Here is a 72,089-nt window from a genome sequence, read left to right as displayed (position 1 = left end):
AGTGATTCAATTCTTTGCATCCGTCCGAGTGGATAAATCGGGTGATTTTCTCACGGCTAAGGTGAATGGTAAGCCCCTTAAACTGACTCAGTCTGATTTTGCTACCGCCCTTGGTATCCCAACCGGAGGTTATGATAATCTCCCCTCTGAAACTTGGGCTGCCTTACCTTACGCCTCACCCCTAGGAGTCGCTCAAGTTGTATGTCCTAAAACAGTCACTTGTGGTCCAGTGAGCAACACCCAAATCCCCCCACCTCTTCGGATTATTTTTAACTTGCTTTGTCGCTCCATTTACCCTTCGGGTGACCGGGGCAAATTATCCATAGCCCAAAAATACCTAATTTATCACATTGCAACTCATAAAAAGGTGAACTTGATTGGGTTAATGTTTAAAACATTTCACCTCATTTCGTCCAAACTCCGTAAACCCTCCTCTAGCATGTTACACTTACCCTATGGACTCGCTTTACAACCGGAGTAGGTTGGTGTATTTTATTGTACGGGTCTTTTAGTAGTCGGAGTAGATCACTAAAAGAAATCAATAAAAAGTAGATTGGACGTAGGCACTTGAGTATTTGCCGAAACAATTCAAAATCTCGTGTTTTGATCTTTCTTTTTATTTCCGCTGCTCTTTTATTTTGTTTGTTTTGCTTTGCTTAAACCTCGAAGTAACAGTTCATCATACTGTCACATTTGGTCTGCAGTCTGTACTTCATAAACTGAGACAAATAGCTACAGTCAGAACCGTTGTTACTTTCATACTTCAGCAAACATTCATTATATCACTCGTTCTATCTTACAACTCTCTTTAACTCAATAAAGTAGAAGCTTAATTTTTTAAATAGTACCTAATTCACCCCCTCCTCCTCTTAGGTACTCGAATCCATAAACTCAACAATTGGTATCAGAGTCTCGTGCTCTTGATCGAGGCTAATCGCCTTAGAGTTTGATTCGTGGGTAATGGATTCCGAGAAACACTCCAAGATCCCGGTCTTTACCGGTTCGAATTTTGGATGGTGGAAACTCAAAATGGAACATTACATCAAAAGTATCGATTATCAATGTTGGAACATCATCCAAAATGGACCTCTTGCCATTGAGGAAACCGATATCTTAAACGGTTTCACCAAGACAAAAGAGGAAAGAAATTACAATGAAAACGACTTTAAACTTGCCGAAAAGAATTCCAAAGCAATGTCGATTCTTCAACGTTGTGTTGGTGAGGGGGATGTTAGTCGAATCTCCGGATGTCCTACGGCAAAATCTATTTGGGATTCCCTTGTACTTGCCTATGAAGGGACGTCCCAAGTAAGAAAACACCGTATTGACCTTCTCATGCAACAATATGAGATGTTTAGAATGTCAAAGGACGAGTCCTTAAATAGTTTCTCTTCACGTTTTTCTTGTATTATTAATGAGCTAAAAAGTCTAAGAAGGAATTTTGAGTCCGAGTTCATCATTCGAAAAATCCTTCGTAGTCTAACCTCTGAGTGGCAACCCAAGGTCACCGCCATAGAGGAAGCTAAAGACTTGTCAACCCTATCTCTTCATGAACTAATGGGATCACTAATGGCTCACGAGTTTAATCTCGATAAGCATTCTAGTGAGTCCTCAAAGGGAAAGAGTCTCGCCCTCACATCCTCTCCAAGTGATGGAGAAGATGAGGAGGAAGACGAGTTTGCTATGTTCTCAAGAAACCTAGCCGGGTTAGTCAATGGTCAAGGAAACAAAAGGTTCACTAATAATTACTCGAAAAAACACTTTCCTAAAAGACGACCTAACTCCACCGTGGGATGCTTTAAATGTGGTGATAAAACTCACCAAATTAAAGAATGACCCAAGTGGGATGATATCAAATCAAAGGAAAGAAGAGAAAAGGTTAAAAAGGACTATAAACATAGAGTCATGAGTGCCATTTGGGGAATGCCCGACTCCGAGGAAGATGAGGAACTCATTGAGGAGGAACTAGAGGCTAAAATATGTCTTACAAATCATTTTAAAGAAAAAGTCTCAAAAACCTCAAAAATTGAACACTTAAGATGCCTCATGGCTAATCCCGACGATTCCGACTCCGATTCCGACAACGAGGTAAACCATCTAAAGGCCAAGGCTAGAACTTACTCCAAAGAGAAAGTATGTAAGCTTCTTGACCAACTTTTTGATAAGTGTCGGTTTCAAAATGATAAGCTTGAGGTAATGCAAAATGAGATTGAGAAAATTGCTCAAGAGAACTTCAACCTTAAAAATGAACTAAAAGCAACAGACAACGTCACTGTCACCTCTGAGGCTTATGATGAAGTTAAAAGAGTCAACAAGTTAAACAAACATTTGACTAAAGAGCTAGAGCGTCTTATGTTGACCCCCCCACCGACGCCTCTTGACCTTGAAAACGTCAACACTACCTTGGTGACGCAAGTTTCCTCACTAACCAAGGAACGTGATGATCTTTTGAAGGACAAAGATGCTCTTAAAAATGAAATCTATGACTTTGTAGTTGAGGTTGTAGACCTAAGAGAGACAGTGTCTAAGACTGTTGCTTCTGACAAAGATTTAGACAAATCAAATGAAAAGATTGAATGTTTGGTAAATGAAAACAAGAGTCTAAAAGGTGAGGTTGTTTGTCTCAAGAATGATATAGAAGTCCTTCAGGATAGGCTTACCTTTTATCAAAAAGGTATGCCCGAATGTAGCACTTCTAGGTCTTCTTCTCATCATAGATCCGATGAAATCATTGATCTAAACAAAAGTCTTGACGAGATGACGTCTAAATATGAAGAGTCCAAAGAACGAATCATGTATCTCGTATCTAAACTCAACAACCACACCCATGACTTCATAGTTGAGAAAAGGTTGTCCATTGAAAGTGTCAACAATGATGAACTCAAGAGAGAAAAAGAAAAGAATTTGCATCTCCTCTCTAGAGTCAATGACTTGACCAATGAACTTGTGAGTGCCAAAAACATCAATGAGAAATGGGAAGGAAGTCAAACCGTGTTAAACTTCCTCACGAATCAAACCGTGAAATGTGACAAAGTTGCTGGTTTGGGCTTCAAATGGAACAGTCAGACTGACTGTTGTATCCAGAAGCCTAAAACTGATTTTAGGAGAAGGAAATACGTGGGTCTTCCCGAATACATCATTTGCAATTATTGTGGTAACAATGGACATGTTTTCAATGGGTGTACAAAACGATTTAATGACATTAACAAGAATATCAAAACAATAAAGCAAATATGGATTAGGAAAGACACCATAAGATATGTTGATCACAAAAGAGGACCCAAATTCGTTTGGGTTCCTAAACTCAAAGTCTAATTTTATGTAGGGCTTGGTGAGAGGCGGCCGCAATTGGTACTTGGATAGTGGATGCTCTTGTCACATGATGGGTGATAGAAGCCAATTCCTCTCACTTAAAGCATACAATGGTGGCACGGTAAGGTTTGGTGACAACAAGAAAGGTGAAGTAATTGGCATTGGAAAAGTTGGTAAGTCACCATTACTTTGTGTCGACAACGTGTGGCTTGTCAAAGGTTTGAAACATAATCTCCTTAGCATTTCTCAACTTTGTGATAAGGGTAATATTGTAGAATTTAGTGCTAATATGTGTCGAATATTTTATGCCACTACTAATGAACTAATACTCGAAGGAAGACGTGTCAAAGACGTTTACTTAACTAATTTGAACACTCTATCCGGTCACACCATGTCTTGCATGAGTGTAATGAACAACGATCCTTGGTTATGGCATAAAAGGTTTGGTCATGTTAGTACAAAAACTCTTAATACCCTTAAAAGACTTGACTTAGTTGAAGGCATTTCTAATATGAAGTTTGATTTTGATAAAGTATGTGATGAATGTGCTAGAGGTAAACATGTTAGAAGTTGCTTTAAATCCAAAAGAATTGTGAGTACATCTCAACCTTTGAAACTTTTACATATCGACTTGTGTGGACCAATGAGAACTAGAAGTAGAGGTGGTAGTCGTTATGTGTGTGTCATTGTTGATGATTACTCTAGGTTCGTTTGGGCACTCTTCCTAAGCTCTAAGGATGAGACATTTGATGAGTTTCTAATTTAGTTAAGAAAGATTCAAAATAAACTTGATTTAAAACTTGTTTCAATGAGAACCGATCACGGAACCGAATTCGAAAACTCATCATTTGGTGCTTATTGTGATGACAATGGTGTAGACCATAACTTCTCAGCTCCTAGAACCCCACAACAAAATGGTGTGGTTGAAAGGATGAATAGAACCCTTGAAGGAATGGCTAGAACAATGTTATTATCTAGTAAGTTGCCTAAGAACTTTTGGGCCGAAGCGGTAAATACCGCTTGCTACATTCATAATCGTGTAATGATAAGAAGTATATTGAATAAAACTCCCTATGAATTGCTATGTGGAAGAAAACCCAACATTTCATATTTTAGATGTTTTGGAAGCAAATGTTTTGTTCATAACAATGTTAAAAACAACTTGGGTAAGTTCGATCCACGTAGTGATGAAGGAGTATTTATTGGCTACTCCGATCATAGCAAGGCGTATAAATTTTACAATAAACGAACCTTGTTAATTGAAGAAAGCATCCATGTCATTTTTGATGAATCTAGTGTGCTTGGACAGGTACAAAACGTGGATGATGAAGACGATGATGACGATGAGTTTGAGATTGGTCTTGTTCGAAAAGACTTCGTGTTAGAGAATGAAGAAGCTCCCAACAATGACTTGCAACAGACACAGGGACTGTCACCTTCAAAGGAGATCAGCAGTTTCGGGGGAACACGTAGCACACTGCTGCTTGTTTCCTCTATGGAAGCAACAGACCAACGACCGTTGCCTCCACCTCCGTAATCGAATCTACAAAAAAATGAGTGACGATGAAGATCACTCCAGGCCAAAAGAAACAGTCACTGTGACTGATGCTGCTGAGGGGGAACAAGGAACCGTTGTTCCAAAGAAGTGGAAACACCAAAGTTTTCATCTACTCTCTAATCTCACAAGTGATCTCAACTCGGGAATTCGAACAAGATCATCCCTCAACAATCTCGCTCATCTCAACGAATATTGTGCCCACAATGCCTTCCTTTCTCAAATTGAACCTTCAAATATAACAGTCTCCTTGACTGATGCAGATTGTTTGCTTGCTATGCAAGAAGAACTCAATCAATTCAAAAGAAACGAGGTATGTCACTTAGTCCCTAGACCGCCTAATCGTACCGTCATTGGTACTAGGTGGGTCTTTCGCAACAAGCTTGATGACTCGGGAGAAATTGTAAGGAACAAGGCTAGGCTAGTGGTGCATGGTTATAACCAACAAGAGGGTATTGATTACGATGAAACCTATGCACCGGTAGCTAGACTTGAGTTCATACGATTACTTATAGCTTTTGCGGCTCACAAAGGCATTAAATTCTTCCAAATGGACGTCAAAACCGCTTTCTTAAATGGATATTTGGAAGAAGATGTCTTTGTAGAGCAACCACCGGGTTTTGAGAACAATGATTTGCCTAACAATGTTTTCAACTTAGACAAAGCTCTTTATGGTTTAAAACAAGCACCTAGGTGTTGGTATGATAGATTGTCTAAGTTTCTTATTGAAAATGGTTTTAAAAGAGGCTCCATTGACAAAACATTGTTCTTAAAGTCACAGTCAAACGAACTGTTGGTTGTACAAGTATATGTTGATGACATTATATTTGGTGCAACAAATGAGCTCCTTTACTTATATTTTTCGGAACTAATGAAATCGGAGTTTGAAATGAGCATGATGGGTGAGCTACGATTTTTCCTTGGGCTCCAAATTAAGCAATCAAAGGATGGAATCATGATCCATCAACAAAAGTATATTAAGGAAATGCTTAAGATATTTGGGATGACTAATGGTAAGTCTCATGATACACCTATGGTAGCCGGGTCCAAATTGGACAAAGATGAACTCGGTAAGAATGTTAGCGATAAGGTGTATAGAGGTATGATAGGGTCACTTCTCTACTTGACCGCAAGTCGTCCCGACATTCTCTTTAGTGTTTGTTTATATGCTAGGTTCCAAGCAAATCCGAAAGAATCTCATTTTAAAGCCGTTAAACGAATTCTTCGGTATTTGATTGGAACACAAAATCTTTACTTATGGTATCCCTTACATTGTCCTTTTGATCTCATAGGCTTTTCGGATGCGGACTATGCGGGATGCACAGTTGATAGAAAGAGCACCTCCGGAATTGCAACATTCTTGGGTCCTTGTCTAATCTCTTGGGGCTCAAAGAAACAAAATACGGTAGCTCTTTCAACGGCCGAAAGTGAGTACGTTAGTGCCGCACATTGTTGTTCTCAATTACTTTGGGTAAGACAACAACTCTTGGATTTTGGTATTATTTTTGACTCCGTTACCATAATGTGTGATAACACGAGTGCAATAAATATTTCTAAAAATCCTATTCAACACTCTAAAACCAAACATATTGATATTCGTCATCATTTTATTCGTGATCATGTGGAAGAAGGACATGTTAAACTTATCTTTTGCAAAACCGAAAATCAAATTGCCGATATTTTCACTAAGCCACTTGCAAGAGAACATTTTGAGAAATTTAGACTAGAAATTTGGTTAATTAATTGCTTGTGATTTTTAGTGTGAGTTTTAAAAATTTCCTTAATTGATTAAACTAAAATGGATATATGTCATTAAGTGTTCGAAGTGCATTCATAATATTTTTAGACCAAAAATTGACACCGTATTCGTGAGTCGGTAATCACTCAACCTCATATCTAAATTTACGTTTATAATATACTACCTTGCATTTTATTTTGAGCATTAAAATTGATTAGTTGGGCCAACTACCCCACTTACCTCATTTAATATTTGGGCCACTTTCTATCCCTAACCCACCGTCCAAACTCCCTCAACCCACCAAAATCCCACAATCCACTTATCCCTCCATCTCCCAAATCCCTCAATCTCACCAACCCTTAACCCACCATGGTAAAGACTTCTTTCAATACCCCTATACCCACCAAACCCGTGAAAATGACTTCTCCACTGTCACGCCCGACCCACCACCGACTTCTCAAACCATGCCTTCACAAAAAATATCCCATGCCTTTCCTCCACAAAACTCAACCTCAACTCCGTCACTATCACCTAACCCAGAACCACCAAACCCTCATCCAACACCTCTCTCCACTGTCCCACCATCCTCGGTCCCTTCTGACGACATCCCCATCTCCGCTATGGTCGGGCGTCGTACTCGAGGAGGTCGAAAAAAGGGTGCCTCTGTCACAAGCTCCTCCACCGAGACCGTCACCGTGAATATCGATAACATTGAAGAAACCCAAATTGATTTGAATGAAAATCCGACCATGTCTGCTGGTTCGGCTCCGGTTCCGGAAAAGAAAGGTAACAAAAGAAAGGATAAAGCCTCTTCATCCCAATTACCTCCCATCTCTGAAAGTGCCGAGCAAAGTGACATTGAAAGCCCCACAATCAATCCTCCTGATGAAACACCCAGTGAACCACCCTTGAAAAAATTGAAACAATCAAAGAGAAAAATAGTGTATCTTTCATCCTCTGATTCGGTATCTTACCTCTAAATGGGATTTGACTCTTGTTTAGGAACAACTTGAAAGTTTAGATCTTCCCACCTCCATCTACAAAAATTGTGAGCGGTTAATGAACCCCAAAGCCATTCATTCTCCTCGGGTTTACAATCAATCTTGGTTCGAGCCTCCCGCCTTTCACACTGTCCGTGACATGCTTCTGGCTCAAGGTTGGGAAAAGTTGTTGGAATTGCGTGAACCGGTATTTGTAAGTGAAGTGATTCAATTCTTTGCATCCGTCCGAGTGGATAAATCGGGTGATTTTCTCACGGCTAAGGTGAATGGTAAGCCCCTTAAACTGACTCAATCTGATTTTGCTACCGCCCTTGGTATCCCAACCGGAGGTTATGATAATCTCCCCTCTGAAACTTGGGCTGCCTTACCTTACGCCTCACCCCTAGGAGTCGCTCAAGTTGTATGTCCTAAAACAGTCACTTGTGGTCCAGTGAGCAACACCCAAATCCCCCCACCTCTTCGGATTATTTTTAACTTGCTTTGTCGCTCCATTTACCCTTCGGGTGACCGGGGCAAATTATCCATAGCCCAAAAATACCTAATTTATCACATTGCAACTCATAAAAAGGTGAACTTGATTGGGTTAATGTTTAAAACATTTCACCTCATTTCGTCCAAACTCCGTAAACCCTCCTCTAGCATGCTACACTTACCCTATGGAATGTGGTTGTCAATTGTGCTTAAGGCACACGGGGTATTAGTGAGTTCTAGTTTGGGTTCGTTGGACATGTGCGACATCATGAGTGATGGTCAAATGGGGAAAATGCTTATCAAAGTGGAAAATGATGAATTGATTTCTGTGAAAATTAAGACGGATCCTGAGGGTGGGTCGTCTAGTCAAGTTGGTATGGGAAATTGGCGGGAAGTTCTTCAAGCCGTGGCTGATTTGAGTGCTTGGATTAAGCACGATGCTAGCTAAAAGGATATGGCCATCTCGGCTCTTACCTCCACCGTGGACCTCATTCGTGGTGAGGTGGATATTATCTCCACTCTCGTCTCAACAAAGGAACATGGTGATGATGCTCATGTTAATCAATTGGATGATGATCCTTTGGGTAGTGGCTCCGATGGTGACCAAGCTTCCTCTCCTTAGTCTATCCTATCCATTTCGGCCCCTTGACCTTATCCTTGACTTTTCATTTTGTCCCACCATGTTGTGCTCTTCTAAGACATTTTTTTACTCGTTGTTTTTATGTTTGGTGGTGTATGATAAACTTTATTTAGCCGTGGTGAACTATGGTTAGACTATGTTTAATCCGTATGTTTGTGGTGACTTTGTTATCTTGTCACGGTTATATGTGTCTTTTTGTGTTTTCTTATGGTTGTTTGCACTCTAATGCCTTTGTCATCCCTATCCTTTTTGATGATGTCAAGAGGGGGAAAAGGTAAACTCATGCTCTTAATCTCTTTGCATATTGATTAACTAATGTCTAGGCCTAACCTTCTTAGCTTTTACTCTTGTTTTGGGGCAATGTAAAATTGTCATGGTTAACTTGATTTAAGTTCTTGCTTTATATAAGGTAATATAGTCCCTTTTCTCATATGATCTTGCTTGATTAAAATCTTGAATTAAGGTGTTTACATTGCTTATACATTCGTTTATGACTTGTCATCATCAAAGGAGGAATTTGTTGGGTTCCTTTAATTGATGATAACATGCCCATTTGATTTGTGTTATCTTAGTTTACCTTTTCAGGATTAATGATTAAATCAAGCATAGATTAAGAAAGTGTTGAGTTGTTGATCATCCCATTGTATCGAGTCTTAAGTGTCATCTAATGTACAAGTGAGAAAGTAGAGTATCCTAGAGTAATAGAAACAGTCAAGACGACTGTTACTTTCACAAGTAACAGCTGCCAGGATTGTTGCCTCAATTCGTAACACTTGAAGTCTTCTTATCTTTCGAAAGCGTTTTACGTGTCTCTTATTTTTGAAAGATAAACTTCAGATTTGTATAAGGATTTGGCCTTCAATAAAAAGTGGTTTGAATAATTATCATTTTTAAAATGTTTCCTCTTTGTGCAAATTTGACCCTTTGGTCTTTTAGAAAACAAGAAATGCTTTTTGCCATATTTGTGTAAACTTGTCATCATGTGACTTGTTTTTTCCCTTTTTGTTTTCTGAATTTGCATGAGCTTTTATGGATAATTTTCAAACACTCTTTCTCTCTTTTTGCCTTTGCATAAGAACCTTCTTTGGTGCAAGTATTGGGTGGTTGTTGAGGCTCATCACATGTGAGGACTTTGACCCTTCAAAACCCTAGCAACTCCCTTACTCATCCTCTCTATAAAAGGCGTGCCATTCCCTCATAAAAATCCCAAGACTTTTTCTGAGATTTATTTCAAGTTTGCAAATCGTTTTTCAAAGCTTAAAAATCGTGTTCATTTTGCAAAACTGTAAAAGTCTTCAAGTTGTTACAATCATGGCTACTGTTACTTTAACATACTAAACTCTCTTGCTTATGAATTGTTGATCTTGTAAAAGTTGTCCACCTGAATTCTTTGTTAAGAATAAGTTAGTGGAAACTTGATCCTTATAACATTCTAAGTGTGTTAGTAGAGTTTAGGACGGAGTAGTCTTCAACTCTTAGCAACCGGAGTAGGTTGCGAGTTGGCTTGTCATAAGAACGGAGTAGTTCTTGGACTTGCTTTACAACCGGAGTAGGTTGGTGTCTTTTATTGTACGGGTCTTTTAGTAGGCGGAGTAGATCATTAAAAGAAATCAATAAAAAGTAGATTGGACGTAGGCACTTGAGTATTTGCCGAACCAATTCAAAATCTCGTGTTTTGATCTTTCTTTTTATTTCCGCTGCTCTTTTATTTTGTTTGTTTTGCTTTGCTTAAACCTCGAAGTAAAAGTTCATCATACTGTCACATTTGGTCTGCAGTCTGTACTTCATAAACTGAGACAAATAGCTACAGTCAGAACCGTTGTTACTTTCATACTTCAGCAAACATTCATTATATCACTCGTTCTATATTACAACTCTCTTTAACTCAATAAAGTAGAAGCTTAATTTTTTAAATAGTACCTAATTCACCCCCTCCTCCTCTTAGGTACTCGAATCCATAAACTCAACACTATCTGATCAATTAACTTCCAAGCATTGTCGTCATTAGTATTATCTTGGAATCTCCCATTGACAGCTGAATCAAGCAAGGCTCTATGATCATCATACAACCCGTTGTAAAACTGGTTGCAATGGAACCAAAGCTCAAATACATGGTGAGGGACGGACCGCACTAGACGTTTGAACCGTATCCAAGCTTCATTAAAATCCTCAGTAGGACCTTGCTTAAAACTTGTAATTTGACTTCTAAGAGCATTGGTTTTCTGTGGTGGAAAATACCTCTTGTAGAATGCAAGAGTTAGAGAAGTCCAATTAGTAACTGCGTCGGTCTCCATGTCTAAGTCCCTTAACCATTCTGCTGCATCATCTTTCAGAGAGAAGGGAAATAAAGTCTGCTTCACTTGATCTTGAGTCACCCTAGCTGTCAATGGAATGGAGCAACAATAAGTGACAAACTTCTCCATATGATTTGCTGGGTCCTCTTCAGCTTTTCCTCCAAATAAATTCCTCTCCACTGAGCTTATGTAAAAAGGCTTGATCTCAAAAGTTCCCTTGTCAGTGGTTGTAATACTACGGTTTTATGTGTTGTTGAGTACTCTATCGAATGGGGCTTACTCTGTCGAGTACGTGTGTTGTGATTTCGAAACAGTGTTCTGCTGACGGGTACTCGATCGAGTAAGTGGGTTACTCGATCGAGTAAGGGGCACTTGATCGAGTAAGTGACGTACTCGATCGAGTAAGTGGGTTTTTACGAATATTTGGTCAGGTTTTGATAGCAACGCGAGATTAGTATATAAAGGATTTCTACCAGTTTCTTTGTATTTTTACATCATTCTAAGTTTCACAAAAGAGAAAATAAGGTTACGTAACTCTTCTCTCTCACATTGCTATCAAATCCCAAGGCTTGTGTCGTCGGAATCCCGAGTTCTTTATACCGTTGAGACCGTCGTATTGTGGGTAAGATACTTGTACCTTTTTTTATGTTGATCCGTTAATTTTGGTTAAAACCCTAATTGGGTAAATTGGGGGTTTTGGGAGTATTGTGATTTTTAGATGGTGATTGTATGATTGTATGTTTGATAGGAGGTGATTTCGTTGAATAATGGTTTTGATTAGCTGATTGTGACGATCTTGGTGATTGCTTTTCCAGGTACGATTTCCCTACTCAGTTATTAATTACATAGTTGTGTTGATGGTTGTTTAATGATATTGATTCATATCGTATTAGAATTGGTAATTGGTAATTGTTGTTGTATAATGTGGTTGGTTGTATAATTGTTTGTGGTTTGCGAGGTGCGTCCTCGGTTGAGTGAAGTCACTTACGGGAGTGGTTTCACACCCTTGATTTGCCTTATGTGGAACCCGCCACAAAAGGGATGTGCACATTTAGGAACTTGGGTTTATCGCTCGGATGAGATGAGCGGGGCTTAAGTGGGAACGGCTGCGGTCCCCCACTGGCGGTGTGAAACACTTGTTGCGATGGGTGTTCTGGCAGGACTACACACTTTAGTGTGTAGTCAGGTGTGTGGTGATATGATGGAGATTGGTTGGTTGGATTGGATTTTTGTATTGTTTTGTTTTGTTGACCTGGTTTATGTAAACAGTAATTGACCCCGTTTAAATGTTTTGAAAACTGTGGTGATCCATTTGGGGGTGGTGAGCAGTTGTTTAGCAGATATATCTTGGATATGTGTGGGATCTAGCTGGGGATGGAGTTATCACATATCAAAGTCTTTAGTCTTCTGTTGTGTTTGGTAAGGCCGTTCCACTTAGTTGGTTTACAGTTTTAAGAATAGTTGTATTTTACTTTACAGTTGGTTTTGTTATGTAATCACTTAAAGTTATCTATTAAAGTACGTTCTTTTATGGTGTATTTGATATTCATTGCCTCGGGTAACCGAGATGGTAGCACTTCCATGCATTAGATGGTCTTGGTAAGGCACCTTGGTGTATGGGGGTGTTACAAAGTGGTATCAGAGTGACGATTTTCGAACCTGTAAGCCCAATGAATGTAGAGAGTCAAATTAAAATTAACCCGGGTAGAAGTTGTTAGGAGCTAATGCAAAGAATTGGGAGACGTCCTTAAGTCGCAAACTCGCCCTACAACTTTAAAGTGGTCACTATGAGGTGTCATGGGATCGTTATGTGTTTACTAATGTTCTAATGTATACGATGGATGATATGTTGTTTGGAATTGTTGGAAAAGTATATGAGAAAGATGAATGATGTGGTGGAAAAGGAAGGAGTTCATATATGACAATATGTGATGAATAATAATGTTGCAGGATGGATGATTTATAATCTGACATAATAGGAACATTTGAATAGGAATGTTGTGTCATATACGTATATTTTGTTTGCGTAAAGTCATATAATAAAGTTATATATTTGTGTACTGTTGTTTCATATGCACATGTTGGATGAATTGATTGGAAAAGATGGAGTGACAATTGCATGAGAATATGAATTTCGTAATTAAGAATATGTTTAGGTGATGAAGTGGAATTGTAATATTGTTGTATTAGTAATATGGGAATAGAATTTGTAATGTATAAGTATGTGTTGTTTTACGAAAGGTTATAAAGTTAAAGCATGCGGGTAGTACATGATTGATAAGTTGAATATTATATGAGCATGATAGATGTTATTGTTTGGCTTTTGGTAGACAGTAACATGTGGTTAGGGATAATAGTTTTATAAGTATCGAGTCTCTTTTGTTCACTTTGTTGATATTTAAGTTGTTTGAAAGGGAAAATCAAATAGTTATTTGTTCAATTATAAAGGAGTTGTCTTTAAACTATTATAACTTGAGATGTATATAGGATTTTGGTGTGATACCAATTACAAGTGATAGCTTGTTCTGTTACGATTCTAATGATAGGTCATACGCCCAAAATGACCAAGAAACGAGTGAGATATGTCCGTTTTACGAAAATTGGACAGTGTTGAGAACTGCGTAGGGTCCTCGATCAAGTGGCCCTTACTCGATCGAGTACACCTCTTCTTACTCGATTGAGTAACCCTTACTCGATCGAGTAGCCCTGGTGATTTCTTATACGTGCTTCTGACCTTCACCTACTCGATCGAGTAAGCTGCACTCGATCTAGTGACCCCTGTTTTGGGTCATATACTTATCTTTTGACTTCGTCGCATGTTATGTTTAATTCAAAGGTGTTATTTTGCTTCTTTATGTATTGTTTTACATATGTGTTGGTCTTGATGCGTAAGTTACCTAATCTTATGATGTAAGAGTAGCACCTTATGGTGGGTATGAGTTTGGTGGGGAGGACATGGGTTACATGTGGTGGTGATGGATAGTAGAAAAAGAAAGGGAAGATTGATGAGTTTATCAAGGCAAGGACCATGTTTTGTGTGATGTGGTGAGTGGTATAGTCGCGTATTGAGTAATGTAAAATTAAGTGAATATGGGTAAGGGGGTGATGTAAGTTTATGGAACGTGAGAATGAAAAGATTGAAATGAGGGATGCGAATGGTGGTAACTTGAGATGTTTAAGGATTATGAAGAGAGAGAGAGAGTTATAACCGGGTTGATTAAGATTATATGTGATGGAAAGGTCGTAGATAGATGGAAAAGAATGGTGTAAAAAGAGCTTAGATTGAGTTATGCAGCGATGTGGATTTATAGATAGAGATTTGGTTTGGGGAATTTGGTTTATCAAGAGGTGGAACTAGTGCGTGATTTCCTTGGGCAATTAACGGTAAGAAATGAGTTTTGGTTTCTAAAAAAAATGGAGAGTAAACTTTGTTTGTGTGGACTGATTGGTGACAAGTGTGAGTGAGTACAATGATGAGAGAGGACCCATGGTAAGAAAGAGTGAGAAGGTACCGATATGAAGTAATGCAATTTAAGTTTTGGGATAGCGAAAAGGTAATCGGATTACCAGAGAGTTAGGAACAAGGAGTAAGGAGATGAACGAATAATTGGTATTGTTGAGTGTAAAGGGAAGAGAAGGATGAAAGTAAGCTGAGAAAATATCGATCAGAGTTAAGGAAACGAAAGTAAGAAATCATGGAAATGTGTGATAGCATCATGAGAGGGTGTGAGTTAATGGTTATATAGGAGTTTCAGGACAACATGTTAGCCATGAGATTCGAGGAAGTAAGGGGAGTAAAAGTTGGTAGAGTATTTGCACAATATGAGATCTTGATGGTGAGTTAGGTAGCGATACAATTAAAGACAGAATTGGGATGAATGTTCAGGTAAATTTTGTTGATGGAATTGATGTTCTTCATTTGGGATGTTAACCGAAAATGGGAAAGAATTAGTGACATTTAGAGATGAGTGTAAGAGGTTTGATATACGAACGGTGGTAGTGTTGAGGTGTTGTCACTAGCGGTTAAGGGCGATGATAAGCAGAAAAGATAGCCATTTTAAAGAGGTCGATTTTGTAGAGACCAGATTGATATGTATGGTTGTGAGGAAGTATAAGATGTGGTTATATGAGGTGGGTGCTAGTAGTTGAGTATTAGCGGTATGGTTATATTTTGCAGGAGATGATGGGTATGCGAATGGGAGAATGTGTTATGAGGGGCATACGAGTTAAGCTCGGGCGAGAGGTAACCCCTATTGCCTCAGTTGTAAAGGGCCTTTTTGCGTCAGTTTTCGAATGACGTATATCAAGGGGTCGTATTTGATATGCGTCAGTTGTGAAACCGACGCAAAAAAGTTCAACATTTGCGTCAGTTGTGTCTTAAAAACCGACGCAAAAAAGCACCATTTGCGTCAGTTCTATCCATAGAACTGACGCAATAAATATGTACAACTGATGCAAATAGTTATTATTTGCTTCAGTTCTTTATAGAACCGATGCATTTCCTTTTTCTTTTTTGCGTCATTTGTTATAAGAACTGATGCATTTGATATTTTGTTTTAGCGAAAATTCATTTTCCTCATTTGTTTCATTTCATTCAAGAACCGACCAATTTAATAATGCATTTTTTTATATCGAAAAATTTGCTACCAAAATTTTTGGCACCACTTCTCCATAAAATCGACAATCCGAATACCAAAACTTAAAAACCCCTGCAACAAAGAATCCAACCAACCACTAATACATCACATGTAAAACATTACATTTCATTCAACCAAACCACGAGGTTCCGAATACAATCCAATGTATAAATAATCCACAAACGTTTTTGTTACTAAGCTAATCTATACTTAATGTTCTCTAAACATTTAGAAACTTACATAAAATTATATATCAATCCAAACTCGATGCCACAAACCTAACACAACTCAACGTCTCAACCGGACATACTCAAGTAGTCAATAGTGCTCGATCGGAGTAGTAGAAGAATATATAGATCACCTGCAATCTCCAGAAGAAAGGTCGATTAGATATCAATATAACTATATGTTTAAGCACCTGCCTTTAATCACATACTAAGACATCATAACAAAAAATTAAGACTAACAAATTACATTATCAAATAAGGTATTCTCAAAGAAAAAACTTCGCGGGTAAAAAATACCATCCTGAAGTAAAAGCATACGAACGGTCAATTGTGGTTGAAAAAAGTAAAAAATCAAATTAATGGGAACCTTGTCATAGTGAAATGTGACAAATGAAAATTATTATTCAGCCAAGAAATATAAAATAAAGAAGATAAAGAGCAAGCACGAGACTTACAAGTGACAAAGAATTCCGTAAAAGACTCTCTTATTCAATTTGACAGCCATTTTTGCAGCCCGGTTTATATAACCAGCTGCTCCGAATTTTTTAACCTCCTACCCATATTCATTGTCAATGTAGCAAAACATGTCATCCAAGTGAGAACTAATTCCCAAAAATCCGTAAAAAAATACATAAGTGACGAACCGGTACATCTACATTATCTTTATACAATAATTTGATCAAGTTCAACAAGATTTGTTTGGAGTATAGTGGAGAGATGAGCCTTATTTAGTCCAAAGCAAATCGCAACCACCGAAAACGAAGAGTGAAAGATGAGAACGGAAGATTGATGCGACGAAATACATTGATGAAGAAATTGGGTATCAATAGCGAGCAATGATAAAAGTTAAATTCAACAGAAGCTGTGCAATACAAATCAACAATTTGATAAAATACTTGACTAAGAACGAATTAGCAAATACTCTGTTTATTCTAAATCTAAAAGGCCTTACAAGCACTTAAATTTAATTTTAAATAACAAATTTACTTAGTATCATTCTTGTGCTAAAAGAATGCTACTAAGATCAGAACTTGCTTTACATTAATCAGCTTTTATATAGATCATAGAACATAAACCTGTACTGTATCAAAAAAGGTGCTCTTTTCTGTATTCATGCACAATCACTGGGACGCTTGTAGGTGGCACCTACATGCAGCATTAGTCGAAATATTAGAGCAAGCAGCTATCCATAAACTGGTAAAAGCCGTATATAACAGACTCACAAACTGGCAATGGCAAGAAATACAATAGTTGTGCTAGAAATTCCCCAGCACAACTTTGATGCCACATTAGAACCATAAATTAGTTCAGATATCTAAAAGTGTATGAGACTATAAGAAAATGACAATAAAAGAAATCCACAGCCCAGAACGAAGTTCGGAAATGGTGCTTGATCAAAACTTCATAAGGCAGTTACTAGTTTAGACTTTAGAGGTTTCTTTAGGGCAGGCTAAATATCCTAGACATCAACTTTATGAAGGAAACTCAGTGGTTACTTTGTAACGTACATTCATAATATCCACATGCCTGAAACATAAAACTGTAAGCTTCAGGTAAAAATTATACTTCCTCTTTCCATGAATAACTTTCTCATTTCCTTTTTGGGGCATCTACAGAAAACTCACTTCAATTTTTTTTCCTTTGTGTGTTAGTTGTGGTTATTACAATTCACGTCTCAGGCCTTTACTCAGCCTAAATATTCATCAACATTTTAATGTGCTTCTTAGTTCTCGTGCAAAAGGAACTGAGAAGTTGATTCATGGATGATGTATCTATGTGGACAATGGGCCACGGGGGCTCTTGGGAAACAAGCGTTTGCATTTGTAGAGTCGCCACCAATTTATTGTGGAAAATTGGAAACCGTTCGAATACCTCGTGCCATGTCAAGACACAAAGTAGTGACATGAACACCAAGAACTCGTTACCCTTAGCATTCTATGTCTAGAATGACTCTCGTGGATGCCAATGAACACGGATGTTCACAGAGATCTGGAGTAAGGGGTGAGGGTACGTATTAGCAAGCTCTTTTGATCGAACACCTAATCCCGCCCACCTCGATAGCGGCCTCTACTAATGATTAGGGAAAATCGTCTATACTTGATATATTGTCGATTATATGCATGCAATGCAACATCCATTAAATTAATCCTAGCATGTGAAGAATTAGACTAAGTCGGTGAACACGTAATTTAACATACAATTGGGTCAAAGTTGAGATTTAAGATCGATTACATGTGAAGGCATACAAGTGATACAAGACAAGAAAAATGAATACAACAAAGAAAATTACAATAATTACATTGGATTAATGATTTATGTCGAAAATACATCTAAAAAGGATAATTTGGAAAAGAAAGAATAAACAAATTAACGAACAGAAATTAAGCGATAATACGAATAATAGTTAGTTAATTACGTAATTAAAACTAGGTCAAGGCAAAACGGGAGTTCAGAGACAAAAATCAACCAGAAACAGGCGCATCAGAGCTGCGCCCTCTTCCAGAGGGCGCAACAGTTACTGCGTCTGTTCCTTGGCTCAGTTCTGGCTGGGAAGCCGGAATTGCAAGTCGTTAATATTCGTTGGTGATTTTAATGATCGATTAATAAAATTTGACTCGGATGGAAGTGATTAGCAGATTGTTTACAGGCGATTAATGGTCATGAAAGCGATAAACATGGATGAAACTAATTAGGACGAATTATTACAAGATTTAAAAGGATAATTAACAAATTAATGAACTAAACAAATTGATTAGGTTAAATACGATGTATTAATGATGGACTAATGATGGATATGATAATGAACAGGTAAGAATATATCAAGATCGAATCCCATAAACCCAACATGAATGAATCGAACTTCTACAACCCGGATTGACTTTAATGACGAAAACCCGCAAATATTACTTACTTGGGATTTAAGTCGAGAATTAATGACAGATTAATTATGAAGAATTATGAATTACAGATTAACATTATCATGCTTAAATTGTCGTGTTAACGAAACAATGAACATTCGAAAACAAAGTGAAAAACAAAAGGACGGACAAAAGACGAAGGAAGAAGAAAGGAAGCAGGAACTGCGGCAGCCTCACGAAGAGGCGCAGCAGGAACTGCGTCCCTTCGAAGAGGCGTAGCAGGTACTGCGTCCCTTCGAAGAGGCGTAGCAGTTGCTGCGTCCTTTCTCGACTGTTGTCCTCTGATAATCCGTAAAAAAAGGTTTTAAACAAAGGGTTTTAGAAATCGGTTTTAATTGTATTTTCGACATAAATCTTACAATATGATTACAAAAGTTGAAGAACAATAAATAAAAGAGGGATTTACACCCTCAAACTTACATGTTTGACAAAACGAGATGAACTAAGTTTACGATTAGTGATGCTCGACTCGAATGTAACGAAAGTGCCCTCGTAAGAGGAAAACGATTAAGATTGATTAAAGTTGATTATGGTGGAGTTTGTCAAATTGGTCGGTCATGCAAAACGAGGCTGGTACTCAGAAAGATCCGAGCTTACGTGGTCGAAAGTTCAAGCAGGTAGGCGCCAAAAAGTAAGAACGTGGTCTAGAATGCAAAGGGAGAAGAGAAGAGCGGACACTCGCGTGAGAAATATGTAAGACTAAAGGTCTCTATTTATACTAATCACGTGGAGGAAGTAGGGTTTTTCGGAGAAAATTTGGAAGTGAATCTCGAAAAGATACGAAAAATACGCAGAAAAGGACTTGGGAAGAGGCGCAGCAGGTACTGCGTCTCTTGGAAGAGGCGCAGCACCTGCTGCGTCTATTCCCAAGTGGTTTCCTCCTGCGGAAGAAAGATTTCCGTGTTTAGTTTATGGAATGACGGAATAATTTGGTTTTCCTTAATATTTTGTGTGAATACTAAGAGAAATTGTTTACCGAAGACTAAAAGATTTATAAAATATGGAATAGAAATATCCAGAACATTCTGACTCGGCATTTTAATGGTTATCAGAAAATGAAGACGGTTTTAGGCCCGGACTCCAAATGTACTCTAATTACTGCCAAAACGACCGTATCGGTATGTGGATGACATTTAAGAGGTAGACATAAATGTTTGAGCGATCACTTGACGATAAACTTACGAACTGTCACAAATCGTTCTGCATACCAAACATGCGGCCCAATCATCACCGGGTGGTTTGCGGGAGGTGCAGAAATGAGGTATCTACAGAGCCCCCACATTTTAGATTCTGTCGACTATCGGGGAGGGTCGTTTAAAGTCCATTAGACTACGTAAGGAGGCTCACCAGCCATAAGAAGAGACCATACCCGAAATTCCTTGAAACTCCAGGGAAAAGAAACGCGATATTGGGAGAAGACAGTAGGACACAGTCTGGAACTGCTGGGTGAAATTTGCTTGTGTTCAGCTTCAAACAAACTTCGGAAGAATTTGGGGTCGATGTTGATCTCCATGTCTTGAGAAGAAAGTGACTGTCGGTCGTGAACTCTCGTTGGGGAAACATAATCGGGAACTGATCTCCATGTCTCGAGAGGGAAAGTCTATCCGTGTACTCTCGTTGGGGGAACTTAATCGAAAACTAATCTCCATATCTCGAGACGGAAAGTCTATCCGTGTACTCTCGCTGGGGAACATAATAAAGGCGTGTCGAAACACCTGTCAAAGAGGGATGCTCGTTGTGACAAGCTAAGTCTTGGATAAGAAATAAGGCGATAATTTGCTGTTGGCTTGGAAGATGTGGACCCGGGTGAAGAACATACGTCAAACGGACCAAATATGTGATGTAGCATCAAGGAAGAGGCGCACCAAAGATGGGCCCACAAAAAAAACGAACTCATAACGAATTTTTGAAAATTCGTATGAAAGGAGGCTGAGGAAGAGGCGCAGTAAGAGCTGCGTCCCTTGGAAGAGGCACATCACCTGCTACGTCTATTCTTGGGTGTGTCTTTCCTGCGTAAAAACCTGATGAAACAGGGGTTTTATTTCATTATTTCGAAACATAAAATCTCAATTACTCTCTCAAATTTCAACCATTTCCGTCAAAATTTGATATAAAATCTTGCATTTGCTAGGAATAATCGAGGTATGTGTATCAATCTTGCATTTATCTTCTGTATTTGATCAAATGGGATCGACAAAATTAGGGTTTTTGACCCTAATTAGTCGAAAATTTGGGGCTTTTCCTCCAAATGATTTTGCCTTGCGAAATTGACTTTGTAAATGGCCAATTGGTAGTATAAGGATCATAACCATGTATTTGTTTTGAATTTTCGTTGAGTTTTGCGCATTTGAGTGAAATTGAGACGGTTTCACAGCTAAACCGTAAATTGCTTCGAAAATAGCCTTAGGATTGTCCATTTGTGACGAAACTTGATATTTGGAATCCTTGTGTGATGGGTAACTTCTTACCATGTCGAAATTTTGGTTTGTGACGGCTTTTTCAGGACACTTTTCTAGGGCATAATCGTCGTTATAACGAAATGCTGTCGAAATTCCGACTCCAACCCATGACTAGGCTTCAACTTAGGCTTGACTTGACCCAAATTACCACATGAGCGGACGGGTTTGTGGAAAAAATTGACAAAGATGGCGAGAAAAGAGCGATTTCAGAGCTCCGAAAACTCAAAAATCCCCTAATCAAGGCTTGTCGTCACTTGACGCGGCCTAAATTCACTTTGATTTTGCAGGTGATGAGGCTTCTACGTCTGGGAGGGCCCCATGGACATAGACACTGTTGTTGACTCTTCTCAGGTGCTAGAGGAGGCGTTGGAGGAGGCTTTCATCGCTGCGGTGATGGCTGCTGAGGACGAGGTCCGAGGGGAGGAGGCTGCTGAGGAGGAGGAGGCCCCGAGACGGGCTAACGTTGGACGAGGTGGTCGCCAGCTGAAGGGAGCACCTGCGTGGGCTGAGACCTGGGATAGTAGGCACCTGCTCTGGGCTACGGAGGGTCACCTGTCCTACAGGACGGTGAAGAGCTTGGTAAATAGGATTCTTCACTCTTCATTAATCTTCTTTCATTCCTGTTTGTCATTCCTTTTCTTCTTCATTTGAGCTAAAGATAGGTTTTGTTTCAAATCAACATAGGAGGCCGGGAACATTAGGTCGTTCTCGGGCTACACGACGGCGATGGGGTGCTACGAGAGGATGTCGGCTGAGGAGCGGGCCCTGATCGAGCGGGGAGCGTTCGGTGCCTTGGTGCAGGCTTGGAGGGATATTGCGGGCCCTCAGTCTTGTTCGAGTGTTCTTGGACCGGTTTAGGACACGACCTCCACGTTTCACATGCCTTTTGGTGAGGTGGGGGTCACTTTGGAGGACTACGACATGATTTCTGGTCTGCCGTGTGGGACTGAGGTGGTGGAGTGGCCGAGACGGCCATGAGGGTCGACTCGGCGAAGGCCAGGAGGCTGATTGGCTGGAACTTGGCGCCGAAGGCGGCTGCGGTACCTGGCTTGGTGCCTAGTTGTTACGTGCGGGACTACGTCGCGGGGAAACCCCAGCGTTGGTGGTGATCGAGGGGGGGGGGGGGGGGGGGGGGAGACGGCTCCTCCTCCCTGCACTGCAGAGCAGAGAGTCCGCTTGTGGCTCTGGTGGTTCTTGCCTTCGATTTACCTCGAAGACAAGGGAGAGAGGCTTTCGACGAAGCTTCTTCACTTTCTTTCTGGCCTGAGCTCCCTAGGTCATTGGGACTGGGTCATTGCTGGTTTTGCGGTCCTCATCCGCTTCATGAGGGCCATGGTTCGTCCAGAGTTGATGGAGAAGGGAACTTCTCCTGCTGCTGTCGGCCCTGGACTGTTGTTGGAGGTATGAACCTTCACTTCTTCTCATGAAAGATCATTTCTTTTTCTTATCAAATCACGAAAGATCGTTGTTGATTATCTTGATTTACAGGCGTGGGTGTACTCCTACTTTCCGAGCCTCGCGCCCAAGAGGACGGAGCCGGTGGAGAAGGCCTATCTCGTCGTGAGGGATTGGGTGATGTGCCGCACGAGGAGTCGGCGTTCCTTCCACGACGTCTGTCAGTGGGAGGTGAACGCTCTTCAGCTGGACGGCGTGAGTATTTTATCTTACATTTGTCTGTGTTTTCTCTTTCTACTTTTAGAACTGATCATAAGAATTACCCTTCGTTTGCTTTTCTAGTGGGTGCTTAGGCCTTGGGAGGAGTACGCTGGCGCTCCTCCTTTCGTGGCTGAGGTCCTTCGGCCTAAGAGCTCGAGCCGGCTGCTACTGAGGACGCCGATGGGTCATGTGTGGTACTTGGGCGAGCGCTTGGCTCGACAGTGCTCTCGGGATGTCTTGACGGTTCCCATCGATCCTCCTCGGACGATGTTTAGGGAGCCTTCAGAGGCTGAGAGGGAGGCTGACCTGGCCGGCGTCGGTGGCGACGCCCTCCTCCTTCCTGGTGAGGATTACTCGGCGTTCCTCTATGGGAGGTTGGCGTACTGGCCGGTTGTGGTAAGTATTTTGCCCTCTTTGATTGTTTGAGTATATGATGAAGGATCATCGGTTAACAGAAATAATCTGACTTTGCAGGAGGTTGAGGCGGCGGGCATCGAGCCCCCAGAGTACCCCGAGACCCTTGAGTACACCGACATGACGGGGATGACGACGATCTCCGAGCTACGTGACTTTGACGTGGCGGTGAGAGATGCTGGCCTGGACGATTGGCAGCATCTGATCCGGAGGGTAAGTCTTCTAGTCTATATAGTTTTCGTGTAAGAACACATTTGCTCGAGTTTGCTCAATTGCTAAACATTTTCCTTTTGAAATGCAGGTCGCGCCATCCCGGTTCGTGGCTTTGTGGAGGGTAGCCAACCGGCTACGGGCTACCGCCGTCGAGGCACTTGCTGGTGGCCGAGGACGTCAGGTATGAACCTTCCGTTTACTTTATTTTTGAGTTTTCTAATTTTCCTTTATGCTTGAAATGATTGACATGAGTCAGTTTTGTCGTTCGCAGAGGGAGCGCGAGAGCTTGCCCAGTCCCGAGAGGAGACGGCTCGCCTGCTGAGGGAGCTCGAGGTCCGCGAGGCCGAGGTTGCTGCTCTCGAGGCGAGAGTTGCTGAGCTAGATGGCGACCAGCAGTAGCTTTCTCGTTGCTTCTTGTTTTTTTGGTTGTATTTTGTACATTTATACATTTTCGGACATTTGGATTTTGTTTTGGGACTCGAGCCCCTAGTTTGGTGTACATATCCCTTTTTGATCGTATATATGACGGCCTGAGTGCCTTTGCTGCTGGGTTGCCTTGTTTGTACCTGCAGGTTATCTTTGAACAGGTTTGGTAGATGACGGTTTACGCAGTCATGCTGCCGAAATGTACACAGAAATCACATAGAACATGTATTTGTACATATGGCCTAAATTAGCGCAAAACAATGACTCGAAAAGGCAGAGAAATGACCAGAAATGCAAAAATTTGATCGGAAATGGCAGAAATGCATAAATTTGGTCGGAAACGACCGGACGGTAGGGAGGGTTACCCCTTAAAAAAAGAAAAAATAAAAACATGTAAGTTTGAAGTGGAGAGTGAAATGATTTTCCAAAAAGGAAAAGAGGTAAAGTTCGAAAAAAATGATATAATTAGATTAAATACCAAAATGTAATATAAAAAAAGAATAAATGAAATTAAATTGGTGAAATGATTCCCCAAAAAGAAAATTAAAAGGAATGTATAAGTGTGCTAAAATGACGAAAAATATCGATGTCGTCTCGAGATGCGTTCCCGCGAAATTAGGAAACACGAAATATGGTAACTTGACGCATTTACCAAAATAATAACCCGTATGAATAGGAAATTATTCGTTGAGGAATTTAGAAAACATCCAACGCGGAAAATCACAGAAAAACAGCTGAGAAAGAGGCGCAGCAAGAGCTACGTCTCTTCGAAGAGGCGCAGCACCTGCTGCGCCTGTTCCCCAGCGTGTCCGTTCTGACGGATTTTAGGAAACAACTTTTAGTATAAATAGAGACGTCGAGGGAGGTTTTGTTCACATAATTCTTCCGTCTTTCTTCGTCTTATTACACAAAACTCCCAAAATAAGCCTACATCATGAATACTCTTGAAATTTGTCTAAAAGAATGGACAACTGAGTTCTCTAGTGTGGAGAAGTATGACATGGGTGCTTATAATTTTGGAGCACTTTTGAGCTTGAAATTGATCAAGGTAGTCAAACCGTTTCTCGATGCTTGTTTTGACTATTGGGACCCGAATCATCACGTATTTTCCTTTCCTGGAGGAGACATTTGCCCATTTCCTGAGGAGATTGCTGCGATTGGTGGTTGGGATCCGGAACATTTGCCTGCCATTCCCTCCATTTCTCAAGGGTATAAGAATAAGTTTAGAGACATGCTTGGATTGGCCAGAGTTGATGTTGACCGTCTTGTGACTTCTAAAGGAGTGTGAATGTTGGATTTCATCGATCGCTTCATCAATAAGACTGACCCTACTGTTTCTTATGTTGCGAGGAGAAGGGCATTCGGGTTTTGCCTGTTGCATGTATATGTCCTTCAAGGGCATGTTGATGAGGACATGAGGGGCGACCCTCGTCTTTTGAGCCTGATTGAGCAAATGGAGCTGCGCGCAGAGCCCGGCTTTGCGTGTTTAGGAGAGATCCTATTGGGTTTGGATAACAGGAAAGCCAATCGCGACCTAGCTTATTTGGGAAGTCCCATTATTTTGCAGGTAAAAGAATACTTTTGTTCTTTTTTTTTCTCTCTTTTTTTTTCGTTTTTTTTTTTTTTTTTTTTTTTTTTTTTTTTTTTTGTTTTTTTAATACCCGCTTTTGGTAGGTTTGGCTTATGGAGCGTCTTCGATTGATCGAGCCCCCAGCTAATGTTCCTTCTTACCATGCTCGTTCGATTGCAATGAGGACCATGCTTTACATGGTGGACTTCACTCGAGTGTGCAACTACTGGGAAAACAAGTTGAAAAGTGAAGATGGCCCCTTAATTAGATGGATTGTACCATGGTGGCACCTCAAGTCTGTTACTGGAGTATCTTCCCAGGATCCTACCCGAGCTGTTCACATTCCCGGTTTGGAGTTTATGATATGCATCTTCCCGGGAAGGTTGATGAGGCAGGTTGGATTGAAGTAGATGATCCCGAAGCTTGACACTGTCCCGCAGACTGCCGTGGCGCTTACTACTGAGAGTCGAAGAGAATGGGCCATCAAATGGGCTCAGAGGAACATTTGGTTCTTGAATTCTTCTGTCAGTGCTCTATGGGTGTCAGATTCCTATATGCGGTGGAGGAAAGCTGCTACTCCGGAGGAACGCGAGAGACTGAGGAAGCGTGAACCTGTTGGCTACAAGGTTCGCGAGGTAGAAAAAGAGAAGGAGAAGCATCTGACTGAAGGAGAGGAAGAAGCCGGGTTTCGAGTTTTTTATCCTTCGAAGAAACCGAAGACTTCTCCTGCCGTCAAGATGGTGGTTGGCAAGAATGGCAAAGTAAGACCACGAGAGAGACCATTAGTGATTAGGTCGGAAGTGGCGTAGGAGCGTCCGACTCGAGGTCGCGACAAGAAGTATGATAAGAAGGACAAAGGCAAAGGGAAAGTGGAAGAGTAGCCTATGTCTTTTATTATTATTATTTATTATTATTATTATTATTATTACAATAAGAATGCGGGGTTTTTAGAATCCTAGCTTATTTATTTTTATTATGATTTTATTATGTAACATATTATTATTATGAATGAAATAAAAGAGGTTGATTGGTTATGAAACCGTTGTGGTTTTCTTTTCATTATTCTTGTCGAATTTCAAATGCATTTGCAAATGCCCAACTATTTACATTTAAAGCGATTAAGTGGGTTGTATCCCGTGAAGGATTGCCTACGTATTCATTAAAAAATGAAATCAAACTCTTGCGCGTAGTTCGAGTAAATGTAAAAGAATAATTGTTCTAAGCAAGAGCTTGTAACGAACTTAGAAAATAAGCATGTGCTTTACTTACTCCGAAAATGCAATTTAGTTTATTTGATGATATGAGAATGACAAATTGTCAAAATGCAAGAGCAAGATGACATTAGCTTGATTCATCTTGGCCAGGGGCCGTTTATTTCGTGCCACAAGGGCGACACGTGAGGTTACGCGAGGAGTTTTGCTCCTATTCTAGGCATAATAACGTTTTAATTGGTCAAGGTTTGTTGGGTTGGTAAATTCGTTCCCGTCTAGGTCTGTGATCCTAACCGCAGCCCCTGGAAGTATGGACTTGAATAGGAATGGCCCTGCCCAATTGGGTTTGAATTTTCCTTGTGGATCGACAGGTAAAAGAGCCCTAATGGATTTGAGGACCAAATCTCCTTCTCTGATGTTCCTTGGCTTAACCCTTTTGTTGAAGGCTCGTTTGATGCGCGCCTGGTATGTTTGCATATTATGTAATGCACATAACCTTCGTTCATCCAGGAGGATGAGTTCTTCATATCTATCCCTCTTCCAATCGGCTTCGGGTATTTGACTTTCGAGTAAAATACGCAAGGATGGTACTTCTAGCTCGACTGGTTGTACGGCTTCCATGCCGTAGGTCAAATAGAAAGAAGTTGCCCCAGTGGGTATCCTAACGGATGTACGGTATCCCCATAAAGCAAAGGGTATCTTGCTTGGTCAGTCCCTATAGTTGTCAATCATTTTCTTGAGAATTGTGACAACGTTTTTGTTCACTGCCTCTACCGCGCCATTGGTTTGTGGTCTATATGGCGAGGAGTGGTGATGCCTGATTTTGTACTTGGCTAGCAATTGTTTAGTCTCAGCTTGGAAATGTGATCCATTGTCACTAATGATCTCATGTGGGCAACCATATCGACAGATGATATTGGTTTGTATGAACTTTGCCACGTTCTTGGCTGTAAGACTAGTGTAAGAAGCCGCTTCTACCCACTTGGTGAAGTAATCGATTGCTACTAGGATGAAACAGTGACCTCCTGTTCCGGCTGGAGTGATCTTGCCGATGATGTCAATTCCCCAAGCAGAAAATGGCCAGGGAGATGTCATGGTGTAAAGCAATGAGGGAGGATATGTTGCACATTCTCGAAGATTTGGCAATTACGGCAATGTCTCACATATTTGATGCAATCAGATTCCATCGTGGTCCAATAATATCCTAAACGTGTGATTTTATTTGCCATCATGGGTCCACTCATGTGAGGGCCACATTCTCCATCATGGACTTCTTCGATCACTTTTCGTGCCTGTGAATGATCAAGACAACGTAGGATTACACCAAGAGGTGTTCTTTTGTATAGCTCTCCTTGCATGAGGACGTATTGGGAAGCTAGTAAACGGATAGCGCGTTGTCCCCTTTTGTCCATTTCCGGTGGATAGGTGCCATTGAGTTTGAAGTTAGGATTGCTTGGAACCAAGGCTCCTCCGTAATTTCCTCTTCATCGGTGATTTGGTGCACATAAGCTGGCTCTGATCGTCGTTCGATGCATAAAGGCATTTCTACCATACTATCCGGCATGTTAATCAAAGATGCGAGTTTTGCAAGAGCGTCCGCAAATTGATTTTCTTCTCGAGGTAGATGTAAGTAGGTTACTTGATCGAAGAATTGGGCTACTTGGTCTATTCTGGCTTGGTAAGGTGCCAGGCTTTCGCTTCGGATTTTCCAAGATCCCGTAACTTGGTTGATGATCAAAGAGGAATCTCCGTGTACTCAAAGATTCTTGATGCCTAAACTTACTGCCGCTTGCAATCCAATGAGACAGACTACGTATTCTGCAGCGTTATTTGTCACCTCGAAGTCGAGTTTGACAGAGATTGGTGTATGCTCGCCTTCAGGAGAAATGAGCAACACCCCTATTCCAAATCCTCTTAAGTTCGATGCTCCATTAAAATAGAGGTCCCAGGAGTCTACATCTGCTTGGAGTATATCTTCATCCGGAAATGACCAAGTGTCTATCGTTTGTGTGTCATTGATGGGATTTTCTGCGAAGAATTCGGCAACAGCGTGCCCCTTTATGACTTTCAAAGGTACATACTTAAGATCGAACTCAGAGAGCATCAAAGTCTATCTCGCTAGGCATTGAGAACGGGTTTCTCGAAGAGGTATTTGACAGGATCCATTTTGGAGAATATTTTAACGGAGTAGCTAAGCATGTAGTGGCGTACCTTCTTCGTAGTCCACACAAGAGCGAGGCATGTCTTCTCGAGTGGTGTGTATTTTCACTCGTACCCCAAGAACTTCTTACTAAGGTAGTAGATGGCTCTTTCTTCTTTTCCTACAGTTTGAACTAGCATGGCGCCCATGGCCGTTTCAGTTACCGTGAGATATAAACCAAGAGGTTGATCTCGTTGGGGTGGCATGAGCACTGGCGGTTTGGCTAGTATTTCCTTGATTCGGTCGAAAGCCTTCTGACAGTCATCATCCCATATTGTGTGATCTTTTTTCTTTCACTTCTTGAATTTGGGTTCGCAGATCATGGTGAGTTTCGATATGAATCGACTGATGTATTGTACCTTGCCTAGGAATCCCCTAACTTCTTTCTCTGTTTGAGGTTGCGGCATCTCGATTAAAGCTTTGATCTTTGAAGGGTCTATTTCTATACCTCGTTGGCTAACCACGTATCCCAGGAGTTTGCCAGATGTCATTCCGAATGCGCATTTCTGAGGATTGAGCCTCATGTTGTACTTTCGTAGCCTCGAGAAAAATTTTCTAAGGTTCGCAATATGTCCCTCTCTTTCCTTGGACTTGACAATCATGTCATCTAAGTATACCTCAACTTCTTTATGCATCATGTCATGTAAGAGCGTAGTTGCGGTGCGTTGGTATGTAGCTCCGGCGTTGATTAACCCGAACGGCATAACCGTGTAGCAGTAGGTTCCCCATTGAGTGACAAAGGCGGTTTTATGCATGTCCTCTAAGGCCATTTTGATCTGGTTATATCCCACGTATCCATACATGAAGGATAGCAACGCGTGATCCGCTGTATTATCCACTAATATGTTGATATGTGGTAGAGGAAAGTCGTCCTTAGGGCTTGCTTTGTTTAAGTCTTTAAAGTCAACACAAACACGGATTCTCCCATCCTTTTTGGGTACGGGTACTATGTTAGCTACCCAGTCTGAGTACTCGGAAACTTTGATGAACCCGGCTTTGAATTGTTTATCGACTTCTTCTTTGATCTTGAGAGCCCATTCTGTCCTCATTCGTCGAAGTTTCTGCTTCACGGGTTTGAACCCTGGTTTTATTGGGATTCTATGCTCTGCAATCTCTCTGTCGACGCCTGGCATATCTTTGTAGGACCAAGCAAAAACGTCTTTGTACTCGTGTAGGAGGTCTATGAAATTGGCCCTTTCGGTGGGACTCAGGGTTGTCCCTATCCGAAGTTCTTGGGGTTCTAGTTCATTTCCTATGTTGATGGGTTCGGTATATTCTATCACTGGTCCCCCTTCCCCCTCTTGTAGTATTTCTTTGGCTATGTAGGGAGGTATTTCGATTAAGTCAGGGTCTGGGTCATTCTCATCATCATCGTAAACAGAATTGCATTCAAGATAACACGAAGAGTAAGCAGAACCTGATTTATTCATATTAAGATTTGAGAAAAGTTGAAACAAAGAAGCCATCTGTTCTGTGGTCAGTGGCGGTAAAGGGACAGCAGTTGGGACATTTCCCGAACTACTGTTGCTAATCGATACTAGACTAGGAGAGACGAGGGGAGTAGGAATGACGATAGGAGGAGACTCTCTAGGAACTTCTCTAGACGTCGACTCTGACTCCGACTCTGACTCGAATTCATCATCTTCTGGTTCTCCTTTGAACATCTCTCCTTCTCCAGTAGTGAGCTTGAAGAGTCTTCCTTGATTGTTTGTCCACTTGATCGACTTTCTCCATCTTTTCTGCTAATTGGTGTTGATTTCTGTGATTAACGCGGTAGGGTTGAAGTGATCATCTTGGAGTATCATAGTAATGATCTCGTCCTGCGCGGCTCTAACAAATCGATCTTCTCCAAATAGTAGGCTCACAGGTTGTTCGTCTAGGCAAGGTGCTTGACGAGTCTTGACGGTAGGAACCGTTTCTGGAGGGATGAAGTAGCAATCGTGAATGATCTCGATTCCGGCTAACTTCCTTTCGAGATAATGCCAAGGTTCGGGAAATCCATGAAAGGGTTCTTGGTTTCCTTCCCTAACGAAGTATCCATTTAGGGTAGGGAGACAGGGTCGCATTTGGATTCCCACATTCTTACGGTTTTGAATTTGAGTGAGCGTCTCGAGAACTTCCTCTTTGGTGGGTTTGTATCCTAATCCAAAGGGTATTCTTTGTGAATTACCCTCCTTGTAGGAGGCAATGGTGCTCCTTCGGGTAGGATTCAAAGGCATTCCTGGGAATTATCCCTGGGTTTTGAGTATGTGCTTGACCACTAGGTTAGAGTATGAATTGAAGTATAATGGTGCCAATTCACTCTCTAGGACATTTATGATATGGATGCCCCCAAGCTCATGTACTGGATCTGTAAGGACTTGATTGCTTGACTTCTTTTCGATGATTGCCTTGATGGGCGACGAAGTGATCGTCACCACCTTATCATTTAGTGGGATTTTGATTTTCTGGTGAAGTGTGGATGTTATTGCTTTGGAAGCGTGAATCCAGGTTCTTCCCAAAAGTATGTTGAAGGATGCCTCAATGTCTACTATTTGGAAATTGACCTTTCGCTCAATCGGCCCTGTGGCTATGGCTAGGTCAACGAGTCCCACCACCTTTCGTCGTGAACCATCATATGCGCGAACACCTTGATTGGTAGAGGTCCAATCTGATTCTTTCATGCCTAATTTGTATGCCGTTTTCAAAGGTATGACATTGACTGCGGAGCTATCGTCTACTAAGGTCATTGTCACATTCTTCTTTAAGCAAATGACGGTGATATAAAGAGCCAAGTTATGACTAGCGCCGAAGGGTGGCAAATCCTCATCCGAGAAAGTAATAGGATTACTTAGCTTTGGTGATTCTTAGAAGACCAAGTTGACCACGTCGTCGGGTGTGGAGTTATATGCCACATTTAGTTTGGCCAAAGCTTGCAGCAAAGCTTGGCGATGTGGGAATGAGCTTGACAGTAGTTGCCAGACTGAAAGATCAGCCTTTGTGTTTTGTAGTTGCTTGAGTAGATGGTCGGTAGAGCCTTCTTCATTATCATTTGGTGTGACTACATTGGTTGGACCGTTTGTTATTGGACCATTTTGAGAAGTATTTTGGTATGGGCGCCCTGAACGAGTGAGGTGATCTACATCTTGATCTTCACAATTCCGGACTATTTCCTCACTTATTTTGACTAAGTTGTGTTGGGTGAGATACAGATCTTCGTCATCGTCATCCCATATTCTATTGATAGTAGCAAGCTCCCTCATTCTTATGATTTCAGCTTCTAATTGGATAATCTGGTCGACTAGTTGAACAACCATGGCTACTACTTCTTGCATTGTGGTGTTTTGAGAGAAAACTAGTGGTGCACATTCTTTAGGTGTGGCGTTGGGGCCACGTAAGGTTGTCACTACACTCTCTAGTTCCAAGACTTGCATATCCACACTTTTTGCCCATGCGATGAAATCAATGATGGTTGGGGAAATGATGGAGTAGTTCCCTTCATTTTCTATTGCATGAACTTTGTCTTCGACTGGGGAAATGAGATGTGAACAATCTATGGTAGATTCTTCATTTGTAATCACTAGAACTCCAAGAGGATTCTTAGTGTTGTTAGGCTTACCTCCAGGTGGTATTGGTAGGCGACCGTCTTCAATCATGTCTTGAAGCACATTTTTCAGTTTGTAGCATTTCTCTGTATTATGTCCCTTACCTCTATGGTATTCGCAGTATGAATTCTCATCCCAGAACTTGGATTTCTTTTCTGGTTCAGGCGTAGGGCCTATAGGTTGATGTTTCCCAAGTTTCATCAATCTTTTCAGAGCGTTGGAATATGTGTCCCTTAGATTTGTGAATTTCCTTGGAGGGGTACTCTTTTTAGATGGCTCAAGGAGATTAACTTCATCAGTCTTGCTAGTAGAGGTGTAAGAATGACTCGTTGAGCCTTGATATCCACGACCTATCGTTTTCAACAAGAGCCCTTTACGAAAGTCATCTTCGATCCTTGTCCCTAGTACGATCAAATCTTTGAAAGTCTTGATGTTTTGATACCTCTAATGATTTGCATAGATGGGCTTTAGGTTGTCCACAAATTTCTCCACAAGGGTAGCCTCATCCGGACGTTCAACAAGTTGAGTACTAGTCTTCCTCCACCGACTTAGGAAATCGGTGAAACCTTCTTTGTCATTTTGAGTAAGAACCTCTAAGGGGCGCATGTTGACTTGGATTTCAGCATTATCGGCATATTGTTTAGCAAACTCGATTGCGGCATCGTCCCAAGTAGCGATTTTCTTGTGATCTAGTGAATAGAACCATTGTTTTGGGATGGTGTCAAGAGATGAAGGAAAGATACTTAAGAACATCTCGGGTTTAATGCCTTTGATAGACATGTAATCCTTGAAGGCACAGATATGGTTCAAAGGATTTTCATGCCCCTTGAATTTAGGGATATCCATCATGTTGAAGTTGGTTGGCAACTTGGAACTCACAGCTTCATATTTGCGATTATTCTCCCTATAAATGTCATCCCCTTTAAGATACATCAATTGCTCCTCTAAGTATTGGAGTCGTTTCTCAGCTGCAGTCATACCCATGGGAGGGTTTTCATCCCCGAAGTCATTCACGAAGTCATAAACGATTTCACTTTCTCGAGGAGGCATCCTCATTTCCACGGCATATATTCGGCCCACAATGGTGTCAAGGCGATCATACACTTGGTCTTGAGTAACTTGGAGACGAGCTAGCGCGGTTAGGATTTGATCATTACTATCCTGGAGTTGATTGAAGTTCACGTCGCTTGTTCCAGGCATCTTGGAAACTGAATAAGAGACCGACGATGAATCAAAACACGATCGACCACTCTAGCACACTTACTTGAAAAGAAATGTTTTGACTCGTGAAGTGGGAGTGTGCCACTTGTGTCAGTGAGCTTTGAGGAAATGACAAAGTTTGAAAAATGTTGGTCCTAGACAACTTTAGTGTAGTTGTAGGAGTGGACTCGAAGTGAGGTTTTAAAATGGGTTTTGAGGCCCGAATTTTGACTCGATATTTGGACAGAGTTTCGGCTTGTTTTGCGCTAACATTAGGCCCAAGTTCGAAATTTTGTATGTTAAAGAAGGATTTTGAAATTTACAAAAAATCGTCATGGTTTTATTTAGAAAAGGGTGATCACGTATGGTACAAACAATATACAAGCATTATAACGGGATGTTGAGTGCATTTAAATAGGTTTTGGTTTAAAGGGTGGGTTGCCATACCGGACAATCAAACCCGAAGTCTTTGGAGAGGCTCGTACCAAACAGAGTAAGGCCGATTCCTAGTCCATTTCCTCAAGTAGTGAAAGTCCTTGATACAAACAAGAGTAAGTACCATGGTATGGATGATGTAACACCCCCATTTATTTAAGGGCCTGAACTAGGACTCCTCAGATAAATGACGGTGTTACCATCTCGGAAACCCGAGGCAGTAGATAACAAAGGAAAGAAACACAGTACTTTATTAAAATGTTTATAGTGAGATTACAACTGGAATTAAAACAAAGCCTCCAAAAATATGACCAAAAGATAAAGTCTGATAAAACTGCTAATAAGACTAAGGTGGGCTAGGCACTAAGTCAGTCATCCAAGCTCTCTTCCCGGCCAGCTCCCATCAGTCTCTGAAATACCTGTCAATCTGCTCCCCAATAATTGGATCATCACAGGCGTACACGAATACACAGGGTCAGCCGCGAAGCTGAGTAGGGAAAACAATGAAACAATAAAATATGATATGCATGCTCCTCCGTCACCTCCATCTCCATCTCAACTCATATCTCATATCTCATACCCCGGACAACCCAGCCATACCGATCCACGGTAGACTATATATATCGACCGTAGCCGATCCGCCATTTCCGCATGTTGAGGACACCAGGGCAAGTCCCGAGAACCCGCCACGGGCCTTATCACAACTCACATCGTATCTCAACATCGTCACTCCTACACCATCCTCCAACTCCAATGCATATGAGATGCTCAACATAAAGTAATGCAACACAATATATATATATATATAAATCACTGAACTGATAAATCATAAAATCATGCCGGTTACTCGATGTTGTGATATCATACTCAATACGATCAATTCAGTCAATCACCTTCCCATATATGAATCATAACGTAAATCAACAACCACGAATCAAGTCAACACAATTAAACAACAACGATAATAAGTCAAGTGTATTTCCCTACCTCAAAGTGCCAAACAAATCCAATTAAGCGATTCAAGCGAGTCCGAGAAAATAAAGCAACGAATCGATTATCGATCCTTCACGAATCCGTCACCTAAAACAATTATAATATTTATAATTACTAACTACTAAATATAGAAATCTCCCAAAATAGAAGCTTCCCGAAATACAATCCCGACACCAAACTTATGCCCAACTGATAACTAAAATAACCCGATTAGTATATGACCCAACTTCCCAAAATAGAAAGTTACTAAAGTAGAATTTCTTAAAATGGAAACTTTCCCGATATAGTAGTTTTTTTTCATTTTAACAAACCCGTCTCTAATTAATTAATTATTACTAATTATTATTTTATTTTAAATAACTCGGAACTAAAAACCAAAATGATAATTAAAGGATTAACGAATTATGCGATTTAAGAAAAACCCGAATCAACATTTGAACAACTCAACACCCGACTCAAAACCCGTCTTTAATTATTTTAATCAACTCGGGAATTAATTTAATTAATTAACAATACGACCGATTAACGAATTATAACGATTAAACTAATAAAAACCCGTTTCAAAACAAACACAACGCGTCCACAACCACCGTCCCTTCACTCGCATCCCCGCGCTCACACGCGCCACCTCTCCACCGTGTCAACCACCAGACCCAACACCCACTCTGACCCAGCCACCAACAACCACCACCAGCCTGGTCGACTGCAGCCGGCGAGTCGAACCAGGGCTGGAATTTGGCCTGGTTCACCGCCAAGCCTCACCAACCGCCCACTGTCCTTGACTCACCACCACCGCAACACTCACCAAACCCCTGTCAAACCACCACGGCTCTGCTCGCCGTCAGCCCACGCACCCAGAAATAGTGGCACCACCGTCTCGACCTCCCCCTAGTCCACGGTGGCGCCACCCCAAACCTACCCATCTAAACCCGTCTGAAAACCACTACATAAACCCGTTTCTACCCCCTTGTCGATGCCGCCCTTCACAGCCACCACTACCGCCTAAAACCACCTCAACAACCACCACCCCACTCGACCCTTACCACCCTACTCCCTTACCCTGCTCACACCCACCAGCAACACCTCCCTAAGCCACGAAACAACACCCAAAAACCCGACATCAATGCTAAAACAGAGGAGATGGGTTGAATGCTTACCTTTCCGCCACCACAACAGCCACCATAGCCGCCTATGAACGTCGACAACCGCCCCTAGCTCTTCCTTGCAGCACTGACGACAACCAAGCTCACTCTCTCTTTCTCTCTCTCTATGTGTGAAAAGCTGAGGTTTGGTGTTGATGAAGGAGGGAGGCGTGAGGGAGGCGGGTTGAGGGAGTAGGGTTGATAGAGATTAGGGTACTATTAAGTTTAGGGTTTAGGGTTAGGGTTAAATGGGCTGGACAGATTATTGGGCCAACTCAAATGGGTCGAGGGTAAATGGGTTGGCTCACATTTCGAATTCCGTATAAACCCGTCTCAATTAACTTAGATCGATACAACGCGAGTCAAGTAAAATAATTAACGTAATTATCGACTCAACAATGAACCCGATATAATTAGTAATATAAAATGTATAATAATTAATATATAATAATATCCATTTAATTTATTATATAATATACGGGGTATTACAGTCTCCCCCCCTTAAAATGAACTTCGTCCCGAAGTTCGCTCCCGTACTCAAACATCAGAAGGGTATTGTATATCGTATATACGGACGCCACGCATTTCTAACACGGTTAACTCACACTTTTGACACATCAATTAAACATAACAGACGCGGAATGTTACATTCTGCCCTCCTAACAATAAACTTCGTCCCGAAGTTTAACTCATCTTCACTTAACTCAACTAACTACAACTACTAACTACCTGAGAATACGAATGTATAACAACTAAATAATCATCTGAGAACACCATCATCTTCCATCTAAATTCCGATCTTGAACTCAAGTAACTCAATAACCATGGTCACACTGGACCGTAAACGTAACTCGGCACAAAGGCCCCACAACTCAATACTAGTGGCCAATCTCAATCTCAATATCAATAGTTTAACTACACTCTCCTTTTACACATCAACCAACTAACAGAAGTAGGAACAAAACATATAGAACTCATTTGCATAGGTACCCCACAACGAAACATCAACTTGATCAAAACTACAATCTACAAACAAGTGCAATATAAACATTAAGATTTTACAATCCTACCCGACTAGAAACATGGTTACGTCCTCGTAACCTCTTTTCAATTTTCGTATGCCCATGCAACAAAATCATTATCAACCACATGTGACAGGAAGGAACACATGATAAGAGATTGCGCATCAATATTAAGGTCGAAACAAGGTTTTATTAAGGGATTAACTGATTGTCAACAAGTGACATTTATTACTAGCTCATGCTTAACTTAAAAACGCTACATCAAACTAAAAGGACAACAAGAAAGGAACCATGGTTTACACGGTTTCACAACTAAACAAATTTGATGATCAATTATAGACTATGAACGAGCGAGAGCAAAATCAACAAAACAATTTAAAAACTTCTCACATTTTTAAACATATCACAGGAAACAGATCTACCACTGCTATCCCTCACAATCACATGATCTTATTGACATGTCTGTACAACCATTTACTCACTCACTGGTTTAGGTCACGAATTAGGCCGATGAATTTAAGCAATCAACAACATACTCATCATTCATATTTTAAATTATCAAAATTGTTTGCACAATATCAATTATGAAAACATATTTCCCCATAAAAGTAACAACATATGATTTATGACAACGACAACATTCTTTCCATATCCCTCATGTGTTTAACATCTTAGCAACCATATCATTCAATTGTGTCCAGCAACTTAGTATAATTCATTTTCAGCAAAACAAAGATATTGTATAAATAGTTTAAACATATACATTTGCCATCATATACTTTGTAGAACACTAGCTATGATAAAAGATTAGCAACTTGAACAATTTCTCTGATTTGCATGATTGAATAATTAGGCAACTCGTAGGCTCAATTAAATGTAGCTATAACGACTATCATTTAAACCAATGCATATCATATGAATCATCAAAGGGTTATCCTATTATAATTGTCAACATAGTTATCATAACAATCTTTATTATAATATAATTGATAGTAACGACTCGAGAATATAGATATGGCAATTGTCGTGTTATATCAAACAGTTTCCTTTATAGCACACCCATACCATTGTAAGAATCACTTTAGCATTTTATGACATCGTAATAACGAACATATTCAATAAGGAATAACAACACCGTTTATTATCATGTTATAGGTGTAGGTCCAACTGAAATAATTTATTGCGATGACGGTAATAAATATAACGATGAGCACACAACTCATATGAAAGACATTAGAACTCAGATGCATCCTACATGTGTGAACATTTAGACATACTCATTACTACCATCCATGTGTAAACATTTAGACATAATTATTATAATTATTCATGCGTGTATATTAGAACAATCAATTAACTTTTAACGCCATCAACCTACCAAGATATGACAATATAGTTTTATATTTATATATATATCCAACCACTATGCAAATATGATGCACACCCAGAGACACTACAACAGTACAACATGCCAAATGTATATAAAGTATGCAAACAACTGGACTCGTATAAACATTTCACCCTCGATTAAGAATCAAATTAAGCTATCCAATTTTACTCATGCTATGATGCCAACAATGTTATCAACTAAGTTTTAATTTTATCACTTGCTAAGATATATATAACTACTGAACATGCGTGCTACTATCGTTATATTAAGTATTATAAATTCACATTACTAAGGTTCATGAATTAATCAAACAACTGTATGAAACTCAACCTAGAACACACATTTTACAAGTCATGTTTCACGTTGTAACTTTCAAAGATCACGAATAAATAACCGTTCGATTAAAACTTGATTCATATTATTTTTATAAAACACGGAGAGTTAAAAACACAGGGGAAAAAGAATTAGGTCTAAAGCACAAGAATCTCATTTTTAAGGAATTTTACAACTCAGTTGGTCCAAACAAACATGTGACAGCAATTGGTCCAAAAATTGGGTCAGTTTGCAAAACCTATCGTTTAATATAGAGACATCAAGAATTTTTCGTGGCTTATCAATTTGAAAACATATGCAAATTTTATGATCGATGGAGTTGGAATTATGCAAAAATTATTAATACAATTTAAATGAGGATTTTTACAAAATCGTTGGTCAAAAACATCCGCACGTAAAACTTCCTAACCACAACTCACTAAAATATTTATTACTCCTAATCCGTATATCATATAAGCATGAAACTAACGCCAAATGAACACTAACTCGCGAGGCTATCCCCCATAAAATTTTCATCCATAGGCAATAGACAGAAAAGAAATGACAGTAACGTCAATTAAAGAGTAACATCAAACTAAACGAGTTTCAGCACTATGTCGTTCATTTTCTATGTTCCAAACTCTTACAACCATACTATCGATACTAACCCATCCTGACTTAAATCTCACCATGTACTTACGTAAACATCTACCCCATAGAATCCCTTCGCATCTCGATCTACTCCGTACATCTAAATCACGATTGCTATGACTATAAACATGCAATTCAACAGTGTTTCTAATTACTATCACAAGACTATACTAGCATGGCTTTGGGATCACATAACCGCATATTACTAGACATAATAGTACTATCAGCACATCATTCAACATCCACCTAGGTAACTATCATCGACTCGCAATTATTTTCATGCTCACGACTAGCACAACACTTCATTGATTATTAACCTGAACTCGAAATTTTATTTCTCATTTCCACAACATTATATGATCACGTCATCATTCATACAAAATACTTACCGTAGCGTTGTCCTGCAGAATGGTTAGAATATATGGGTCTTAAGGTATACATCAACTCGATTATGCAATAATCAATGTATCAATCAGTTAACACTTAGGCAACGATATATGAATTTCATGCTCAACCTCAAGCAGCTTTTCTACCCTTTCTCTCATATACACTCAGGGTTTCCGGGTCAAACTGAGAGGGCCGCTGGTTCGGTGTGAGGGGGCCCCTAACTCATACCTTACCTTAGTGTGCTCCTAACAGTTCTATCCCGGAGTTCATTTTATTTAGACTCTTCCTATGTTCATTGGGTTCATTGGTTTAGGCCTGAGGATCGTTCGCTCTGATACCACTTTGTAACACCCCCATTTATTTAAGGGCCTGAACTAGGACTCCTCAGATAAATGACGGTATTACCATCTTGGAAACCCGAGGCAGTAGATAACAAAGAAAAGAAACACAGTACTTTATTAAAATGTTTATAGTGAGATTACAACTGGAATTAAAACAAAGCCTCCAAAAATATGACCAAAAGATAAAGTCTGATAAAACTACTAATAAGACTAAGGTGGGCTAGGCACTAAGTCAGTCATCCAAGCTCTCTTCCCGGCCAGCTCCCATCAGTCTATGAAATACCTGTCAATCTGCTCCCCAATAATTGGATCATCACAGGCGTACACGAATACACAGGGTCAGCCGCGAATCTGAGTAGGGAAAACAATGAAACAATAAAATATGATATGCATGCTCCTCCGTCACCTCCATCTCCATATCAACTCATATCTCATATCTCATACCCCGGACAACCCAGCCATACCGATCCCCGGTAGACTATATATATCGACCGTAGCCGATCTACCAGCTCGCAGCTGAGGACACCAGGGCAAGTCCTGCAGAACCCGCCTGGGCCTTATCACAACTCACATCGTATCTCAACATCGTCACTCCTACACCATCCTCCAACTCCAATGCATATGAGATGCTCAACATAAAGTAATGCAACACAATATATATATATATATATATATATATAAATCACTAAACTGATAAATCATAAAATCATGCCGGTTACTCGATGTTGTGATATCTTACTCAATACGATCAATTCAGTCAATCACCTTCCCATATATGAATCATAACGTAAATCAACAAACACGAATCAAGTCAACACAATTAAACAACAACGATAATAAGTCAAGTGTATTTCCCTACCTCAAAGTGCCAGCAAATCCAATTAAGCAGTTCAAGCAGTCCAGAAAATAAAGCAACGAATCTGATTATCGATCCTTCATGAATCCGTCACCTAAAACAATTATAATATTTATAATTACTAACTACTAAATATAGAAATCTCCCAAAATAGAAGCTTCCCGAAATACAATCCCGACACCAAACTTATGCCCAACTGATAACTAAAATAACCCGATTAGTATATGACCCAACTTCCCAAAATAGAAAGTTACTAAAGTAGAATTTCTTAAAATGGAAACTTTCCCGATATAGTAGCTTTTTTTCATTTTAACAAACCCGTCTCTAATTAATTAATTATTACTAATTATTATTTTATTTTAAATAACTCGGAACTAAAAACCAAAATGATAATTAAAGGATTAACGAATAATGCGATTTAAGAAAAACCCGAATCAACATTTGAACAACTCAACACCCGACTCAAAACCCGTCTTTAATTATTTTAATCAACTCGGGAATTAATTTAATTAATTAACAATACGACCGATTAACAAATTATAACGATTAAACTAATAAAAACCCGTTTCAAAACAAACACAACGCGTCCACAACCACCGTCCCTTCACTCGCATCCCCGCGCTCACACGCGCCACCTCTCCACCGTGTCAACCACCAGACCCAACACCCACTCTGACCCAGCCACCAACAACCACCACCAGCCTGGTCGACTGCCGCCGGCGAGTCGAACCAGGGCTGGAATTTGGCCTGGTTCACCGCCAAGCCTCACCAACCGCCCACTGTCCTTGACTCACCACCACCGCAACACTCACCAAACCCCTGTCAAACCACCACGGCTCTGCTCGCCGTCAGCCCACGCACCCAGAAACAGTGGCACCACCGTCTCGACCTCCCCCAAGTCCACGGTGGCGCCACCCCAAACCTACCTATCTAAACCCGTCTGAAAACCACTACATAAACCCGTTTCTACCCCCTTGTCGATGCCGCCCTTCACAGCCACCACTACCGCCTAAAACCACCTCAATAACCACCACCCCCCTCGACCCTTACCACCCTACTCCCTTACCCTGCTGACGCCCACCAGCAACACCTCCCTAAGCCACGAAACAACACCCAAAAACCCGACATCAATGCTAAAACAGAGGAGATGGGTTGAATGCTTACCTTTCCGCCACCACAACAGCCACCATAGCCGCCTATGAACGTCGACAACCGCCCCTAGCTCTTCCTTGCAGCACTGACGACAACCAAGCTCACTCTCTCTCTCTCTCTCTCTCTCTCTCTCTCTATGTGTGAAAAGCTGAGGTTTGGTGTTGATGAAGGAGGGAGGCGTGAGGGAGGCGGGTTGAGGGAGTAGGGTTGATAGAGATTAGGGTACTATTAGGTTTAGGGTTTAGGGTTAGGGTTAAATGGGCTGGACAGATTATTGGGCCAACTCAAATGGGTCGAGGGTAAATGGGTTGGCTCATATTTCGAATTCCGTATAAACCCGTCTCAATTAACTTAGATCGATACAACGCGAGTCAAGTAAAATAATTAACGTAATTATCGACTCAACAATGAACCCGATATAATTAGTAATATAAAATGTATAATAATTAATATTTAATAATATCCATTTAATTTATTATATAAAATACGGGGTATTACAGATGACATCAATCGCTATCCATCCTTAGGCCCAAATAAGAATTAGGATCGTTTAGACGGGACGATTGGTCGAATGGGTTGGATTGGGCCTAGGAAGGCCGAATGAAACGATCTAGGAAGACCGAGTTATGAAAACCGACAATTGTCTTGTACAAACTATTCCCTAACCTTGTTCAAGTTTCACCCTTTTGGCTACACGTAAGTGTATTATCCCCAGCGGAGTCGCCAAACTGTGGACAATGGGCTACGGGGGCGCTTGGGAAACAAGCGTTTGCATTTGTGGAGTCGCCACCAATTTATTGTGGAAAATTGGAAACCGTTCGAATACCTCGTGCCATGTCAAGACACAAAGTAGTGACATGAACACCAAGAACTCGTTACCCTTAGCATTCTATGTCTAGAATGACTCTCGTGGATGCCAATGAACACGGATGTTCACAGAGATCTGGAGTAAAGGGTGAGGGTACGTATTAGGAAGCTCTTTTGATCGAACATCTAATTCCGCCCGCCTCGATAGAGGCCTCTACTAATGATTAGGGAAAATCGTCTATACTTGATATATTGTCGATTATATGCATGCAATGCAACATCCATTAAATTAATCCTAGCATGTGAAGAATTAGACTAAGTCGGTGAACACGTAATTTAACATACAATTGGGTCAAAGTTGAGATTTAGGATCGATTACATGTGAAGGCATACAACTGATACAAGACAAGAAAAATGAATACAACAAAGAAAATTACAATAATTACATTGGATTAATGATTTATGTCGAAAATACATCTAAAACGGATAATTTGGAAAAGAAATAATAAACAAATTAACGAACAGAAATTAGGCGATAATACGAATAATAGTTAGCTAATTACGTAATTAAAACTAGGTCAAGGCAAAACGGGAGTTCAGAGACAGAAATCAACCAGGAACAGGCGCATCAGTGAGCGCCCTCTGGAAGAGGCGCAGCAGTTACTGCGTATGTTCCTTGGCTTAGTTCTGGTTGTGAAGCCGGAATTGCAAGTCGTTAATATTCGTTGGTGATTTTAATGATCGATTAATAATATTTGACTCGGATGGAAGTGATTAGCATATTGTTTACAGGCGATTAACGGTCATGAAAGCGATAAACATGGATGAAACTAATTAGGACGAATTATTACAAGATTAAAAAGGATAATTAACAAATTAATGAACTAAACAAATTTGTTAGGTTAAATACGATGAATTAATGATGGACTAATGATGGATATGATAATAAACAAGTGAGAATATATCAAAGATCGAATCCCAGAAACCCAACATGAATGAATCGAATTTCTACAACCCGGATTGACTTTAATGACAAAAACCCGCAAATATTAATTACTTGGGATTTAAGTCGAGAATTAACGACGGATTAATTATGAAGAATTATGAATTACAGGTTAACATTATCATGCTTAAATTGTCGTGTTAACGAAACAATGAACATTCGAAAACAAAGTGAAAAACAAAAGGACGGACAAAAGACGAAGGAAGAAGAAAGGAAGCAGGAACTGCGGCAGCCTCACGAAGAGGCGCAGCAGGTACTGCGTCCGTTCGAAGAGGCGCAGCAGTTGCTGCATCCTTTCTCGACGGTTGTCCTCTGATAATCCGTAAAAAAAGGTTGTAAACAAAGGGTTTTAGAAATCGGTTTTAATTGTATTTTCGACATAAATCTTACAATATGATTACAAAAGATGAAGAACAATAAATAAAAGAGAGATTTACACCCTCAGACTTACATGTTTGACGAAACGAGATGAACTAAGTTTACGATTAGTGATGCTCGACTCGAATGTAACGAAAGTGCCCTCGTAAGACGAAAACGATTAAGATTGATTAAAGTTGATTATGGTGGAGTTGGTCAAATTGGCCGGTCATGCAAAACGAGGCTGGTACTCAGAAAGATCCGAGCTTACATGGTCGAAAGTTCAAGCACGTAGGCGCCAAAAAGTAAGAACGTGGTCTAGAATGCAAAGGGAGAAGAGAAGGGCGGACACTCGCGTGAGAAATATGTGAGACCGAAGGTCTCTATTTATACTAATCACGTGGAGGAAGTAGGGTTTTTCGGAGAAACTTTGGAAGTGAATCTCGAAAAGATATGAAAAGATACGAAAAATACGCTGAAAAGGACTTGGGAAGAGGCGCAGCAGGTACTGCGTCTCTTGGAAGAGGCACAACACCTGCTGCGTTTATTCTCAAGTGGTTTCCTCCTGCGGAAGAAAGATTTCCATGTTTAGTTTATGGAATGACGGAATAATTTGGTTTTCCTTAATATTTTGTATGAATATTACGGGAAATTGTTTACCAAAGACTAAAAGATTTATAAAATATGGAATAGAAATATCCGGAACATTCCAGAACATTCCGACTCGGCATTTTAATGGTTATCAGAAAATGAAGACAGTTTTAGGCCCGGACTCCAAATGTACTCTAATTACTGCCAAAATGACCGTATCGGTATGTGGATGACATTTAAGAGGTAGACATAAATGTTTGAGCGATCACTTGACGATAAACTTATGAACTGTCACAAATTGTTCCGCGTACCAAACATGCGGCCCAATTATCACCGGGTGGTTTGCGGGAGGTGCATAAATGAGGTATCTACAATCTATTTCAACAGCTCAGAGGAATCCAGGGTAGAATTTTACAAACACAGAGAATGTAATACTACAGTTTTATGAGTCTATGGGTACTCTATCGAGTGGGCCTTACTCTGTCGAGTAAGGGTGTTTTGATTTTAGAAACAGTAGTCTGCCTGTAGGGTACTCGATCGAGTAGCCTTGGCACTCGATCGAGTAAGTGGCACTCGATCGAGTACGAGACTTACTCGATCGAGTAAGTGGGTTTACGGGTGATATTTGACGGGTTTTATTAATAATGCGGGAATGATATATAAGGCTTCCGTCACTTTTCTCAAAACACTTTTACAATCTAAAAACCTTCAAGAGAAGATTAGAAGTTATGTTGAATCATCCCCGCCGCATTATTAGCAAATCCCAGAGCTAGAGGTGTCGGATCTTGTCGTTCTTTATACCCTTGTGATCCTTGCGTCGAGGTTAAGCTCTACATATCTTTTTTATATCGTTTGGTTAATTTTGGTTAAACCCTAATTTGGGGATTTGGGGGTTTTTATGATTATATGATTACGGTAGTGATAATATATGTGTATGTTTAGGAGGAGGCTTTGTTGAGGAGAGATTCTGAGTCAGCTGTGTGATCGTCTGATTTCGTGTTTGCATTCCAGGTAGGGTTTCCCTACTCAGTATTAGTCATATAATGTGTTGGTTGTTGGTCGTGATTGTTGTATAATATCATACTCGTATTGTGACGGTTGTTGGAATTGGTTACTATTGATAGTTGTGATTGATTGTATCTGTCTATGATCTTCGGGGTGCGTCCCTGGCTGAGTGGAGTCACTTGCGGGAGTGGCTTCGCGCCCATTATTCGCCTTATGTGGAACCCGCCACAGAAGGGATGTGCACATTAATGGATTTGGGTTTATCGCTCTATGGTATGAGCGGGGTTTAGGCGGGAACGGCTGCGGTCCCCCCACTGGCGGTGTGAAGTTACCTGTTGCGATGGGTACTCTGGCAGGACTACACACTTTAGTGTGTAGTCAGTGGTGAGGAGTTGATTGTGGAGTTTGGGTTATGTGACGATTGAGATGTGTTGGTTTCTGCTTTATAGTAATTATATATGATTGTGTGATTAGTACTGACCCCGTTTAAATGTTTTGAAAAACTGTGGTGATCCATTTGGGGATGGTGAACAGTTGTTGAGCAGGTATGAGTCGAGACATATGGGCTAGCTGGGATGCGTCACCACGAGATGATAGAGTCTTCCGCTGTAGTTTGAGTAGTTTGTCAGACATTTTGTTTAGTTGTTAGACATTTGGTTTAAGAGCATGTAACCGTATTTTATCAGTTGGTTTTGGATTGTATTCACTAAACTTTATACTATTTAAATGTTGTTTCGTTATTGTCTTTTGATTATCATTGCCTCGGGAAACCGAGATGGTGACATCATTATACCTGAGTGGTCCTGGTAAGGCACTTGGAGTATGGGGGTGTCACAAAGTGGTATCATAGCGACGATTCTGAAACATGTAACCAATGAACCTAATGAAAATAGGGAGTCAAATTAAGATGAACCCGGGGTAGAAGTTGTAGGAGCTAATGCAAAGGCTTGGGAGACGTCCTAAAGTCGCGAACTCGCCCTACAATTTTGAACCGGTCACATGGGATATGAGTCGGGATCGCTATGTGTTTACCTTGTGTGTTGTATATCTTTATAGTAAGCTGTTGTATGAATCGATGGATGCATGCATGTGGAGGATGTGAGATGTGTAGTGAAGGATAATGATGATATGATTATGTATGTTGTTGGTTGAATATATGAATGGCATGGTGGATGATTTATGATCTGGCATAATAAGGAACATGTGATTAGGAATGTTGTGTCGTATACGTATATGGTGGTTGCGTAAAGTCATAAATGAAGTTATATATTTGTTTTCTACTGTTTCATATGCACATGTTGGATGAATTAATTGGAAAATATAGAGTGACAATTGCATGGGAATATGAATTTCTTAATTAAGAATATGTTTATGTGACGAAGTGGGTTTGTGATATATAGTAACATGGAAATAGGATTTGTAATGTATGAGTATGTTTTATTTTACAAAAAGTTATAAAGTTAAAGTATGTGGTAGTACATGATTGATAAGTTGAATGATGTATGTGCATAATGGATGTTGTTGCTTGGCTTTGAAGATAGTAACATGCGGTTAATAATTCTGATTTTATGAGTATTGAGTTGTTTTTGTCTACCTTGTTGATCTTTAAGTTGTTTGAAAAAGAACTACCAAATAGTTATGTCGTCTGATTACAGCAAAGTTGTCTTTGAACTGTTATAACTTGAGATGTATATATGATTTCGATGTGATTACAATTGGAGGTGATAGCTTGTTCTTCTACGATTCTAAAGATAGGTCACACGCCCAAAACGACCAAGAAACGAGTGAATTATGACCGTTTTACGAAAATTGGACAGTGCTGAGAAATGCGTAGGGTACTCGATCGAGTTCACCTCTTGTTACTCAATCGAGTAGCCCTTACTCGATCGATTAGCCCTGGTAATTTTTTTTACGTGCTTCTGACCTTCACCTACTCGATCGAGTAACTCACTCACTCGATCGAGTGGCCTGTACTCTATCTAGTGACCCCTGTTTTGAGTCATATGCTTATCTTTTGACTTCGTTGCATATTATGTTTAATTCAAAGGTGTTATATTGTTTCTTTATGCATTGTTTTACGTATATGTTGGTCCTGATGCGTAAGTTACCTAATCTTGTGATGTAAGGAGTGACACATATGGTGAGTATGAGTTCGGAGGGGAGGACATGAGTTATATGTGGTCGTGGTAGATAGTGGGAAAAAAAAAAGATCGGTATGGCTTATTGAGGCATGGAGCATGTTTTGAGAAATGGGATGAGTGATATGATTGTGTTGAGTAATATAAAAGTAATGGAATATGGGCAAGGAATGATATGAGTCTAAGGAACGTGAGAATGAAAAGATTGAAAGAAAGGATGTGGATAGTAGCAACTTGAGATGTTGAAGGAACTATGGAGAGAGATGGTTAGGAATCGTGTGAGTTAAGAATATATGTAGGGAAAGATCGTTGTAGAGGGATGGAGAAGAGTGGTATATAGTGAATTTAGTGGAAACATGTCGCGACATGGATTTGCAGATAGTGAGTGAGTTTGGTAATTTGTATTGTCAAGAGGTGAAACTAATGTGTGACTTCCTTGGGCACATAACGGTATGAAATGAGTTTTGGGATAAAAAAAAAAGAAAAAAAAAAAAAGATTGGAGATCAGTGTGAGTAATAACATGAGATGATCTGGACTGATTTGTGATAAGTGTGAGTAATAGCAGGATAAAAAAAAGGTCGATGGTAAGAAAGATTGAGATGGTACTAATATGAAATAATGGAATTTGAGTTTTGGAGCAATGAGAAGGTAACCGGGGCACTAAAGAGTTAGGTAGAAGTAATAAGGAGTTGAATGGTTAATTGCTTTGGTTGGGTGTAAAAAGAAAAGAAAGAGGGGAGTCAAACTAGGAAAATGTTCACCGGAGTTATGTGATATAAAAGTAAGGAATCGTCGAGATGTATGATACTATCATGAGGATTTGAGTTAACAGTTACATAGTAGTTTCAGGACGACATGATAATCATGAGTTTCGAGGAATTAAGTAAAGTAAAAGTTGGGTAAAGAATTTGCACGATATGAGATTTTGGTGGTGAGTCGGATGACTATACAATTAAGGATGGAATTGGAAATAGTGTTGAGGTGATTTTTGTTGATGTATTTGATGTTCGTTATTTGGGATAATAACCAAAGATAGGAAAGAAACTGTGATGTTTAGGGAAGAGTGTAAGAGGCTTGATGTCCGAACGATGATAGAGTTGAGGGGTTGTCACTAATGGTTAAGAGTGATGATAAATAGGAAAAATGGCCATTCTAAAGGGGTTGATTTTGTAGAGACACGATTGATGTGTACGGTTGTGAGGAAGTATGAGGTGTGGTCTTAGGAGGCGGTTGCTACTAGTTGAGTATTAGTTGAATGGTTATTCTTGGTAGGAGGTGATGGTTATGCGAAGTGGGAAATATGTTATGAGGGGCATATGAGTTAAGCTCGGGCGACAAGTAACCTTTATTGAGTGGTAACTTACGTGATCAGGATTGACTAGTTGGATATGATTATGGGTCTAAGATGTATATAAATGTTTGTGTGAGGTTATGACCTCACGAGAAGCGGTATGGTGTGATAGTTATAATGTTGTTATCTGAATGTTCTGTAATATATATTGGATACGGTAACTTATTGGAATGATGATCAAAAGTGATAGTTTGAGTGGTCTGGCATTACTAGTTATACTTGCATGTGTTTTCATGATATATGTTTATTCCGTGAAACGGTATGGATGGTATTCATGAGATTCTTGTCTGTTTATTCCGTATAATATATTGTGTTGTGATCTAGTAAAGCAGTCTTGAGTAAGTTTTATTGTCCGGAAAGTTATTCTGATTCAGTGTTTATGGGAATTGTATGTTGTTGTGATGTCTATCGATGTGGTTGTTGTGCCTCGGGTGATGATCCGGCACGGTACTTAGTCTTGTGATGCGGGTGTTTTCGCACTAAGGTGTGGCTGTTGGTGTCGGTGTTGCGATGCTGTCACCGGTTGTGGTGGAGTAGGTGGGATGATTATGATATGAGTTCTCAAAAGTACATACCAGTCATACATAGATTGTTGTTTGTTTTGCTATTGCTTCCTGAGAGTTTTAGTTTGTACAGATAGGCAGTTGTTTTGTTTATTGATGTTTCTTACCAGTTTCAGTTTGGGAATGAGGTTACAGTATGATATAAAAGAGAGTTGGGTATGTTTTTATTGTTGTCATGGCATAGTAATATTCTGTTAATGGGACACAGTTGTGAGAAGTTGTTATAGTAATTTTGATCTTGTTTTAAGATGAGGAATCGGTAGACATAGTCATGGCAGGTGATTTGTGGAACATGTATTGTACTGATATGGACGCTACAGGTGGTTCATAATCAGATTTTGGGACAGTGAGTGTAGGGTGTTGGGAATTAGTGTCATGTTAAGTTATGTATGAGTTTTGCGGTAATGAAAGAAAAGAACTTGAGGATCTAGTGTGAGTGTATGTAATAATTGTGGATCGTGAATTATGAGTATGGAGATAGGTGCAGGTATAGAGGATTATGTCGTTTTGGCAGTAATAGGGAACAATTGAAGTTTTGGTTAAGCTAAAGATTTTGAGGTATAGGTTAGGTGGTCTGACGAGTGAATTGAAGTATGAGAATTGTTTAAGTAAGGGAGCTTAAGATATATGCATGGCGAGTGTTTAGATTATAGGTGGTTATCTTTGACATGCGGTGGTGATGAGGATAATGAGAAGATATAGCTAGGATTTAATATTAGTGAGTTACGAGGACGTAACATTTATCTTAAGAGCAGTAGGATGCGACAAAGAGAGTTTGATGGTTGTAGATGTTGTAGTATATTTGGAAGTTTGAGTCTTAATGGAGAATAAAGGATCGTTTTCTGTTGTGGTTGATTTTGTTAAAGGTCATGACCGTGCTTGTAGTAGTGTGATGTCTAGGAGTGCGAGAATATTTCAATAGTGTTGACAGTTGAATGATGATGATTATGAGTTCGATAGTTTTGACAGTTGGAAGATGATTTTATGAGTGTGAGTAAACTTCGAGGACGAAGTTCCTTTAAGGGTGGTAGAATGTAACATTCCGTTTGATGTTATGAATATCTTGTTATTGGATTTGCTAGTGGATGATATTACGGAGCTAGCAGCGTTTGTGGACGGTAGTTGGTAGTGTATGGAGTTAGTGCCGAGAGAGATATAATGGAGTTGATACGATATCATGAGTCATGTTGTGGAGGTAGACATAGTTGGTGGAGTAGTGTTACGAGTTTGTGTTTTATAGGTTGGGGTTTCGTTTCGAGTTCTTAGTTGCGTTGTTGTGTCTTGGTCGAGTTTGTATGTTTGTTTGGAGTATGGGTTGAACTTCGGGGACGAAGTTCTTTTTAAGGAGGGAAGACTGTAATACTACGGTTTTATGAGTCTATGGGTACTCTATCGAGTGGGCCTTACTCTTTTGAGTAAGGGTGTTTTGATTTTAGATACAGTAATCTGCCTGTAGGGTACTCGATCGAGTAGCCTTGGCACTCGATCGAGTAAGTGGCACTCGATCGAGTACGAGACTTACTCGATCGAGTAAGTGGGTTTACGGGTGATATTTGACGGGTTTTATTAATAATGCGGGAATGATATATAAGGCTTCCGTCACTTTTCTCAAAACACTTTTACAATCTAAAAACCTTCAAGAGAAGATTAGAAGTTACGTTGAATCATCCTCGCCGCATTATTAGCAAATCTCGGAGCTAGAGGTGTCGGATCTTGTCGTTCTTTATACCCTTGTGATCCTTGCGTCGAGGGTAAGCTCTACATATATTTTTTATATCGTTTGGTTAATTTTGGTTAAACCCTAATTTGGGGATTTGGGGGTTTTTATGATTATATGGTTACGGTAGTGATAATATATGTGTATGTTTAGGAGGAGGCTTTGTTGAGGAGAGATTCTGAGTCAGCTGTGTGATCGTCTGATTTCGTGTTTGCATTCCAGGTAGGGTTTTCCTACTCAGTATTAGTCACATAATGTGTTGGTTGTTGGTCGTGATTGTTGTATAATATCATACTCGTATTGTGACGATTGTTGGAATTGGTTACTGTTGATAGTTGTGATTGATTGTATCTGTCTATGATCTTCGGGGTGCGTTTCTGGCTGAGTAGAGTCACTTGCAGGAGTGGCTTCACGCCCATTATTCGCCTTCTGTGGAACCCGCCACAGAAGGGATGTGCACATTAATGGATTTGGGTTTATCGCTCTATGGTATGAGCGGGGCTTAGGTGGGAACGGCTGCGGTCCCCCACTGACGGTGTGGAGTAACCTGTTGTGATGGGTACTCTGGCAAGACTACACACTTTAGTGTGTAGTCAGTGGCGAGGAGTTGATTGTGGAGTTTGGGTTATGTGACGATTGAGATGTGTTGGTTTCTGCTTTATAGTAATTATATATGATTGTGTGATTAGTACTGACCTCGTTTAAATGTTTTGAAAAACTGTGGTGATCCATTCGGGGATGGTGAGTAGTTGTTGAGCACGTATGAGTCGAGACATATGGGCTAGCTGGGATGCATCACCACGAGATGATAGAGTCTTCCGCTGTAGTTTGAGTAGTTTGTCAGACATTTTGTTTAGTTGTTAGACATTTGGTTTAAAAGCATGTAACCGTATTTTATCAGTTGGTTTTGGATTGTATTCACTAAACTTTATATTATTTAAATGTTGTTTCTTTATTGTCTTTTGATTATCATTGCCTCGTGAAACCGAGATGGTGACATCGTTATACCTGAGTGGTCCTAGTAAGACACTTGGAGTATGGGGGTATCACAGAGAATAGGCAACCACAAATGATACTTACCATTCCATAGTCGGTGACAATCATGATATGTAATCTGTGGGAGTAACATCATATCTGCAAATGGCAAGACGTTCTAGAATTATTTTCTGGACAAAATTTTGTGTCCTCATTTGATCCCATCACCAGGTTAATGTGAGTGTATGTACAACTAAGCCTATAGCTGACCAGCCTACACAACAATCCTTGACAAAGAAATTGGAAATTCATCAAAGTTAGGGCTTGATTTTCCCCAAATATTCAACAATTTCATCAAATCAAAATTAATTAAGCACAAGGTAACATTAGTTTAACAATAAATTACATTTGGAATGAAATTGATAAAGAAATTAGAAAAAACAAAAAGTAAAGAAGACAGAAACCCTTTGAAAATAGCGAGGCCGACGCTTGGAGGTAGAAAGAGTGAACATGGGAGATTAGTGTCCACGCTGGTGGCGTTGGTGAGTTTGCGACTAGGATCTTTGACGAGTACGCTTGTGGCGTTGATCGAGAAGTAGCAATAATCTCAACTACCCATCATCAAAAATCACAAACCTAGAAAAAAATTAACAACAATAACAAACATATACACCATTATACAGAAATTTGAAACCCCTAATGAATCCATTTCCCAAATCCTCAACTCTACATTTAAATTATAATTAGAAAAGTACTAGTATTAGGAGTTATACCTACTACATACCGCTGGTCATCGATGGTAGTGAAGAAGGCAAACCTGGTGCGACGGCGAGGACGAATCATTCACCAATGTGGTGATCATTGCTTCCTGCTGGATGCTTGCTTATGACTATCTCATCGCCATTCTAGAACAAATCAGCATGACTATGAAGCGGAATAACATGATAAAATCAATCAAAGTAAGAAAATAGGGTTTATAATTTTGGGGAAATCCGAAACCTTTATTGTGAAACTATAGAGTTAACACCACTCACCATGAATGGCATGTATTTTCACACAAAAACAACCAAATTTATCAAAATTCAGGTGAGCTCTCATATTTTCATAGTCCAAAATCGAATCAAGCAAGGCAAAGAATCGAAAAAGGTAAATAGAAGGTTCACCCAACATCATGATCCTCTACTTCCTCTAACCTGCTACTGCTGCTCATCCAACACTACCTTCGTCCATGCTCTGTTTTTGGAGACTTCCAGGATGGATCTTCCACATCACTTTGTAACAAACTCCAGCTCATGACAGCATGTAATTAGTTTGTTACAACCTGTAATTAGTTTGTTACAGATATTTGTACAGAGTAGACAATGTATATAAATAGGTTTATTCATTGTGATGTAAGATAAGTTTTGTTAATAAAATTCTCACAAATTCTATTTACTCAAGTTCTTCATTTTCTCTGAATTGTGCTTAAGTAATGTTGTTAGTAAATGATTGAATTAGAATTCAATATGGTATCATCGGCCAAGTCGATCCTGATTTGGATGATTTCTTCATCAAATTGATGTATTTTGTTGCATCAATTGTTTACATTTCTCACAAAATCATTTGTTTACACTTTTTTCAATTGCATTGTGAATTATCTGTTTTTCTATCTCAAAAACACTAAATTCCGCTGCAAATTCAATTAAAATAAAAAATGTCGCCATCTGCTCCTTCTTATGTTTACAAAGATCTTATGCATCTCACTACTGGTGATAACTCGTTGATGCAGATTCTTCCGCAGGTCTTTAATGGCAAGTCTTTTCTCCATTGGTCGCGATATATGCCAATTGTATTGATTTCTAAGAATAAGCTTGGCTTTATCAATGGCGCTTGTTCCAAACCTGCGGAAACGAATGATCGTTATTAAGACTGGATTCGCACTGATTATACAGTGATGCGCTGGATTCAATTTTCTCTGTCTGAAGATATCGCTAAAATTTTCTCGTATGTTACTTCAAGCAAGCAGCTATGAGAGGAATTAAACGAGCGGTTCAATCAATCGAATGCTCTTTTTCTGTATCAATTGCGCAAAGAAGTCAACCAAATCAAGCAAGGTGATATGTCCATTGCTGAATACTATGCCAAATTGCGTTCAGGTTGGGAGGATATCAGATATTTAGATCCTCTTCCTCAATGTGATTGTGGAGGAATTTCTACCTGCACCTGCAACATTCTCAAGAAGATCGTTGAGAGAGAGAGAGAATATTCATCATATACTGGATTTCTTGATGGGATTAGACAAGAAATTTGATTCTATTCGTGTAACACCCCGACCCAAACCGGGTCGGGATGTTACAAGTGGTATCAGAACAGCCCTGCGACCGTGTGGTGATGGGAGGCAGTTGTTATACACTCCTGGAGGCAGTTGTTATACGCTCCATTGTGATCACCCACATAGCGGGGGGATTCTGGGTTAGCGGTTATGCTCCCAGGCGTAACGAGGACGTTGCGTTCTTCAAGTGGGGGTGACTGTAACACCCCCCGGTAATTGAAGAGGTCTAGTGATAGGCTTAAATGACTAGTGCTTAAAGAGATTGGAAGTACTACTCATATCAACAAAGTGCACTTTTTTTTATGGTCATCCATGCGAAAGAACTCCAAAGTTAAGCGTGCTTGACTGGGAGTAGTCTTAGGAAGGGTGACCTCCCCGGAAGGTTTCCAGGATGCGCATGAGTGAGGACAAAATGCGCTATAAAGGACCCGTCTTGATATGTGGGCCATGTACACAGCTTGGTAAGCTATCATAAGTAACCGCTCCTGACCTGGTTTGGGCCGGGGTGTTACAATTCGTGGTCATATTCTTGCTTTGGATCCTATTCCTAATATAAATCAGGTGTATGCAAAACTTCATCAAGCTGAAGTGCAAATGACTTTGTCTGCTCCTGCTGCACCTGTGCTTAATTCTGAGGCCATTGCTTTGGCTGCTACATCCACTAAGAATGTCTGGCGGAGGGATAACAAAAAGCCCAGGCATTACACTTCTTTTGATCAAGAAGACAATCCATAGAAGCCGTCTTATTGGTGTACACACTGTGAGAAATCAGGTCACACTCTTGAGTATTACTGGCATCACAAGAGAGAGCAAGCCAAGCTTGCTGCTGCTGCTAAAAATCAGAAGCAAGCTACCAGGCCTTCTTCTGCTGGTCTAGGAAAGAGGTTTGCAGCCAATGTTGAGGAGGCTAATAGTGTTGATTCACCTCTGGACACTGCTGCTAGCACTCTTCCTACTATTGATGCATCTTTTGTGCAAGCTGTGGCTAAAGAGTTATTCAAACTACAGTCTAATCATCAGAAATTTACTGATATTGTTGGTCCATCTCAGATATCAGGTAATCTCTTGGCTGCTAGTGCTCATGTTCATGATCATAATTTTCTAAATATGAATTGGATAATTGATTCAGGGGCCTCAGACCACATGACGTATATGATGTCCAATTTACAAACTATAACACCATTGTTAAAACCTTTAGCGGTTACCCAACCTGATGGACAATTTAAGAATGTTCACTATACTGGTAGTGTTCATATATCTGATAAATTGTTGTTGCACAATGTTCTTTATTTGCTTGATTTCAAGCATAATTTGCTTTCTCTTGGAAAATTGCTGCATAATGGAAAACTGTGTGCTAAGTTTACTCTTGATGGTTGTGTTGTTCAGGACAGTTTAACTGAAGAGATACTATGCTCAGGCTTGAAGAAAGCATGCATCTATCATCTAAGTAGTATACCTAAGAATAAATGCACTGTCAATGTATCTAGCACAGATTTTGTTACTGCAAATGTTGCTCTTACTGATGTAACTTTGTTGCATGCTAGGTTAGAACATAGTGCACTGTCAACAATGAAACATGTTGTACCTCAATTACATTCTGTTGTTAATGAGAACAGTTTTCATTGTGACACCTGCTTGATGGCCAAACATCATAAAAGTCTCTTTCCCATTAGTACTTCTGTTACTAATGCTCCCTTTGAGTTAATTCATGTTGATATTTGGGGACCATATAGAGTATTAGACATCAATGGTGCATCTTATTTCTTAACTGTGGTTGATGATTTTAGTAGAACCACATGGACTATGTTGTTGAAACATAAAGATCTTATTGCTCAAACTCTTGAACATTTTTTTGCCTATGTTCAAAATCAATTTAATACTACTGTGAAGATCTTAAGGTCAGATAATGGTACAGAAATTGTACAAAGAGATTGTGATAAGTTGTTAGCTGACAAAGTTATAGTGCATCAAACTTCTATTCCTGGTAACCCTCAGCAAAATGGTAGGGTGGAACATAAGCATAGGCACTTACTTGAGGTAGCTAGGGCTTTAAAGATTCAATCCAGCTTACCTAAAAGGTTTAGGGGTGATCTGATCCTTGCTGCCACCCATATTATTAACCTGCTTCCCACTGTTGTCCTTAAATGGAAGACACCTCATGAGTGTTTGTTTGGCCAGTCACCTGATTATACATATCTAAGGGTATTAGGCTGTTTGTGTTATGCTGCAACACATGATGGGGACAAGTTTGAGGACAGAGCTCTTAGATGCATTTTTCTAGGATATCCTATGGGCAAGAAAGGTTATAGATTGTATAATTTGGCTTCTCACAAGTTGATCTACAGTAGAGATGTGGTTTTCAGGGAACATTTTTTCCCATTTTCTCCTACATTCAATTCTTCTGCAGTTTCTGTTATAATTTTACCTCTTCAGAATACCTTTTTTGAAGAAGATAATGCAACTGATATTCCAATACCAATTGATAATCATAACATCAGTCAAATAAATACTGATCATTCAAATAATATTCCACCAAATAATACAATAATCACAAATACTAATAATAATAATTCAAATAATACTACAACAGCAAGTACTGGTATTCCCAATCCTAGAAGATCTTCTAGAGATAGGTTTTTGAATTCCAGATTGAAGGATTTTCATTGCCAAGGGATACCACAATATATTGCAAATACGCCTGGAGCTTCTAATGTTGCTTCACATTCTGCTTTGAATGCACACATGCAACTCCATGGTTTCTCACCAAATTACCAAGCTTCCTGTCACAATATTTTACATCTTTATGAACCATCCACCTTTTCTCAAGCCAAAGATGATCCTCATTGGCAGCAGGCTATGGATAAGGAGTTAGCAGCATTGGAGGAGAATAAGACATGGGAGTTGACATCTTTGCCATCTGGAAAGAAAGCTATAGGGGAAAAATGGGTCTATAAGATCAAATTCAATCCTGATGGGTCAGTTGAGAGATATAAGGCTAGGCTTGTGGCTAAGGGTTATAGTCAGATTGAGGGAAAAGACTATAAGCACACCTTTAGTCTTGTTGCTAAATTCACAACAATCACGTGTATCATTGCCATTGCTACAGCAAAAGACTGGCCACTCCATCAACTTGACATAAATAATGCATTCCTCCATGGTTTTTTGGATGAGGAGGTATACATGAGGAAACCTGAAGGTTATAAGAAGGGAATACCAAGTGATGTTTGTCTTCTTAAGAGGTCTCTTTATGGACTAAAGCAGGCATCCAGACAATGGAATGTTGAGTTGTCCAAATTTCTCATAAAACATGGATATGTTAAAGCCAATTCTGACTACTCTTTATTCACCAAGGGAGAGTCAACTGGCTCCTTTGTTGCCATTGTTGTGTACGTGGATGACCTGTTAATTACTGGAAATAATGCTTCAAAAATCCAGGCAATTAAAGATCATTTGAATGATGCTTTCACTATCAAGGATCTTGGTTTTTTGAGATATTTCCTTGGCATAGAAGTGTCTAGATCTACTGCTGGAGTTTTACTGAATCAAAGAAAGTATATTGTTGACATACTTACGGATTCTGACATGACAGCAGCCAAACCAGCAAAGTTTCCTCTACCAACTGGTTTAAAGTTATCAGTTGATAAGGGTCATATTCTAGAGAAGCCTGAGCTATACAGACGGCTCATTGGTAAGCTACTCTATCTGAATTTAATAAGACCTGATATCAGTTATAGTGTTCGACAGTTAAGGCAGTTTCTAAATGAGCCAAGGCAACCCCACTTCAATGCTGCTCTACATCTGATCAGATATTTGAAGGGGACACTTAATATGGGATTGTTCTATCCAACAAAGACAGACTAACTCCTGCATTGCTATTGTGATGCTGACTGGGGATCCTGTGAGTTTACAGGAAGGTCCTTAACAAGATATTGCATTTCTTTAGGGAATTCTTTGGTCTCATGGAGAACAAAGAAACAAGATATTGTCAATAAATCTACTGCAGAATCAGAATACAGAAGCATGAGTCTGTGGACATGGGCCATGGGGGCGCTTGGGAACAAGCGTTTGCATTTGTGGAGTCGCCACCAATTTATTGTGGAAAATTGGAAACCGTTCGAATACCTCGTGTCATGTCAAGACACAAAGTAGTGACATGAACCCTAAGCACTCGTTACCCTTAGCATTCTATGTCTAGAATGACTCTCGTGGATGCCAATGAACATGGATGTTCACAGAGATCTGGAGTAAGGGGTGAGGGTACGTATTAGGAAGCTCTTTTGATCGAACACCTAATCCCACCCGCCTCGATAGCGGCCTCTACTAATGATTAGGGAAAATCGTCTATACTCGATATATCGTCGGTTATATGCATGTAATGCAACATCTAACGTTTTAATCCTAGCATGTGAAGAATTAACTAAGTCGGTTATCACGTAATTTAATCATACAGTTAATGTCGAAGTAGGGATTTAATGCTCAATTACATGTGAAGGCATACAAATGATACAAGAAATATGATAAATATAATAAATAAAATTACAATAATGAAGATTACAATAATTATATCGGGTTTAACGATTTATGTCGTAAATACCTTTAAAACGGATAATTTGAGAAAAAGAATAAAAGAAAGAATCAACGAACAAATCAGTAGGTGATAATACGGTTAATAGTTAATTATACGTAGACTAATTAAACTAGGTCAAGCAACAACGGAGTTCAGAGACAGAAATCAACCTGGAACAGGCGCAGCAGGACTGCGCCCTTTGGAAGAGGCGCAGCAAATGCTGCGTCTGTTCCAAGGGTGAGTTATGGCTGTGAAGCCGGAACTGCAAATCGTTAATGTAAATCGGTGAATTTAAGGATTGATTAACATATACTTACTCGGATGGAAGTGATTTAATTCATTAATTACATATGAACGAGTCATAAAAGCAATAAAACATGGATGAGACAGATTAAAGACGGATTATTAACATGAATGAACGATTGATTAGTGACATGGGTGAACAAAATAGGTTAAACATGACGAATAAATGACAAATTAATGACGAATACGACAATAGACAGATGAAAATATATCAAAGATCGAATTCCAGAAACCCGATATGAACGAATCGAATTTCTACAACCCGGATTGAGTTTAATGACGAAAACCCGCAAATATGAGATTATAAGGGCTTTAAGTCGAATTTTAATGATGGATTAAACGTGTTAATGGTGAACAATAATATACAGGTGAAATTATTATGCTATCGTATCAAAGAATTAACAAAAACAAACAAAGAACGATGGATTGACAGAGGACGAAGGAAGAAGAAAGGAAGCAGGAACTGCGTCAACCTCACGAAGAGGCGCAGCAGGCACCGCGCTCCTTCGAAGAGGCGCAGCAGTTGCTGTGTCCTTTCTCGACGGTTTGTCTTCTGGAAATCCGTAAAAAAGGGGTTTAAAGCACGGTTTTAGAAATCGGTTTTAAGAAGTATTTTCGACATAAACCTTACATTAGTGATACAAAAAGTAAAGAACAATAATAAAAGAGAGATTTACACCGTCAGACTTACATGTTTGACGAAACGAGATGAACTAAGTTATCGATTAGTGATGCTCGACTCGAATGTAGACGAAAGTGCCCTCGTAAGAGGAAAACGATTAAGATTAATTAAGTTGATTAGTTGTGGAGTTGGTCAAGTTGGTCGGTCATGCAAACGAGGCTGGTACTCAGAAGGATCCGAGCTTACGTGGTCGAATGTTCAAGCACGTAGACGCCAAAAAGTAAGAACAAAGGTCTAGAATGCAAAGGGAGAAGAGAAGGGCGGACACTCGCGTGAGAAATATGAGGAGCGAAGGCTCCTATTTATACTAATCACGTGAAGGAATTAGGGTTTTCGGAGAGACTTTGGAAGTGAATCTCGGAAATATATGAAAAAGATACGAAAAAATGCAGAAAAGGACATGGAAAGAGGCGCAGCAGTCACTGCGTCTCTTGGAAGAGGCGCAGCACCAGCTGCGTCTGTTCCCAAGTGGTTTCCTCCTGCGGAAAAAAGATTTCCGTGTTTAAGTTATGGAATAACGGGATAATTTGGTTTTCCTTAATATCTTGTATGAATATTACGGGAAATTGTTTACCAAAGAATAAATATTGTGAAATATTTATAAAATATGGAATAGAAATATCCGGAACATTCCAGAACATTCTAACTCGAGATTTAACGGTTATCAGAAAATGAAGACGGTTTTAGGCCCGGACTCCAAATGTACTCTAATTACTGTCAAAACGACCGTATCGGCGCGTAGATAACAACTAAGAGGTAGACGTTAGTGTTTGAGCAATCACTTGATGATAGACCTACGAACTGTCATAAATCGTTCCGCGTACCAAACATGCGGCCCAATCATCACCGGGTGGTTTGCGGGAAGTGCAGAAATGAGGTGTCTATAGAGTCAAGCAGCCAGTGAAATTGTTTGGTTGAATGAATTACTCAAGGAATTGCATATACAAGTGCCAACACCTATTACTTTAAACTGTGATAACAAGTCAGCTCAACAAATTGCTGAAAATCCTATTTTCCATGAAAGGACTAAGCACATTAGACAAGACTGCCATTACATCAGAGAGCAAATAACTTCTGGTCTGATCAAAACTGCTCACATTTCTTCATCTCAGCAGCTTGTAGATGTGCTGACAAAGGCTTTTAGAGAAAAACAGCATGCCTTCTTTATTGCCAAGTTGGGTCTTGTGGATTCTCCCCCTTCGTCCAACTTGAGGGGGGGATGTTGATCATATCATGATCCTCTACTTCCTCTAAACTGTTATTGCTGCTCATCCTACACTACCTTTGTCTATGCTATGTTTCTGGAGACTTCCGGGATGGATCTTCCACATCACATCCACGTCACTTTGTAACAAACTCCAGCTCATGACAGCCTGTAATTAGTTTGTTACAACCTGTAATTAGTTTGTTACAGATATTTGTACAGAGTAGACAATGTATATAAATAGGTTGATTCATTGTGATGTAAGATAAGTTTTATTAATAAAATTCTCACAAATTCTATTTACTCAAGTTCTTCATTTTATCTGAATTGTGCTTGACTAATGTTGTCAGTAAATGATTGAATTAGAATTCAATACCCAAATTCATTAAAATTAGGGTTTCACTTTCCCCCAAAAGACAGCAATTTCCTCAAATCACAATCAAATAATAAAGCACAAGATAACATTAATGTTGTAACAAACAAAATCAGAACTAAAATCAACAAAGAAATTGAAAAAATGAGATGAAGAAGAAACGAACGTAGTGAAAATCGAGAGCTACAAGTTTGGGACTAACGGCGATGGCGACGACTTTGAGACAATCGGCACTACAGCGTAAGCAATTGGCGGCGTTGGATCAGTGGAGTGTGGCATTGCACGCGAGGATTTATGGAGTGATAGTCGAGAGTGATTAAGGTTATAGGAGGATATATTGAATATGTGAGTACTGCCACTGAGTAGTGTGATAGGGTGTGAAACTGTAAAACTGTGAGTAGTGTACGAGTGTTTAATCGTTTTTTTTTTTTGAGAGAAAAGAATAATTCATTAATAGAACGGCATACGGCACTTACAAAGAATAATTATAATCGAAAATAAATCTAATGGAAACCAAAGAAAAATAATTTTCTTATAAACTAGGGATCTCAAAACAGCATCTTACAATTCGGCTCGTCCTATTATCGCTATCTTCATGTAGATTTTGAGAGGATCCTTCGTTTGATTTATGAGATAAAATTTACTTCTGACTGGTTCCAATGATCTTTGACAAATTACATTTACCCTTTGAAAGAACACGCTGCAAACCATCAACGAACTACTCTTGACTATATTACTGATAAAACTAACCCCACGAATAAATGGAAAAACCCCGAAATAAGGGACGGAAAAACGATTCTCACCAAAAGAGAGACTTTTATTGAATAGAAAAAAGATATGCATACTATTGATTGAAATTTGAAATAATTTTGGGGCTTACCATCGATCGATTGATAATCGATGGGAGCCCCTTGTATAATATGATGGAGACTATGGTTTTTTTAGAGAGAATTTTTTTTTAGAGAGAGAGAAACCCTATATGATTTTTAATCGTTTTTTTTTAATTAAACATCAGTTGCATCAGTTTCAGGTATAATTAATGCAAAAACATAATATTAAATAAGTCGGTTTAGTAATATAACTGATGTATTTGATCAAATACATCGATTTTTCTGAGAACTGGCGCATTATATACGTCTGTTTCTTCCAAGAACCGACGCAAAAAGCTTGACTATAGGTCGAAATTTCATTCCCGCCAAAACTAAGTACTTTTTATATCAGTTTTTGTAGAACCGATGTAAATCGACCGACGCAATAGGTGTTTTTTCTACTAGCGTAAAAGTTGGTAGAGTATTTGCACAATATGAGATCTTGATGGTGAGTTAGGTGGCAATACAATTAAAGACGGAATTGGGATGAATGTTCAGGTAAATTTTGTTGATGAAATTGATGTTCGTTATTTGGGATGTTAACCGAAAATGGGAAAGAAACAGTGACATTTAGAGATGAGTGTAAGAGGTTTGATATACGAACGGTGGTAGTGTTGAGGTGTTGTCACTAGCGGTTAAGGGCGATGATAAGCAGGAAAGATAGCCATTTTAAAGAGGTTAATTTTGTAGAGACCAGATTGATATGCATGGTTGTGAGGAAGTATGAGATGTGGTTATATGAGGCGGGTGCTAGTAGTTGAGTATTAGCGGTATGGTTATATTTTACAGGAGGTGATGGGTATGCGAATGGGAGAATGTGTTATGAGGGGCATACGAGTTAAGCTCGGGCGAGGGGTAACCTTTATCAGGTGGTAACTTACGTGATCAGGATTGACTAGTTGGATGTGATTACGGGTCTATGATGTGTATAAATATTTGTGTGAGGCTCTGACCTCACGAGAAGTGGTATGATGTGATAGTTATAAAGTTGTCATCTGAATGTTATGTAATATATGTTGGGTACGGTAACCTCGTGGAATGATATTCAAAAGTGATAGTTTGGGTGATCTGGCATGTTTAGTTATACTCGTATGTGTACTCATGATATATGTTTATTCTGTGTAATGGTATGGGTGATATTCATAAGGTTAGTATCTGTTTATTCCATATGATGTTGCGTTGTGATCTAGTAAAGCGGTTCTGAGTAAGTTTTCTGGTCCAGGAAGTTATACTGAGTCAGTGTTTATGTGGTTGATGTGCCTCGATGGTGATCCGGGCCCGGTACTTCGTGTTGTGATGCGGGTATTTTCGCGTTGCGCTGCGATGCGGCTGTTGGTGGCGGTGTTACGATGCCGTCATCGGTTGTGGTGGAGTAAGCGGGATAATTATGATACGAGTTTTCGAAAGTGGATACCAGTTATACATAGATTGTTATTTTGTTTACTGTTGTTTCTTGTGAGTCTCGTTTGGACATATAAACTGTTGTTTTGTTGATTGATGTTCTTACCAGTTTCAGCTTGGGAGTGAGGGTAGGGTATGATATGGAAGAGAGTTGTGTATGTTTTCATTGTTGTCATGGTATAGTGATATCCTGTTGTTTGGACACAGTTGCGAGAGGTTGTACTTGTGATCTTCTTTTAGAGGAGGCATTGGTTGACATAGTAATGGCAAGTGATTTGTGGAACATGTGTTGTACTGATCTAGAAGCTGCAGGTGGTTCATAATCTTTTTTTGGGACAGTGAGTATAGGGTGTTGGAAGGTAGTATCATGTTAAGTTGTGGTTGAGTTGTGGGAATAAAAAGGGAGAGCTTGAGGATCTAGTGAGGGTGGGTGTAACAATTGTGGATCGTGAATTATGACTCTGGAGAAAAGCGCATGTATAGAGGAGTATGTCGTTTTGCGGTAATGTTGAAGAGTTGGTGTGGTGATTTTGCAGACGATTTTATGGTATAGATTAGATGGAGTACGGAATGAATTGAGGAACGAGGACTGTTAGAGGAAGAGAGACTTGGATATAGGCATGGTTATAGGTGTTGAGGCTATAGTCGGTTATCTTTGACATGCGGTGGTGCAGTGGTGATGAGAAGATACAGCTAAGGATCTAGTATTAGTGAGTTACGAGGACGTAACGTTTATCTTAAGAGGAGTAGGATGCGACAAAGAGAGTATGAGGGTTGCACATATTGTAGTATAATTGAAAGTAGAGTGTTGGTGTAGCGTAAAGGATGAATCTTTGCTGTGGTTGATTTTATTAAAGGTCATGGTCGTGCTTGTGGTGTATGATGTTTAGGAGTGAGAGTAAACTTCGATAGTATTGACAGTTAAATGATGATGTTTATGAGTGCTAGTAAACTTCGAGGACGAAGTTCATTTTAAGGGTGGTAGAATGTAACATTCCATTGGTGGTTGATCTTGCTTGGTGGATATTCTTGATATTGGATTTGATAGTGGACAATATGTTAATGAAACGGAGCTAGCGGCGTTTATGGATGGTATGCGATAGTGTATGGAGTGACGGTCGAGAGGCTATAATGTAGTTGATACGATATCGTGAGTCACGTTGTGGAGGTAGTCATAGTTGGTGGAGTTAGTGTTAGGATATCATGTTTTATAGGTTGGGTTTGAACTTCGGGGACGAATTTCATTTTAAGGAGGGAAGACTGTAATACTACGGGTTTTATGTGTTGTTGGGTACTCTATTGAGTGGGGCTTACTATGTCGAGTAAGTGTGTTGTGATTTCGAAACAGTGTTCTGCTGACGGGTACTCGATCGAGTAAGTGGGTTACTCGATCGAGTAAGGGGAACTCGATCGAGTAAGTGACGTACTCGATCAAGTAAGTGAGTTTTTACGAGTATTTGATCGGGTTTTGATAGCAACGCGAGATTAGCATATAAAGGATTTCTACCAGTTTCTTTGTACTTTTACATCATTCTAAGTTTCACAAAAGAAAAAACAAGGTTACGTAACTCTTCTCTCTCACATTGCTATCGAATCCTAAGGCTTGTGTCGTCGGAATCCTGAGTTCTTTATACCGTTGAGACCATCGTATTGTGGGTAAGATCCTTGTACTTTTTTTATGTTGATCCGTTAATTTTGGTAAAACCCTAATTGGGTAAATTGGGGGTTTTGGTAGTATTGTGATTTTTAGATGGTGATTGTATGATTGTATGTTTGATATGAGGTGATTTCGTTGAAGAATGGTTTTGATTAGCTGATTGTGACGATCTTGGTGATTGTTTTTCCAGGTAGGGTTTCTCTACTCAGTTATTGATTACATAGTTGTGTTGATGGTTGTTTAATGATATTGATTCATATCGTATTGGAATTGGTAATTGGTAATTGTTTTTGTATAATGTGGTTGGTTGTATAATTGTCTGTGGTTTGCGAGGTGCGTCCTCGGCTGAGTGGAGTCACTTGCGGGAGTGGCTTCACGCCCTTGATTCGCCTTATGTGGAACCCGTCATAGAAAGGATGTGCACATTTAGGAACTTGGGTTTATCGCTCGGATGAGATGAGCGGGGCTTAGGTGGGAACGGGTGCGGTCTCCCACTGACAGTGTGGAACACTTGTTGCGATGGGTGTTCTGGAAGGACTACACACTTTAGTGTGTAGTCAGGTGTGTGGTGATATGATGGAGATTGGTTGGTTGGATTGGATTTTTGTATTGTTTTGTTTTGTTGATCTGGTTTATGTAAACAGTAACTGACCCCGTTTAAATGTTTTGAAAACTATGGTGATATATTCGGGGGTGGTGAGTAGTTGTTTAGCAGGTATATCTTGGATACGTGTGGAATCTAGCTGGGGATGGAGTCATCAGATATAATAGTCTTTAGTATTCCGTTGTGTTTGATAAGGCCGTTCCACTTCGTTGGTTTACAGTTTTAAGAATAGTTGTATTTTACTTTACAGTTGGTTTTGTTATGTAATCACTTAATATTATCTATTAAAGTAAGTTCTTTTATGGTCTATTTGATATTCATTGCCTCGGGTAACCGAGATGATAGCACTTCCATGTATTAGGTGGTCTTGGTAAGGCACCTTGGTGTATGGGGGTGTTACAGTGGTAGGAAGTTTCAAGCCTTTAGGAATAGAAGGAATCGTGGATTCGGAGTGACTTTCTAATGTAGGCAACTTTGGTGTTGTAGAAGTCACAGCTGCAGAAATAAGTGTATCCTCTTCTAAGGATGAATCTTCTGCAAAAGTATATCGCTCGTAGTCAAGTGTACTCAAGTCTTCCACCTGACTTACTTCTCTTTGAAATTTTCGTCTGTAGCGAAAAGTCTTTTCTGGCTCGGGATCAAAAAGTAGGATCTCTAACCTGTTAGACCTGGGCATACACGAAAACAACAAGAAAAGATAAAACTGTCTCAAGGAACTGAAGTTCCCTAAAACAAAAGACAAACTAAATTAAAACAAACAGAAAATTGTTGCCTCCCCAGCAACGGCGCCAAATTTGATAAGGTTATTTTTAGTCGTTAGGCCTTAATCAAAATAAATCATATACTAGTACTAATAACATAGCTAGCGGTAAGTCAGGGTCGAATCTACAGGGAAGCGGTGATTATCTAGTTTGTTTATATTTAAATCCGTCTTAAAGGTAACAAGTTATGGGGTTTTGATTGGTTTGATTTCTAACAACTAATAGCAAATTAAATAAATATGGATAACAATAATATTAAAGAGTCTAGGGATTCGGGTTCACTAGGTAGTCATCAATAGGGCTGAGCGAAAAATTTCGAAACGGTTTTTTAATACGGATACGATACGGTATATAGTTCTCATTATACGGTTTTCCGTATATAAGTTTTTTTTTCCGTATACCCGATACGGTTTTTTAGAAACCGTATCGTATCCGGGTCAGCATAATTGGCAAAGCGTATACCCGGTTTGACCTGGTTTTAAGATTAATAAAAAAAAAACAAAAACAAAAATTAGGTTTAAGAAACTCCGGTCCTTCCAAATTCCAATTCCCTCATTCAACAACACAGTGACACACGCAGTCACACACAGTCCCACATTCATATGATTATATAAGTCGAGATCCCCAATTTTTCTCTAAATTAAACCCTAATTTAAATTTCAGATCCCCAATTCAATCAAAACATTTCCCCCAATTCAGATCTACCTCACAAGTCATCTCTCTATCAAGTTTCGTTGTCTAAGTTGAATTTTCAGTTGTACTTCATTTGTTTTTATGTATTTCGAATTGATTTTCGTTTGATTTTTTTGTATTTTTTGTATTTTTTGTTCTGATTTTCGTTTACTTTGTTGGATTATATGTTGTTTTATCATTTCGAATTGATTTTCGAATTGATTTTCGTTGGATTAATTTGCAATGAGTAGTTGAGTACTGAATGAGTGAATTCATCATTTCAGGTAATTATGTTTCCATTTTTTTTCAATGGTTTTAATGGAAATTCAAAAAACCGTATTCGTGTACCCGGTTTTGCTCAACCCTAGTCATCAAAGGGTAGGATTTAATTCATTCATTGGGCAATTTATTATTGAAAATCATATGATCAGTCGATTCTAATATGTCTTTTTAGATTTAACTTAACATGCAATCGTTATCATTAAGTCGGTCTAATTCAATTATCGTGGCCTATAATAGTCTTAACCCTGTCGGTGATAATCCTAGTTTATGCGATACTAATTAATAAATTCTGATCAATAATCAACTAATTAGAGGTAAAATAATAATTGAACAACAATAGAAAGCAATTAGAGAGAGAAATTTTTAGAGAAAAACGATGCATGTGGATGCCTTTAACGCTCATTCATCACAGCCTTTGGTCCTGGGTGAGATAGGTTGTGTGGAATCCTCTCATACTTCATTCGATAACCAAGACAACACACCAATTTCCTATAGGGATAAAGTACAAGGGATTGGTACTGATTTTGAAATCATGAATAATGTCTCCCTGGAGGACATTGAGTTCGATTCAGAGGATGACATTGATGATAGTGAGGAAGATGAAGATGCATTATGTCCCCGCATATGTCTCACAAAGAAGGAAAAAGAAGCTCTCCGTAGGCCTTGGCGCCACTCACTTATTATCAAAATGTTTGACAAAAACATTGGTTATCTTTCACTGATGAGAAAGTTAAATGCTAAATGGTCAATCAAAGGTAAACTCACCCTAACAGATCTTTCTAATTCTTATTATGTGGCAAGATTTACTTCTAAGCAAGATTATGAATTCGTCTTAACCCAAGGCCCTTGGATGATTGATGATCATTATCTTACAATAAGAAAATCGGTACCAAACTTTATCCCTTCGGAAGATCGTATCACGAAACTCACGGCGTGGGTTAGAATACCAAATCTACCGGTGGAATATTTTAACGCATCATTTTTGAAAAAGATAGGATCGAAGATAGGTGAAGTTGTACGTACTGACAATAACACAGCCACTGCCCAACGAGGCCAGTTCACTCATCTGAGCATCGAAGTGGACGTGTCTAAACCATTATTGTCAAAGTTTAGGCTTAATGGTAAGGTCTACTGTATTCAATACGAAGGCCTAAAAATGATATGCTTTAGCTATGGTAAACTTGGCCATTCGATGGAGACATGTCCGAAGAATGATAAAGGAAAAGCTACCATGGAAGTTGATATTCATTCACAAACTCCAGCAATCTTCGATGCACAACCGAAGGAGGGTTCTCTAGAAGCTGGGCTTAGACCAGAGGAGAAGGACAACTTTGGGGACTAGATGATGGTTCGTAAACCACCTCGCAGGAAACCCCAAGCTCTAACTAGTAATGAAAAAGATATTTTCAAGTTCGGTCAATCCTCCAAAAGTTCCGGGTCAAATTCGATATTCTCGTCAATGATAGTGAAGTTGCAAATATTCAAAGTAGCTCAGACACAAAATATATTCATTCCCCAAATAACCCAACTAAATCCCCAAGAAATATTGTCCAAATCCCCTCTATTAAGCAAAAAATTGCTACCTTAAATAAACAAACCAATAAGCTTCTCTCCAAATCCAATATTAACAAAATAATCTTATACCAAATACTAATAATCCTAAGTTTGCCAAAAAAGATAATAATATCCCACACAAAATCAACCCCTCTGTCAGCTCTATTATTCCTAACAATCCGACCAATATTTTAAAAGATATCTCCAACATTCCAAAACTTCCCCCTAAACACACAAATCAACGTGTCCTCTTCCATATCCTCTGCTCAGCAGAGTCTTGCCCCAGGACGAGATTTGACAAGTACTGATGAACCCTCATCCTTACTTCTCCTATCTCGACCGCCCCCTTCCTCAGCCACGATGCCTTCCTCAGAACCCCCAGATCGAGGTCATACCACCAACACAACGGGTACTGATACCAACTTGGCCGGAGATGGCGGCGCCGTTCTTGGGAATAATGATATCGGAGTGCCCAACAATGGATGTCAAAATCGAACTAGCTAAGGACAGTCCTTCGAAGCTAATGATGGAGATGTCGATACCATGGAGTATTGACAAAATTCTCAAACTCGTAAGTAGAACTTATCTATCGTCTTTAAACTATTTACCGGATCATATGAATACAAGAATCCCGAACTTGACCCCAAACCTCCCCCATATTACGTTTATGGTGTGGAATGTTCAAGGAACAGGAAAGAAGAGTAAAATCAGTGCGATAAAGGAAGTAGTTAGAACTTATAAACCCTCTGTTCTAGCTTTGGTCAAGACCCACATGGGGGGAGATTATGCCACTAAATTAGGTACTATCCTAGGATACGATGGGAACTTCAGAGTCGATCTAATCAGTTTTAACGGAGGCATTTGGCTCTACTGGAAAACCGACCTCGTCTCTGTTAACCCGATTATTGAACACCAACAGTTTCAGTTTATTACTGTCGAGATTGCACGAAATGGAGAATTCCCGTGGTTCTTTTCAGCTATTTACGCTAGCCCGGACCCTTTAAATCGCCGTGCCTTATGGGAGGAATTGTAGTCATTTGCTAGCACAAATAACAGACCATGTGTAGGGTAATATTCGTATAAAACCCCTTAAAATTAAGGACTATAACGCAATTTTAACATGTGATTAATTGTCATAAACGAAAAACAAGAGAAACGATAAAAGAATAAGAATCAACCTCGGGTCCTTGTGCAATTCGGCCTAATGAACAGAAATCAATGTAGATTTCCTCCTAATTATTGCACCCAAGATCGTCTGAGACTGTGCCCCTTGTGCTAGAAAGTACTCTCTAATTGCCTTGCAATATTGAGAGAGTTTTTGTGAGTTTTCTGATGTGAGATCTAGGATTTCAGAGAGAGTGCCTCCAAAACCCTAATTTTTGTGCAAATGACAATGATTAGGTCAAAAGGAGAGAAAGCCTCTCCTTTTGTTTCACTCGTCCAAACCGAGAGCTCCAAGGGGGAAGTGGGCTTTCCACTTTCTCCTTATTTAAACTCGTTTTGCTAAAATGTATATGACGGGTTTTAATTATAAATCGTCATCCGTTATCGGATATTAAAATATCGACTAATAACATGAATCAGTCGACATGTTAATACTTGTCCGATAATGACAATATTGTATAATTAATTAATTCAATATACATTAATTAAATATAATCGTTTATATTCAATTTACGAATTAACTGCTTAATTCACCTTAGCCGTTATTTCATCCGTATTAAATAATTATCTCAACATCGCGTTTGACTAATCATTAGTCAATAACTCCGACTAACTGCTTAGTCATATTAGGCATCAACATGACTGTATTTTCATACTGTCACATCTCTCAAACGTATCCTATAGGTGTGACTTTTAGGGACCAGTTGATCACCGCCATCTGTATGACAATAACGTCAAACTTATCTAGCAAGCCAATCGTTATTGATAAA

The 72,089-nt window shown here is 39.7% G+C and overlaps 1 long non-coding RNA gene across 1 annotated transcript; it reads right to left on the bottom strand.

Annotated features, from left to right (window-relative positions):
- Positions 1-15,749: 15,749 nt before the first annotated feature.
- On the bottom strand, positions 15,750-53,147 carry LOC141615239 (uncharacterized). The gene is made up of 3 exons (XR_012529738.1): positions 53,021-53,147; positions 16,952-17,021; positions 15,750-16,009 (listed from the first exon to the last, which is right to left on the bottom strand). It is a non-coding gene; the product is annotated as an uncharacterized LOC141615239 (long non-coding RNA).
- Positions 53,148-72,089: the final 18,942 nt, after the last annotated feature.

This window comes from Silene latifolia, chromosome 11 (genome assembly GCF_048544455.1).
Source record: "Silene latifolia isolate original U9 population chromosome 11, ASM4854445v1, whole genome shotgun sequence".
Lineage (NCBI taxonomy): Eukaryota > Viridiplantae > Streptophyta > Magnoliopsida > Caryophyllales > Caryophyllaceae > Silene > Silene latifolia.
The sequence above is the reverse complement of the archived record's forward strand: the minus strand, read 5'-3'. Positions and strand labels throughout refer to the sequence as shown.